This window comes from Ursus americanus, chromosome X (genome assembly GCF_024610735.1).
Source record: "Ursus americanus isolate L20-20 chromosome X, mUrsAme1.1.p, whole genome shotgun sequence".
Taxonomy (NCBI): Eukaryota; Metazoa; Chordata; class Mammalia; order Carnivora; family Ursidae; genus Ursus; species Ursus americanus.
The window spans coordinates 79,038,951-79,110,842 of record NC_142164.1 but is presented as its reverse complement, the minus strand read 5'-3'; the positions used below and the strand labels follow the sequence as shown (position 1 = coordinate 79,110,842).

General features: G+C 45.5%; 2 protein-coding genes across 2 annotated transcripts in view; one reads left to right on the top strand and one right to left on the bottom strand.

The window, feature by feature from the left end:
• LOC148106954 (P antigen family member 3-like) overlaps positions 1-7,133 on the bottom strand; it is an 8,028-nt gene extending 895 nt beyond the window's left edge. Inside the window, exons 1-4 of the mRNA XM_087859755.1 lie at positions 7,034-7,133; positions 3,976-4,058; positions 3,426-3,534; positions 1,212-1,337 (exon numbers count right to left, since the gene is read on the bottom strand). Coding sequence (XP_087715881.1) covers positions 1,212-1,337; positions 3,426-3,534; positions 3,976-4,050 — 310 coding nt within the window. The 5' untranslated portion in view covers positions 4,051-4,058; positions 7,034-7,133. The remainder of the gene's footprint in view (positions 1-1,211; positions 1,338-3,425; positions 3,535-3,975; positions 4,059-7,033) is intronic.
• Positions 7,134-42,825: 35,692 nt separating this feature from the next.
• LOC148106953 (P antigen family member 3-like) lies at positions 42,826-50,856 on the top strand. The gene is made up of 5 exons (XM_087859750.1): positions 42,826-42,926; positions 45,903-45,985; positions 46,427-46,535; positions 48,624-48,749; positions 50,740-50,856. The coding sequence occupies exons 2-5, from the start codon at positions 45,911-45,913 to the stop codon at positions 50,760-50,762; spliced, it is 333 nt and encodes a 110-aa protein (XP_087715876.1). The 5' UTR covers positions 42,826-42,926; positions 45,903-45,910; the 3' UTR covers positions 50,763-50,856.
• Positions 50,857-71,892: the final 21,036 nt, after the last annotated feature.

Sequence of the window (71,892 nt, the reverse complement as noted above, 5' to 3'; positions counted from 1 at the left end):
CCCAAGGGACACAAAACTACAGAGTCAAAGAGCTACAAGCATAATCAACAATAGCCAAAGTATGGAAAGGGCCCAAACGTCCATCGACTGATGAATGGATAATGAAGAGGTGGTATACGGTGGAATATGACTGAGGCATCAGAATGATGAAATCTTGCCATTTGCAATGATGTGGATGGACCTAGAGTGTATTATGCTAACAGAAATAAGGCAGTCAGAGAAAAACACATAACGTGATTTCACTCATATGCGGAATTTAAGAAAAGAAACAGATGAACGAAATGGGACAGGGAAAAAAAAAAGAGGGAAGCAAACCATGAGACTCTTAACTACAGAGAACAACCTGAGTGTTGATGGAGGAAGATGGGTCGGGAATGGGCTAAATGGGTGACGGGTATTAAGGAGGCACTTGTTGTGATGAGCACTGGGCGTTAGATGTAACTGATGAATCACTAAATTCTACTCCGGAAACCAATATTACACTACGTGTAACTAACTAGAATTTAAATAAACATTTGGGGAAAAAAAATAATAACAGCAGGATTAGGTATCCAGGTCTCCATAGAGAAGCCCAAAGAGCAACCATTGTGTTTTGTTGTTTTCAGCGGCAGTCAAATCTCAATTCACATGTTAAAATTTGACCAAAGATGTTGTCTGATATAAAAAAAGAAAACTCGTGCAAAATGGAACATCTTTGTATTCTATGTACGGTAGCCAACAGAACCACAGAACACACAAATCAGCATTAAAAATGAGCGTAATATATCTGAATTGAAATCCATATATATATGAGTAAACATGGGTTCCGAAGTTAAGGGATTCTCCGAGAATCACACAAGTTATGTTAGAGCTGGTAGTAGAACCTACTTCAGTGCCTCAGCATAATATTTAATCCAAATGAATTTTGTGTTTGATAAAAGCAGAACCTACAAAAGTATCTCAATATTATCAGGTCTCTGCCAGATTATTTATACTCAAAAAAAGGAACTGTTTTCATATTTTATGATTTAATAAGGCTTTGATCCACTTTGTTTCTATGTCCACTAGTGTGTAAGTCAGGCCGTCAGGATGTTCGGGTTTGAACTACTGGGGACAGTGTCTTCATATGTAAACTCTGTTTTGAATGTATCCTGAAAGTTATATCTACTTAAATAAAGATATTATATTCAGGAAAAGACCCTCATACTTTGCACTGTGAATGGATAACATACCTGCTTCCGGCATTTTAATGGGCTCTAAGAAGGGCAGGCTTGTCCCCTTGACCTCAGGGTCATCTTCAGTTATATCCCCAGCCTTTGCCTGAGGCAGCTCCTGGAGATCAGCCTCCAGGTCCGGTCCTTGAAACACAAACGTAATCAAAATTTAAGCAGTGAATATGAAATACAAATAAATAAGAGCCTATAGGCTAGTGTGATAAAAAAAAAAAAAGATGTGATGGAAACACGCATTGCCCATTCTTGTTTCCCCGTAGTACGATATGCTTTATTTCAAGTGACATTCTAAAGATAAAGCCCACTGCACTTTATTTCCTTTATATTACCGTAGTGTTCTAAGAAGAGAGAGCATCAGCTATCTAAGAAAACAAGTCTACACCATGCGTAAGAGTTTATTTAAAAGGAGAATATAGTTTTCTGAAGGATTAGCTGAGTGTGTGTGTGGGCATGTCACAAATCCTACACTAGTGACACCCATTCCGTATTAGGGCAACCCGCAAGTTATTTTGTCAAATCTTACTAGTTCGATTTAAGTGCAAAGTCCCTGTAGGGAACTTAGGATAAAGGAGTCATATATGGAGCAAAGTTCCGAAACCAACAGCAAAACATTAGTGATTAACAGTCCAACTACTGTCTTACAGTGAGAATACAGGAAGTGAAGTGGAAAGAAATTAATGGACTTTGTTGTCAGGAAGAGGTTTGTGGAACCCTCTTCTTTTTTAAAAAGATTTTATTTATTTATTTGAGAGAGAGACAGAGATAGTGACAGCTCAAGCAGGGAGGAGAGGGAGAAGCAGGCTCCCCACTGGGCAGGGAGCCCAAAGTGGGAATCAATCCCAGGACCCTGGGATATTTGATCTGAGCCGAAGGCTGACCATTAACCAACTGAGCCACCCAGGCGCCCCTTGTGGAACCCTCTTAACTGCAAATTTCTAACATAACCCATGGCCTGAATGGTGTCAATAATTCACTACACGTACTTGGTGAAAAGGCTATATTTGGAAGACACTCCTTTCTTGTTTCATGATCATTTTAAGATACTTTGGATTCTCCTACCCATAAGGGTATCTAAACACCTTTTAAAGCCGCTTAAAAATCATACTACTATAGTGACCCTAAGGCCACTTTCCTGAATTACCCAGCTCTTACGAAATGTACCATATCAAACGAATAATCTGACAGAGGCTCTCATTCATTGAGCTCTTTCCTGGAGTCTCTCTCCTGCTCCCCTGAACTGGATTGATTCCTGTACCAGTAGTAAGCTACTTTACAGTACGGACACCCCTGAGTAGTAAGCATTCTATACAAAACCATGCACTTGTTTGTACAACACAGACGGTAGGAAGAACACAAACCTCTTTAAAAATTCTTATTTTAGGTAATCTCTACACTCAGTATGGGCCTTGAACTGTCGACCCCGAGGTCAAGAGTCACACGCTCTAGGTTCCAGCCAGGTTCCCCATGAACACAAACCTTGTAACAAAAACTGAATTACCTCTCCATGTGTCAAGCGGTCTTTGGCAAGCCACAATCCCTGAGCCTTAGTTTTCTCATTTATAAAATGGGGCTTCCATCCCAATGCAACCCGGCTTTATTCCACATGTCATCGGATATGCTGACCTGGCACTCTGCCTATGCTGCTGAAAACTGCTTAAGCTTTGGATGAAATGAGTGAAAAGGCCACACAGAAATGTTCTAAGAAGAACAAATTAAACCAGTGAAACGATGTATAGTTTTGTAGTTAGTGAAACATTTTCCTCTAATTTAGGAAAGACTGCATTTTCAAGCACACCAATTCATTCTTGAGGAAGCAGGGGAGATTCATTACAGCAAAGGACTACATGAAGCTGCACACGACACTCTCTTCACATTTTCAGCCCATTTTCCGGAAATGACTGAGATTCTCTTCTCATGTGTTCTTTCCTGTTCTTTTTTTTTTTTTATCAGACTTTCCACTGTTTTTATTTTAATATCTTATGTTTTAGAGACTTATTTTCTATTGTTCCAATTCTTCTTATTTCCATGGTATCACAGGTAATACATTTATTTTTTTATAATAATATTTTTTATTATATTATGTTAGTCACCATACAGTACATCCCTGGTTTTTGATGTAGAGTTCGATGCTTTACTCCTGTTCTGGGACGTCATAACACATGATGCACACACACCCCCTGCCCCCGCAGACATTCTGCGACCCTTTCCCTTCACCTTGAGCCACAGGTGCTCCTTCAACTTCCTTCCCTTGATCAGGTATAATGTCCTGACTCGCAGGTGGTACCTCCTTCTGTTTTGGGTGCTCATCACTGGGCTGCTGCTCCTAGGGGTGTGTGTGTATGTGCACAGATAAAAACGTGTTTCGTTAATACATGCTAACAGAATAAATATACATTACACATTTTGCTATCAAATAATGAATAAGCACAAAGAGACTCCCACGTCATGATTCTATGGACTTGTTCTGAAAAGTTACTCTCCCACAGAGCGGCTACTCTAACAAGAAGTAGCCACAAGCACTTTGGAGTCTACTGTAAAGGATGCTGGGATGGGCATGCACATTTGGTCGTTAATAACCGTGACAAAGAAGCCATAGGGTGTATTTCCACAGGCAACAGAAACATGGATTCCTTCTGGTTCAATGTTTCCTTCCCTCTAGCAGCAGAGAAGCTTTTATCACTGCATCTGTATGTTTGCAGCTCCTCAAAATTTTCAGAGCAATAAATGTATGGCACTCAAAAACATCGGATCTGGAAGTACTCACGGCCACATGCTGGTTAGACCCTCGATCATCCTTTCTTTGACTGGACTTGGATCTTGATCTGACTCGGCCACTCATAGTTCACCCTGAAAGGAGAATATTGGTATTTGGAAAACGTACTCTAAAGGAGAGGTATACCTCTTCCAAGGCCAAAAAGGTTTCATTTTTTTTTTACCTTGAAAATACTTTGAAAGCCAACCTAGTTCATGGAATTGTCTCAAGACCATGAGATTGACACATGGCAGACAGCATTATTGCCATTTTGGAGAAAACCTGTATACAGAATTTAGCTGACTTTCTCAAGAACACAAACCTATATTTTGATATTAACTTCCATTGTTTTGTCTCATGGTCTTGAGACAATTCCATGAACTAATCATCATGAATGCTATTTGGAAATCATAAAGAATTCTACAAGTTCAAGCGCTGGGAAATATTAATACATCTGGGGCTGTAGGAAGTTCTGTTCATCTTAATAAACTTACAGAGATGTGCACTTTGAAGGTAGACTTCCAAACCTCCTTCTTTCCTGGAAAAATAACCCAGGGTAATTGCCCAAATAACTGCAAATCTGAAGCATCAGCTTTCTACAGTCAGCACATTTTTGTAGTACAATGAGAAGCTCATAGTCTGAGAAATTGTTGAATGACCCCCTCTTTCCGTTTTCTATATCTCCCACCTACTCCAATTCTCATTAGAATGAGAGCCTCTTCTTATAAGGTAGTCAAGAAGGAAATGTTAATTTATCTAAGGCCTATCAACTTCCATATGCCCCCAATGAAATCTCTTCTTCCCCCAACCCCACCAACTTGCAAAACCTACTCCTTTTCCCGTGTACAATGCACCTGACCACATTTCTATAATCCCCAGAAATTGTGTTTGAAGGATAAAGAATAACTAGTATTTTCTAGTTTCTAATTTCTGGACCAAGAAATTAGAAAGAAGACCAGAATGATACCAAACCACATGATAAGGGTCTTATCATACAGGCAAGTGGATTATCATTGAAGGTTTTTTAAAGGAGGGATATAATTTTTTTAAGTGATGTTTTAGCAAGATGAATCTAGATTTGGTAAGCAGAATGTATTGAAAGGAGTCAAGTAACAGAAATCTCCCAGATGAAAGTCTATTGACGTGGTTCAGGCAAGTGGAGGTGAGGTCGTGAGAGCAGTAAGAATAGAACAGAAATAGGAAAGTCAGAAATAGAATACAGTTGTGAAGAAAATGAAAATATGGGATAGGGCACGGTGAGTTTAAGATGACAGTAGGATCCAAACAGAAATGTCAGGCGTATACAACTGAAAGTGCAAGACTGAGAAGCAGAAGAATGGCTTGAAACAATTATTTTGGGGAGAATATTCCATCGATGTTGTCACAGGTTTTGTGTAATTGCCTTTGCCAAAAGAGTGTAATGAGTTTATTTAATAATATACTTAACGATTTAATATATCAGAAATATCTTTTCAGCATGTAAACAATATTAAAAATTTCTGAGATGCTTTACACTCTTTTTCCCATGCTCTTCAAAATGTTTTTTTCCACAATCTTCAAAATCCAGTCTGGATTTTGCACTTACAGAACATCTATCTCAGTTTGGGCTAGCCATATCACAAGTACTCAGTGGCTACTCACCTATGGGTAGGGACTACAGTATTGTACAGTGCAACTCTAGATAATACCTTCCCACTTCTCATAGCTTAGCATCCATAGCAGAAAGCTGTAGGGTAAGGAAAAACTGATTGCCAAGACAGAAAATGTGAGAAGGTGTATAAAAGTAGGTTTGCCTATGTACATATATGTGTGTTGGTATTTATGTGTACTTGTAATGACATTTATTGAATTTTTATTATATGCCGGGCAATGAATTAAGCATTTTACATATATTAGTATGTTAACACAGCTGAAACTACTCTGTGGAGTAAGTACTATGACTATTATTCCCATTTTATGAATTAAAAAATAGTCTTCCTAAGATTAAGTAACATTTTCCAAAACGACACAGTACATAAGTAACTCTGAAAAAGTTATTTCATCCCAGAATCTTTGTACTTAAGGTATATTAAGATTTGTGGGATTTATTTTATTGACTTTCTTTTCTGGCAAAATGCTAAAGGCCGGAGCTATTATTATCTAATAACACATTGTGAGCAATTTTTCATATTACAAAATAATATTCAAAATTATGACTGTAATGATGGTGCACAAAATATCACATGAATAAATAATTTATTTAATCATTAAAAAAAAAAGAAAGCCAACCTAGTATGAGGAAAGTGTACACGCTGCGATCATACCAAATACACGGGATGCAAGATCGTTTCCATCAGCCAGGCTGGCCGTGAAATCACCTTACGGACAGGCTAAAACACGAGGCTTAGTCTCACAGCTAGATTGCCCAGTACAAAGGCGTTTGAGAAAATAGTGCTGGACATTGAAACCTGAGTCACTGCTGCTTTGGTCACTTTCCCATTTACTCATTTTACCGCCTTAAATAAGGTTTTGTTGGAACACAGAGAAAGAAACAATCTTTCGCATTCCGCCTGTGGCTGTGTTCGCACTACGAGGGTTCCGGTGTCTAGCGGCGCAACACACCCACGGGCCGCCTCCTACCCTGATACTCTGCAAAGTGCACTACAAATCTCGGGAGACCCAGTTACAAGCCCCCAGCATTCCCCACTTCCTGGCCTTTCCCATACCGCCTGGTCTGCTCCCTGCCCAGGGTCCCACTGAGATTCCTGGCCTCTGTGTTCTGCCGGCAGTTGCAGGTGCTTCCATTACTCAGATAGCTCAACTAAGCAGGGAACAGGACCCCCACCCCCGGGGCCAGGCCTCGCCCCGTCGACATCTCCCCTCCAAGCCCACTATCCTCACTTGCTCCGGCCCCAACACGAAGATGAGCAAAATGGCGGCCGCAAAGCCTGTGAGGAGAAGGGCGCTAGCTCTTCCGAACATCCACCTAGGATGCCAGAGATCTACTGTCCCCACCTGCCCGACGCCCACTGACTCCGCCTCCATTCTAGCTCACACTCAGTCTCCTGAAAGGACTGATCTGGGGACCTACCAGTTGAATTCAGGTAGCGAGAAAGCTCAGGGCAGAGAGAACACGACCGCCTCAATCGATCTCAGCTCCGCTCACAGAACACGGGCGGCAATGCGCATGCCCAGCAACAGTCGCTCAGGGCAATGAGCATGCGCACTGTTCTCTCACAGCAATGAGCACGCGCAGAGAGTTGGGCGCGTGCAGGGTGGGTTGAGGTTTTCCCGCCTGTGCTGCTTCAGAGAATGGCAACCACGGGGTCTGCCCAGGAGAAGAACAGAGGCTTCAACAGTTTGTTTTTCAAAACACCAGTCTCTCCTATGCATCCAGATACTTTGAGGACAGACAGCCCCACTTTACCCTTAGTGCATAAGGTGTCTCAAAAAAAAAAAAAAAGCGCCGAGACAGAAATAGATGTGAAGCATTTTAATCCGAGTTTCATACGTGCTTTGATTTGCCATTTCCTCCTTTGCTTTTGGATGTTGTGTCACACTTGAATGAATGGGCTCACCTCTGTATGATAAATACAATAACAACCTGTTTTCTTTACATTTCTGTTTGTGCTACTGCACATTGAAATCTCTGCACTGGTAGCTCATTTCTCTCTATACAACTGTGTTCATTCAGTCCATGATCGTTTCAGAAATACCCACAGATACTGGTCTTGGGGTTAAGGCTCATTCCATGGTCACATGGCATGCAGCAGTAGTGTCTATACTCCTCAAATTCTGCACTTCCCCCCAAAAAAAGCCAGGCAACTTCCAAGCAAAGCTGTCTTTATCCCATAAAGGGAGAGCACTACCTGGACAGAGCCCCTATTCAATAGAGTCTTGGAGGTGGCAGGGCAGGAGGGATATTTCGTCAGATTTTGAAGTCTGGTATACAGCAGATCGTTCAGTGTTGCAGGAGGGTGTGATTAAGATTGGGTGACAATCATGATAGCATGGTTTAGGTTTGGAGGACACAACAAGGGAAGAATGTTCTTCCTAAAGATTTTTACTTATTTATTTGAGAGCAAGAGAGCACAAGCAGGGGGAGAGGCAGACGGAGAGGGAGAAGCAGACTCCCCACTGAGCTGGGAGCCCAACGCAGGGCTCGATCCTAGGACCTGGAGATCATGACCTGAGCCGAAGGCAGATGCTTTACCATCTGAGCCACCCAGGTGCCCCACAAGGCAAGAATTTTAAGACCAAAAGTTCAATGTTTCTTGTGGTTGAAAAAGGTCCTGGGGAGCCTGGGTGGCTCAGGGCGTGATCTCGGGGTCCGGGAATCGAGACCCGCATTGGGCTCCCTGCTCTGCTGGAAGCCTGCTTCTTCCTCTCCCACTCCCTCTCCTTGTGTTCCTTCTCTTGCTAGCTGTCCCTCTCTCTCTCTGTGTAAAATAAATGAATAAAATTAAAAAAAAAAAAACCTACAATGAGGCAGCATGCCACCTGACGGGATTCTGGGTCCTCCTTCACCCCAGAGTTCCAACCCTCTGGGCAGTCTTGCCCTGGCCTGACTCCGAGGAGAAGTGGACCAACTCACCTGGCAACTCATCTGGGCTCGGTAAGCATCGCGGGAATCTGTGGTCAGCACCCGTTCCAGTGAGCAGACGGGAAGCCCGGCCACCGTCCAGGAATCTCTGTGAGGAATTCCACAGGCTGGGGATCTCTCACGGGGGGAGGTCCCGCAGGACAAGAGCCTCCCAAAAGGGGGGACCAGGAAGGAATTTCCAAAAGGAATTCCACAGGTCGGAGGCCTCCCAGGGAGGAGGTCCTGTAATAAATTGGATGTGAATGCGTGAGTGAATGAGCGGCCTGTTTGTGTTTGTGGCTCCACGGTCTTGAGACCACGGAGTCTGAGTGGGCCCCAACCTGTTTCCGTGGTGACCTCATAGGGTCTAAGGCGAGCCCTTCGGGATGCCACTGCAGGGCTTATACGGACTCACTATGGCTAAGAGGCACCCACGTCTTCTCCGGGAGAGCGGACAGGTGGGCATCTGATTGGTCTCTCCTTTGGAGGGGCACCCATCCTTTGGTTTGTCTTTGCGCCATCAACCAGGGAGGGATCACATAGGGTGGACAAGAGAGCCTCTGTTCATCATAGGCAGAAGTTCTTCAAGACCTACAGTCCTAGAGTGTATGCTCAAAATTTTTAAGTAGGGATTTCTCGGGAGATTATGGGATCAAAATGTGTCCTAGATAATTACGTGCACTATGTGAACTGGAATGGCCCACCTTTGGGTGGTCAGGCCCTCAGAGGGTACCTTAGACCTACCCACTGTTCAGGCCATTTATAGAGTTGTGGTCGGGACTTTTGGACACCCTGACCAATTTCCCATATATTGATTCTTGGCTTCAGATAGCCCAGACTCTGCCCCCATGGGTCCGATTCTGCGCTAATGGGAAGGGCCAGAGTAGGATATTTGTAACCCAAGTGAAAGAGCCCAAAGGCTATAAGAAAGCAAAGCCTGTTTATCAGGGAGACCCAGAGACTGAGGACAATCTGTTCATGCCCCCGCCATATGCCCCGAATGTACCACCACTGATGCCCCACCCTCCAGATAGCCCACCGCCTTCGGTGAGCCCACCTCAGACTTCTCAACAACCACCACGCCCAAGGGGAACTCTGAGCTTGCCCCCATCCTGGAGCCCCAGTCCCCAGTCCAGGAGCCAATGTCTACGCTTGTCTCAGGCTCCAGTTCTTCTAGCCACGGCTCTCCAGATGCCACCCCATGAGATGCAAGGGCCACAACAGATAAACGCTGACAACACCATCCAGCCCGGGCACTCCATTCTCATCTATCAGCCCTTTAGTACCACCGACCCTCTGAACTGGAAAAACCATACACCGCCATACTCAGAGAAGCCTCAGGCCATGGCTGACCTCCTGGAGTCCCCGTTCCAGACCCACCAACCCACTTGGGATGATTGCCGCCAGATTCTCCTGACGCTCTTCAACACAGAAGAACGCCGACGGATCCTCACCGAGGCACATCGTTGGCTCCAAGGCCAGCCCCCGTCAGGAGCCCTAAACGCAGAATCATGGGCCCTAGAGGCAGCACCCGACACTCGACCCAGCTGGGATTTCCGTACAGCTGAGGGACTAGGTGCCCAAAGTTAATACCGTACAGCTCTTCTGCAGGGACTCAGAGGAGGGGCAAAGAAGCCAACCAACATGTCTAAAACTGCGGCAGTTATCCAGAAATTAGAAGAATCACCAACTGACCTCTACGAGAGGCTATATGAGGCCTTCTGAGTGTACACCCAATTTGATGCAGAGGCCCCAGAGAACCAGCGAATGGTCAGTTCAGCATTTGTGACTCTATCATATGCCGATATTCACCAGAATCACCAGAAGCATGAAGGCTTCGCCGGCATGAATGCTACCCAGCTGATAGAAGTGGCGAATAAGGCCTTTGCAAATCGAGACCATGAGGCCAAACGAGAAGCAGACAAAAGGATGAATACTAAGGCATCATTGTTGGCCACAGCCCGGGGAAGGTCGGACCCAACTAGACAGTCGGCCCCACTGAAAAAGGGGGGACCCAATAGCAAGGCCCCACTCTGACGAGATTGATATGCCTATTGTAGGGGTCTGGCCACTGGAAAAACAAATGCCCCCACTGTAAGGAACCAACCCAAGGGCCTGACAAAATTACTTCAGAAAACAGAAAAACAAGGTGGCAGCCTGAGCCCGAAATGCGAGACCTTATCGGTTTAGCTGGGGCTGAGTCAGACCAGGGGAGACCAGGCTCCTTTTTATTAGGTCCCCGGGAGCCCATGGTCAAAATGAAGGCGGAGGGCCAACCGTTGACGTTCATGGTGGACACAGGCACTGAGCATTCAGTGGTTACCACACCCGTGGCCCCACTCACAGGGCGTAAGGCCACAATCGTCAGGGCAACTGGTTCCCAAACTACCCGCCAGTTCTGTGGACCCCGAGCATGCCAACTGGGGCGCCATACACTAACTCATGAATTCCTATACCTACCAGAATGCCCCGTTCCCCCATTAAGCAGAGACTTACTGACAAAGCTCGGGGCCCAGATGGCCTTTATCCAAGGAGGGCCTACCAGCCTCAGCCTGGGAAGGCCAAATTCCCTCATCATGGCAGTAACTGTACCTGCAGAAAATGAATGCCGAGTTTACTGCCAAGAGAAAGGAGCCCCCACAGTACCAACCAGTCTGTTGGATGAGTTCCGTGACGTGTGGGCCAAAAATTGACCTCCCTGGCCTGGCACTTAACCACGCGCCTATCGTGGTGGATCTTAAGCCAGGGGCCCTCCCGGTCCGACGCAGACAATATCCAGTGCCCCGGGAGGCACTGCTGAGGATTCAGGCCCACTTACAACGACTAAAGGATGCAGGAATACTGATAGAGTGCCAATCGCCATGGGACACCCCACTGTTACCAGTCAAGAAAACAGGAGGAAGTGACTATGGACCTGTCCAAGGCTTCCAGGCAGTCAACAGTGCCATTGTTATACTACACCCAGTGGTCCCCAACCCCTGTACTCTTCTAAGCCTCCTGCCCCCACAAGCAAGCCGGTTTACCTGTTTGGACTTAAAGGATGCTTTCTTCTGCCTCCGCGTGGCTCCGGCTAGCCAGTCGATGTTTGCCTTCGAACGGGAGGACCCCCACACTGGGAGAAGGACACAGATGACTTGGACCAGACTGCCACAGGGGTTCAAGAACTCACCCACAATATTTGGAGAAGCCCTGGCGGTGGACCTATCCACCTTCCCAACAGAAAATCCCCACTGCACCCTGCCCCAGTACGTGGGCGACCTACTCTTGGCAGGCTCCAGCCGAGAGCATTGCTGGAAAGGGATGAGGGCATTACACACCCGACTCTCTGAAACCGGCTACAAGGTTTCCTGGAAGAAAGCGCAAATCTGCCAGCCAGAGGTCCGATACCTCGGGTTTGTCATCTCCAAGGGGCGACGTGCCCTAGGCCCAGAGAGAAAGCAGACAATCTGTTCTATCCCACAACCTAAGACCAAAAAGGAAGTCCGAGAATTCCTGGGAGCAGCAGGTTTCTGCCGCATCTGCATACCTGGATTCTCAGCTCTGGCAAAGCCACTACATGAGGCCACGGCAGGATCAGGCAAGGACCCTCTACACTGGGGACAGGATCAGGAAAAGGCCTTTCAGAAAATGAAGAAACTGCTGGCCAGCGCCCCTGCGTTGGGACTGCCAGATGTAACACGGCCATTCAACCTCTTTGTTCATGAAAGAAACGACACAGCCCTGGGAGCCCTCACCCAGACAGTGGGTCCCTGGCAGCGGCCGGTGGCTTACCTGTCAAAACGCCCGGATCCGGTGGTGTCAGGGTGGCCACCATGTCTCCGGGCCCTAGGTGCCACAGGGGCCATGATTAGGGAAGCTGATAAACTCACCTTAGGACAGGATATCAACGCCAAAGTTCCCCATGCAGTCATGGCCCTAATGAATGGACAGGGACACAAATGGCTGACCAGCTCCAGAATGGCCCTTTACCAAGGACTGCTATGTGAGAACCCCTGAGTCAGGCTTGAAACCTTGCAGACTCTAAACGCTGCCACCTTCCTGCCAGCAGAGGAAGGACCTCCCGATCACGACTGTGAAGAAGTGATAGACGAGGTTTGCTCCAGCAGACCAGACTTGACGGAAGTCCCCCTCTCAGACCCTGGACTTGAGCTCTTCACGGACAGAAGCAGCTTCATTCGAGAAGGACAACGGAAAGCCGGATTTGCAGTAACTCCTGTCGATTACATTATACAGGCCGAAGCCTTACCCCAAGGAGGGTCTGCACCGCGAACCCAACACTGGGCATTAATCCAAGCGCTAAGACATGCAAAAGGAAAACGAGGAAACGTCTATACCGATTCAAGGTATGCCTTTGCCACCCTACATGTACACGGGGCCATTTACAAGGAGATAGGGCTCTGGACAGCGGGGGCGGGGGGAGGATATACAAAATAAGGAAGAAATCCTCCAACTGCTGGAAACAGTCTGGGAACCATCTCAGGTAGCAGTCATTCGCTGTAGAGGCCACCAGAGGGGCCCAGTCCATGTCATTAGGGGAAACCGCGTGGCTGACCAGGCAGCAAGGGAGGCAGCAGAAAAACAGAGCTCCCCCGGGGAACCGGGACGGGCCGCTAAACTCCTGTTACCTCCAGACTTGCCTCCCGTCCCAGATTACACCAAGGAAGAAGAATTGTGGGCAAAAAATGAGGGAGGAATAAAAGGAGAAGGGGGCTGGTGGAAATTGCCTGACCAGAGACTTTTCGTCCCAAGTGCTGTAGCAACTGCCCTACTAAAGCAACAGCACGAGTTGACTCACTTTGGAAAAACAGCCCTGGAGAAACTGCCGGGCAGATACCATTTCGTCCTCAAACTGCCCACCCTGTGCGCCCCAACAAGCGCTAGGTGCGGTATATGGCACGGAATAATGCAAATCAAGGACCAGACCAGGCCCCGGGATGCAAACAACGGGCTCCATGCCATTCGAGGACCTGCAGATAGACTTCACAGAGGTCAGGCCATGCCAAGGATACTGATACCTCTCGGTCCTAGTTTGCACTTACTCAGGGTGGGTTGAGGCTTACCCCACACGCACAGAGAAGGCACACGGAGTCATAAAAGCCCTCTTGAGAGACATCATTCGCAGGTATGGGCTTCCCCTGTCCATCAGCTCAGCAATGGACCGAGATCCATGGCAGAAATAGTCCAAGGCCTAGCCATAAGTTTAAAAGTAAAACGGAAGCTCCACACAGCATATAGACCCCGGAGCTCAGGGAAAGTAGAGCGCATGAACCGGACCCTTAAAACAACTTTAGCCAAGCTCTGCCAGGAAACTCAATCCCCCTGGGTCGGAACATTACCACTGGCCCTGCTCAGGGCACGCTGTACTCCAAGACCCTCCGGTTACTCCCCCTTTGAGATTCTCTATGGCAGGCCACCCCCCATTCTAAGCAGGCTTGGAGGAGACCTCAAACACATTGCAGACTTAGGAATGTCCCGACAGCTCCAAGCCCTGGGAAAAACCCTATGCCACATCTCCCGAGAAGTTGTAGAAAGGACCCCTATCCCCTTGGGTAATTGGGCATATCCCCACCAACCGGAGGACATGATATGGGTAAAAGGTTGGAAGAAGAAGCCGCTCCACCCTACTTGGACGGGCCCCCATCTAGGAATACTGGCAACTCCCACTGCTGTTAAAGTTACAGGTCTCGCTCCCTGGATCCATCATCCCCGAGTAAAGAAGGCAGCGGCCCCTGCAGACCCAGATGATTGGCAGACAATCTGGGACCCGACCGACCCCCTCAAGTTAAAGATCCGGAAGATGACCCAGCAGCCCACAGCCACCAAGGGGGCCTCTGGCCAAGCTTAACGCCCCGAGGAAACCCGCGGATCCCCCCCTTGAGGAGTCCACGACCTTGCTCCAGTCACAAACCTGGAGGCTGACTGGTCAACGCACGGTGGAAGCTTGAGGAACTCAACGGGGAACATTTGGACACTGAAGTCCCAGTGCCATCCCGTACCAGTAATACTAGTGATATTGTAACCCTTGTGTTCTCTGTGGGTCTAACTGAGTCAGCTCCAGGCGACTGGAATTGGACACAGAAAAATCACTCCAGCCATAGTCTATATAAGTGTAGTGAGTTTATTCGGTGGAATCTACTGCTTCTTAGAACTGCAATGCCCCCCAGCCCCCCCAATTCAAATAAATCTCCTGACGCTAGCGCTGCGGCTGTCAATTATAGGACTAAGCTTGGGCTACCTAGATGACGACATGACTGAGGATGGCCAGCCCCATCAGCCGCAGGCTGTAGAGAAGTTAGGGGGGACCAACCACCTGCCATGTACATGCCAACATTACCACCAGCCCTCTTGGTCAAATATCCTCGATACATGTGCTAGAGCTCACCCGACTCTCTGTCAACACAAGGTCCTGTTCTACATGTCCGGTCGCCCAATGGATCGATGCCACAACTGCTATGCGGCCCTAGTCCCCGGGAATCCCCCACCTCCTCCACGGCCTCTCCCCGCTCCTGTCCAGAAGGCCCATACCCGAACTCTCACTCTGGCTCTAGCCACAGCCATTCCCAAACCACGACAGGCAACACCAACCCCACTGTCTCCCTGCTCTTGTACCTCAGTTTACCCTAGCATGCCGACACAGTGTTATGACCCGAGGGAGGTCACTATTGACCACAGTAAAGGAAAGCAACTCATGACTGGAAGTATTAAGCCTACGCTATTTTGGGGCTACAGGGATCCAAGATGTCCCGAGTTAAGCGGTCCAACCTGCTGGGAACCTGACCCTTATCGGCCCTTACTGAGGCTCCCTCCTCATCAGGGGCCCCTACCTAAGACCCTCTAGTAAGTGATGTGAGAAAGGAGGTCCACCACCTACTCAACACAACCGACCCTCAGTTGGCCGCAGATTGCTGGCTCTGTCTGCGGACCGGGCCCCTTCAGCTTATAGCAAGCCCCCTGAGTGTCCTTAACCTGAGCAGGCCCACAGTCGACCCTCCCAAGCTGGCAGAGATCAATCCTAAGTCAGCCAATGTATTATTGTCTCATCAGGCCCCTGACTGTGTCCATAATCCTGGGGGAACACATTCAATAGGAAGTCTATCTGCCACCCAATGTCTCCAAACCCACAATTGCCCTTCGCTTGATGGGTGCACGTCTGCCACACCATGGTGCACTCCAGAACCTGGCACCCTTTTCATGTGTGGGAACTGTGTTTACCAATGTTTGCCGGCTAATGGGCCCGGACATGTACGTGGGTGCCTCTTACTCCCCAGGTAGATATAGTCCCCAATAATCAATCCCTTCCCATTCCTCTGTTGGCACACACACGGTCCAAGAGGGCCATCCAAGTCATCCCACTGGTGGTTGGACCAGGCATAACTACAGATGTGGGCGTGGGCATGGGCATAGGAGGAATCGCCTCGTCCTCCTATTACTACAGGCAGCTGTCAGAAAATCTTGCAGAAGATATGGAGCAGGTGGCTAAGTCTGTAATGACTATACAAAATCAGATAGATTCCCTAGCAGCAATAGTACTACAAAATCAGAGGGGCTTAGACCTGCTCACTGCTGAAAAGGGGGGAGTCCGTCTCTTCCTAAATGAGGAATGTTGTTTCTACACGAAGCAGTCAGGGGTAGTCAGAGACATGAGCCTACGATTCCGAGATCGGATTGCTCGCCGGAGACAAGAACTACCAAATTCTTGGGACAGTTGGTATAATGTCTGGGGCTGGGCCACATGGCTCCTTCCCTTAGCTGGCCCTCTCCTCACGATTCTATTGGCACTCCTGTTTGGTCCATGTACTATTAATCTTATCACCCGTTTCATCAGCTCTCGAATGGAATCAATTAGATTGCAACTACTGGTAACTCAGTACAGATCTTTAGACCAACAAAAAGCCCAGTGGAAATGATCGACGCTCATTCTAAAGTTAGAAAAGGCATCGAAAGGGGGGAATGAAGAGGAAAATCACCCAGGCCAGGCTCACCCAGAGCAGGCCCAGGCCGGCAGCCCCCAGTAGATAGAACAAAAGATGACCAGGAGCCAACACCCCCACCCCACCCCCACCCCAGGAACAAGAGATAACCAGCCATTCCTGCTTCTGTACACAAGCACCCCGCAATATTGTTCCCGCCTAAAGCAGTCCCACTCCCCCAATTTAAACCCACCTGCCAGCAACCAGCATAGCCCCTGGAACCTGACCCCCTGCCCCTCCCCTCTAAAAGCCCTGTAACCCCCTTGCCCTGGGCCCAGAATTTGGAGCAGGAGCTCATGTGGCTCCGCTGGTGTAAAATAATTCCGAGTTCTCCTACTTCTCCGAGTGTCACTTCGTCTCTTGCCGGTCTGATTCTTATTTTTCCGCAAGATTTCCAGTTGTAGGAGTTTTTGTAGTTGCTCTTTATCAAGGTAAGAAATCTTCCTCTTGCTCTTCCTGGTTTGCCGAATGCTTCTGTCACAAATGGTTTAAATCTGGCATAGCCAGGTGATGAATTTGTTTTTCTTCTCTCCTCCAGGCAGAAGAGAAGGCTTTCCCATTCACAACGGCAACCTCTGGGTGGGCAAAAGAAAAAAAAAAAAACAAGTTAAAATTTTAGTTTGTCTCTCCTCCAGGGGCGCTGGGAAAATTAAGGCAATTCCCTGGGCTGAAGTAAACCTTTAGATAACCCAGAAGGAAACCGGGAAAATGTTTCCAGCTTTGACTTTAGCTTTGTTGCTGCTCCTGAGGCTACCTCCCAGCATTCTAAGAGATCTCCATTCCCATCTGTAATCCAAATCTTATAGTTCCAATGAGGCCAAAAAAAAAAAAAAAAGTAAGATTTAACAGTAGGGTTTTGTTTCGTTTGTTGGTTCTATTGCACCTGGATGTATGATAAAATTGATATAAAGTGTTATATATACTTGCACTATCTTAAATGCTGAAAGAACCATCCCTATCAGGGAAAATAGAAACAAAAAGATACGAAAGGCACATCGTGTTTTAACTTGTGTTTGACTCAGGTGAGCAGATTGGAATTTCGAGTCTGTGAGTATTAAGAAGAAATTATGTCCCTATAACCAGTGGTTTTCCTCAGATTGTTACCTCTGTAAAATGGGAAACAATATCAAAGGGTGGCGATATACAGAGGGAGATAAAATTGGGGGTTTTAAAAGTAGTTTTCAGCTGTTAATGAACTCTTGTAAGATCAGATAGCTCATGCATACAAAGTCATGATTTGTCAGCCAGGTGTGCATGTGTTTGAGCGGGTCAGTTGGATATCATGACTGACAAGATAAAGGGGGCTCGGGATAGCCTTGCTTGTTGCTTGGACCCGAGGCAGGGCTCTCTAGCTTGAAATTTTCTCGCCCTGCTGCTGCTACCAAAGAAAAGCTTCTGGCTTCTTTGGAACCCTGTATTCACAGATCCCAATTCCCTGACCTGGCTCTGGGTTGACACCTGATGTGCCTGCTGTGGGCTCTTTCAGCCTCAGCAGGAGCTGTGCTGCACCGAAAGCAGGCACAGGCTGAGGGAACAGGACTGAGGCTCTGGGACTGTTGCAGATTTAAGACACCCATCTGTGAGCCCACGAACTCGGGAAACATCATGGAAGCTGCTTGAACTGTCCAAGTCACTGCACCAGGAACGGGGCTGGTTCTCTGAGGGGACCATGTAAAATCGACCTTTACTTTAGGCCTATATTTCTGATGCAGGGGCTAGTTGCATTCCTATTTTGGTTCCTGCCACAACTACAAGTTGGGGGAGCACGCGGCACTGTGTGTATGACCCTCCATCACTCCTGACAGATCAGGATATCTCACTGCTATTGACTTGGTTTCCACTTCGCAGATCAATAGCAGGATTCAACAATGGACCGATTAGCCTGACTCTACTTCCCTCACCTTTTCCTTGCTGCACACACACTAAGGGAAGGAAGTTTGTTCATTCAGTGCAGCTGTCTCCAGCAGTGGATTAATCTTTTACAGCCTAACCGCTAAATAAATGCTAGAGACAAGAGGGACATGACGTTCTGTAACTCATTCAAATTGGTTTTCAACTTAGGATTTTTATCCGTAGCAATCCCTGAACATGATGGGTCTTTCTGGCTGAGTTACAGAAAAACATTTTTATAAAAATGCTTTTGTCCCTCGTTCAGACAACCGTTTCCTACAAAACCTAGGAGATAATGAAAGAGATGTCGAATATCGATGTCAGGATAAGCCACAATGATTTTCTAACAATAAAGCAAGCATAAAACATGGCAGCTGGGGAGAAGCAAAGGCAGAGAGCAAGGACATTAATGACCTCTGTTTTTCCAAAACGATTCTTGGAGACCTCTCTTGCTGAAGAAATACTCCCAGTGCAGCCTTTCCGATCTGCTGTGAGCACTTTGAGTGCAAACAGAGTGCTGAGTCTCCAGCCACACCTGCCAGAGCTCTGACTATGGGACAAGCGGTGTGGCCCCAGCTCCCAGACTTGCACACAAAGCGCCTTCACGTGCCTTCCACCCTCACAGAGTAGATGGACTGGTGTCACGGGCAGATCAAACTGCTGGGAACTGACTGCTTCCCACAGCCCCTCTGAAACCAAGGGCTGAAAAGAATATTCCAACTGCACAGGGAGTCCTAGAGGGGAAGGTCCCATGGCTGGAGGCCTCATGAGGGCCCCGGTAACCTGAATTGCCTGATTCATGGACGTCCAGCTCTTGGCTCCCTATCAATTGTAAACAGTGCTTCAGGAGTACCACCTGTGTCCTTCCTGTGGGACTACACTGCCTCTGTGAGTGCCCCGACTAGCCCAACACCGCCCCATCCTGGAAGCCTTTCATGTCAGCTTCCACTTCCTCACCAGACTATGCTCTGCCTGAGTTGGTGATGGGTCAGCTTAAAAAAAAAAAAGAAAAACGTTCATTCAGAAACTTACACACAAATGTACCTGCATTTCTAAGATAGTCTTTCACAATTAATGGGATTTGCTTAGCTGGCTGGGATGGTTACTTTTGTGTGTCTTTTTGGCTAGGCCGCACTACACGGATAACTGTTCAAACTGTATTCTGATGTTGACATGAAACTACTTTTCAGATGAAATTCCATTCTGAAGTCTAAAATTGAAATTTCTCTTTTAAATCTAAATTTTAAGTGTATGTATTTACACACACAGAGATACATGCGTATGTGTTATATATGTTATATGATCATATATGAACCTGTGTGTGTGTGTGTTGTGTGTGTGTGTGTATGCACACAAAGATTCACAGCAATATACACCTCCTCTTGGTGCCCCTTCTCTGGGGAATCCTGACTGATATACCGGCTCATTCCGGGACTCTTCAAGGGCATCACTGAGGTCAATACGACAGTGTGGGCTGGTCTCACCCTGTTGCATGGGTTCTAAGAAAGAGCGACCAGTGGCCTTTCCCTCTCCCCCTCTGCAGACTGTCGACCATTTGGCCCACTATTATGACCCAGGGCTTGGCCATCTCACTTTTTAGAGCTAACTTTGATTCCACAAATGCGGACTGGCCTCCTATTGTGCGCCAGGTCCTCTACTCTGTCCTGAGGACACCAGGACGAGCTGTGTGTTTCCAACCTTCCAGGAAGGAGTTAAGAGTCTGGTGAGGGAAATAAACATGAAAACAAAACTTCAGTGAAGTGAGGCAGTGAGCATGGCTGGTTTTGCTAACTCACTGAGGACAGACGGTACTATGAACATCTCACACTTCATTTGCCCCATCTACTGACAGTTTATCCTCAAGAAAATCTATCGGGTAGGTATAGTTTCAGTTCCTTCATTATGTTTCTGCCAGCCTTGCCCAGCTACAAACGTCAGCTGATACTGGTGTGCCATACCAGACTCAAAGCCAAAAAGAATTGCTTTCACTGATGTGTCTTCCAAAATGGTCAAGGCTTCGTTGTACATTTCCAGACAAAGAACTATGCCAGCTTCCCTCAAGGTACAGGGAAGTTACTCGCCTAGGAATCAAATTATTTAAATCTCTGCAAAGAAAGCTTTGTATCCCTGCCATGCTCAGCTTCCAAAGGCCAGTAGCCCCCTCCAATCATTTCATCAACCCAAACTGTGCTCTGCCTCTCAGATATACGCCACTTCCATCTGATGAAGGTATGCTACTGTGCACAGCCAACCTTATGGCTCGGTCAGCCAGATAACACCCAGTTCGTGATGGACAGCTGAGGTTGTGTGGTAGGTGCGTGGCCTATGATCAAGTTTTCGGTGTGTATAAAGGCCCAGGAGCAAGCCCAAAGCAGCTTCTCAAAAGGAGAGTATGTATCTGAGAATGCTGCAGGACCTTGCTCCAAAAGCCTAAGGGCCTGCACTGTGATTGACCCAGAGGAGCCTGCCTGCCAATGGCTTCAAACAGCATCCCTATCTGCCACTCTCACTTCAAATACCATTGGATCTGCAGGATCATATGGCCCAGGTGGCAGAGCAGATTGCATGGAAGCGTGCATCAGTTGCAGAACCTTCTCTCATTCTGGGCCCAACCAAATCTAGCCACCTTTTCGGTCCCTCAGTAAGTGGGAAGGAGAATCACGCCGAAACAGGGAATAGGATGTCCACAAACTTCCAAGCAGCCCACCAGGTATTGTCCCTCTTCCTCGCCTTAGCAGAACTCAACGTAACAATTTCTTCTTCACCTTGGAAGGGATATCACCACACGAACATGGCACATTGCATTGGACACCAAGAAGTTCACTAAAGTAGAAAACCCCTGAAGTTTTGCCAGATTTAATTCATAGCCTCTGACACACAAGGAACTTACCAGTGATTCTGGCTTGACTGCAACCTCTCACTTACTAGGCCCAATCACCATAATGTCATCAGCCTAATGGACCGGTATGATACATTGTGGAAGGGAAAGGTAATCAAGATCCCGGAGACTAAATGATCACACAGGGGCAGACACTGATATACCACGGGGTCAGATGTTGAGGGTGTATTGCGAGCCTTGGGAGCTGAGAGCCCACTGCTTCTGGTGGTACTTATGGACAGAAGTGGAGACAGAGGCATTTTCCAGATCTATAGCTGCCATACCAGGAACCAGGGTATGCGTGAATTTGTTCGAGCAATGAAACCACATCTGGTACAACAGCTAAAATTGGATTCATAGCCTGGTTAAGCTCACAATAATACACTGTCATTCTTCAAGATCCATCTCTCTTCTGTGGAGGCCAAGTAGACGACCAGTACAGGGGTATGGTGAAAATCACCAAACCTGCATTTTCCAGGTCCTTGACGGTGGCATTCATCTTTGTAATCCCTGCTGGGATGAAACACTACTTTAGATTTACTCTATTCCTAGGTAGAAGCAGATATAATGGCTTCCATTCAGCCTTTCCCACCATAATAGCCATCACTCTACAGGTCAGGAAATCAATGACAAACTTAGGATCCTCAGGTATACGTACTGTGATGATGAATTCCAGACTGGGAAAATAAACCCAAGACGTGTTCAGGAGCTCCATGGGCCTGCTGTTTAATGGAACTGAGCTACAACTCCATTGACCACTGACCTCAATAAGCCCCTGCTCAGAATGGAGGGCCACAGAGTCACTTTGGGTCTCCTGGATTCCATGGCAATTCAGAACCAGTGTCTAATAGTCCCTAAAAGTTCTCATTATTTCCTTTGTCCCAATGTACAGTCACCAAAGTAAAAGGTCCCTTTGGGAAGAGTAGAAATGAGATTGAGAGTATCAATTTCCGGTAGTGTACGTGGACCTTAGAAAAACAAAAGAACCAACCTTTTTTTTTTTTTAATCATCAAAATGTCGTCATTCAGGAAAAGCGGAGGACTTGCAATTCTGGAGAAGGAAACTAAGAAACCCCAGGTAAGTGCAGAGAACAAGGGAGAGAGTCTTGTTTTTACTGTTCAGAAGCTGAAGCTGGGAGGGATTTCTACAGCTTCCCATTGGCTGAGTGTGGTGGATTTAAGGGAATGGGCTGTAGCTGGGCAAAGAGAAATTCTTCTTCCCTCCTGCTAGGGCATGTAAGCTAATGGGGAATGTGAGGTATGTTTATTAGACGGTGGTGGTGATGTGGGAGACAAACGCAGAAGGAAACGTAGGTAAAATTAAATATCCTTATAACCTGCAGCCCATTGAACAATCCTTGAGGCAGGCTGAGTGTAATCTTCCTCCAGGAAGCTCCCAACTGTCTTCATGGCAATGCCTTGCCAGGAGGAAAAACAAGCTTGGTTTGACAATAGAACAAGGTCTCAGGGTTCCTGTGAGTCTTCTTTAGCATATGAAAATCCATTTGAAACTTCCCCTATCTTTACTTCCCTGCAACCCCAAAGTATATAATCAGTGGCTCCTCCCAATCCCAGGGCAGCAGCTCTTCCTGCCCAAGGGTCCTCTTCCTGGGCTTTAATAAAACCACCTTTCTCTTTCTTTCCTTCTTTTTATTTGCACCGAATTTGTCTCAAGAATTCGTTTTGGCCCTCAGCTCTGGACCCCAACAACATACTACTCCAAACCCCTTCAGTGTCATACACAGGGTCACATAACTCCTCGCTTCTTATAAGTGGCCAACGAGGAGTGTCGAATGCACAGATTTTGTGTATCTCTCTAAACAACAATTCATGGACTATCCGTGCTGTTTTTACTACTAGAAATTGAGCCATTAGCTTCTTTAAATGTAATCGTATTTAGACCCTCAATTCCAGAAAACCACCGATCAATTCAAGAAATCCACCCTGGACATTCAGTTCCTCAAGAAACAGTCTCAGCACCAAAACTTTCATTAGTCGCTGTTCTCCACAGAAATAGCAGTAGTGATGAGGTCGTGGAATATACTTGAGGTTCAGTGGTGTGGGGTCCAGAGCCGACAACCAAGAAAGAATTCTTGAGGCATTTTTGGTGCAAAATTGGTGGTTTATTAAAGCACAGGGACAGGACCCATGGGCAGAAAGAGCTACTGCAAGGGGTTTGTGAGAGGTGGCTGTTATATACCATGGGGTTGGGGGAGGTAAGGAAAAAGAGAGGTTGAGAAAATACTTTCATATGTTAAAAAAGACTCACAAGATACCAGAGGCCTTGCCTTTGTCAAGTTAAGGTTGTTTACCCCTCCAGTAAGGCATTAACATTAAGATGGTTGGGAACTTCCTGGAGGCTGCAGATTATAAGGACATTTAATTGTATCTACATTCCCTTCCAGAAGCTAGGTTATTGGTAGAAATGCTTCTGTTCTTGTAAACTGCTAAGACATTTGTAAATTGAGGGAGACTTAAGTCTTGCAGGATTGTGGTATCTATAGGTTAACTATTTCTTTGTCCTTCAGGGCAGCCAGGAGTGCCTGAGGAATGACACAAACATCCCATGGTGGGGGGGGGTGTTGCAGGGTGTCAGTTTCTGCTTTGTCCTCAGCCAGCCTTCTGTTCCCTCATCATTTCCCCCCTGAACAATTTTGACCCTTAAATCTTTAAGGTTGTTGAAAGTGGAAGGTCTCATCTTCTGTAATGTCTTCCTGCTGGATAGGGGCGTAGAGATGTCCCTACCTATGGGTCAGTATTGTTCAGTTGGGAATGTATAGCGGAGTTATGAAAGGGGAGGCAGCTGAATCATGAGGATAACATAGATGAACCTCCTTGAGTAGAAGGCATTATCTGTTAGCTGGAAGTTATGGCACTGAAGGAATCTTGGCACTAGCAAGAGAGACACTGGAAATGAAAAAACAAGGTTAATATTATAATGAGAAAGAGAGGTCTGAATAAAAGACCTTTGATAGTTGACCTTTGATAATTTTCCTTCTGTCCAGGAGTTTAAAGCAATCACTAAAGGAAAGCAATCATTTAAAGCACCAATTTGAGTATTCATGTCAGGTAGAAACCCAGATATGTTTTGTTGTAATCCGGACTGTATACACATTACTCTGTTTTTAAGCTAGCACAAGTGTCACCTTATGTAGCAGTTAAAAACATCTAATATCACTCTGTTCTGTAGAGTATCACTTAGGGCTTTGACCATGTATTTATTGAGAACTTCCATGTGCCAGACAACACACTCCAGTCTCAAAGGGAGAACAAAAATGGATGTTAGTTGGTCATACCAATGTAACACAGAACATGTCCACTATGGTTTTAAATTTGGAGCGTTGGTAATGGTTTTAATAATGTATCCATGCATCTAGGCAACGCCCAAGAGTACAGTGGCCTATTCAGTCTGGGGGAAGCCATGGCCACAGATTAGAGCTGCATAGCCACCAGGTCCCAGCCAGGAGCCAGTCATATAATACTGGGTCTCCCTGAACTGCAGTCAGGATTTCAAGGGCTACTTGGTTTTTGAGGGCCATACATGCAATGATTTCAGGTCCCTATTTGATTGGGAGTTATGGCTTGATAATAATCCCCTTTTCTTCCAAATCGCACCGTGAGCATGGAGGACCAGAAAAATATATTTGAAGTCAGTATAAATATTTTTTAGGCTTTTGCCAATTGCAAAGCACAGGTGGGTGCTATTAATTCTGCTTTGGAGGCAGACATATTTGCTGACAGGGCTTTGACCCCAACAGTCTTGAGACAGACTTGACTATAACATACCCAGTTTTTCTTACCCCTCTTTTCCATGAAACTGTTACCATTGGTGAACCAATTGTCCTCTGTATTTTCAATAGGGACATCTTTTTTTTTCTTTTAATGTTTTTTTTTTATTATATTATGATAGTCACCATACAGTACATCCCTGGTTTTTGATGTAAAGTTCGATGATTCATTAGTTGCGTATAACGCCCAGTGCACCATGCAATACGTGCCCTCCTTACTACCCATCACTCAGGGTCATCTTCAGTTATACCCCCAGCCTTTGCCTGAGGCAGCTCCTGGAGATCAGCCTCCAGGTCCGGTCCTTGAAACACAAACGTAATCAAAATTTAAGCAGTAAATATGAAATATAAATAAATAAAAGCCTATAGGCTACTGTGATAAAAAGATGTGATGGAAACATGCACTGCACATCCTTGTTTCCCTGTAGGATGATATGTTTTATTTCCAGTGATATTCTAAAGATAAAGCCCACTGCACTTCATTTCCTTTATATTACCATACTGTTCTAAGAGATAGCAACAGCTATCTAAGAAATCAAGTCTAAACGATGTGTAAGAGTTTATTTAAAAGGAGAATGTAGTTTTCTGAAGGATTAGCTGAGTGTGTGTATGGGCATGTCACAAATCCTACACTAGTGACACCCATTCCGTATCAGAGCAACCCGCAAGTTATTTTATCAATCTTACTAGTTTGATTTAAGTGCAAAGTCCCTGTAGGGAACTTAGGATAAAGGAGTCATGTATGGAACAAAGTTCCAAAACTAACAGCAAAACATTAGTGATTAACAGTCCAACTACTGTCTTACAGTGAGAATACAGGAAGTGAAGTGGAAAGAAATTAATGGACTTTGTTGTCAGGAAGGGGTTTGTGGAAACCTCTTCTTTTTTTTAAAGATTTTATTTATTTATTTGAGAGAGAGATACAGATAGTGAGAAAGAGCACAAGCGGGGAGGAGAGGGAGAAGCAGGCTCCCCACAGGGCAGGGAGCCAAACATGGGACCCAATCCCAGGACCCTGGGATCATTGACCTGAGCCAAAGGCAGACCGTTAACTGACTGAGCCACCCAGGCGCCCCTTGTGGAACCCTCTTAACTGCAAATTTCTAACATAAGCCATGGCCTGAATGGTGTCAATAATTCACTACACGTACTTGGTGAAAAGGCTATATTTGGAAGACACTCCTTTCTCGTTTCATGATCATTTTAAGACACTTTTGATTTTTCTAATAAAGGTATTTAAACACCTTTTACACCCGCTTAAAAATCATACTACTATAGTGACCCTAAGGCCACTTTCCTGAATTATCCTGCTCTTACGAAACGTACCATATCAAACGAATAATCTGACAGAGGCTCTCATTCATTGAGCTCTTTCCTGGAGTCCCTCTCCTGCTCCCCTGAACTGGATTGATTCCTGTACCAGTAGTAAGCTACTTTACAGTACGGACACCTCTGAGTAGGAAGCATTCTATACAAAACCATGCACTTGTTTGTACAACACAGACGGTAGGAAGAACACAAACCTCTTTAAAAATTCTTATTTTAGGTAATCTCTACACTCAGTATAGGCCTTGAACTGCCGACCCCGAAGTCAAGAGTCACACGCTCTAGGTTCCAGCCAGGTTCCCCATGAACACAAACCTTGTAACAAAAACTGAATTACCTCTCCATGTGTCAAGCGGTCTTTGGCAAGCCACAATCCCTGAGCCTTAGTTTTCTCATTTACAAAATGGGGCTCCCATCCCAATGCAACCCGGTTTTATTCCACATGTCATCGGATATGCTGACCTGGCACTCTGCCTATGCTGCTGAAAACTGTTTACGCTTTCGATGAAATAAGTGAAATGGCCACACAAACATGTTCTAAGAAGAATAATTAAACCAGTGAAACGATGTATAGTTTTGTAGTTAGTGAAACATTTTCCTCTAATTTAGGAAAGACTACATTTTCAAGCACACCGATTCATTCTTGAGGAAGCAGGGGAGGTTCATTACGGTAAAGGACTACATGAAGCTGCACACGACACTCTCTTCACATTTTCAACCCACTTTCTGGAAATGACTGAGATTCTCTTCTCATGTGTTCTTTCCTCCTGTTCTGGTATGTCGTAAGGAATAATACACACAGACAGCCCCTGCCCCCTCAGACATTCTGCGACCATTTCCCTTCACCTTGAGCCACAGGTGCTCCTGCAACTTCCTTCCCTTGATCAGGTATAATGTCCTGACTCGCAGGTGGTACCTCCTTCTGTTTTGGGTGCTCATCACTGGGCTGCTGCTCCTAGGGGTGTGTGTGTATGTGCACAGATAAAAACGTGTTTCGTTAATACATGCTAACAGAATAAATATACATTACACATTTTGCTATCAAATAATGAATAAGCACAAAGAGACTCCCACGTCATGATTCTATGGACTTGTTCTGAAAAGTTACTCTCCCACAGAGCGGCTACTCTAACAAGAAGTAGCCACAAGCACTTTGGAGTCTACTGTAAAGGATGCTGGGATGGGCATGCACATTTGGTCGTTAATAACCGTGACAAAGAAGCCATAGGGTGTATTTCCACAGGCAACAGAAACATGGATTCCTTCTGGTTCAATGTTTCCTTCCCTCTAGCAGCAGAGAAGCTTTTATCACTGCATCTGTATGTTTGCGGCTCCTCAATATTTTCAGAGCAATAAATGTACGGTATTCAAAAACATCGGATCTGGAAGTACTCACGGCCACATGCTGGTTAGACCCTCGATCATCCTTTCTCTGATTGGACTTGGACCTTGATCCGACTCGGCCACTCATAGTTCTCCCTGAAAGGAGAATATTGGTATTTGGAAAACGTACTCTAAAGGAGAGGTATACCTCTTCCAAGGCCAAAAAGGTTTCATTTTTTTACCTTGAAAATACTTTGAAAGCCCACCTAGTATGAAGTTAGTGTACATGCTGCGATCACACCAAATACACGGGATGCAAGATCGTTTCCATCAGCCAGGCTGGCCGTGAAATCACCTTACGGACAGGCTAAAACACGAGGCTTAGTCTCACAGCTAGATTGCCCAGTACAAAGGCGTTTGAGAAAATAGTGCTGGACATTGAAACCTGAGTCACTGCTGCTTTGGTCACATTCCCATTTATTCATTTACGCATTTTACTGCCTTAAATAAGGTTTTGTTGGAACACAGAGAAAGAAACAATCTTTCGCATTCCGCCTGTGGCTGTGTTCGCACTATGAGGGTTCCGGTGTCTAGCGGCGCAACACACCCACGGGCCGCCTCCTACCCTGATACTCTGCAAAGTGCACTACAAATCACGGGAGACCCAGTTACAAGCCCCCAGCATTCCCCACTTCCTAGCCCTTCCTATACCGCCTGGTCTGCTCCCTGCCCAGTGTCCCACTGAGATTCCTGGCCTCTGTATTCTGCCAGCAGTTGCAGATGCTTCCAGGACCCAGGTACCTCAACTAAGCAGGGAACAGAACCCCTACCCACCCTGGGGCCAGGCCTCGCCCCGTCGACATCTCCCCTCCAAGCCCACTATCCTCACCTGCTCCGACCCCAACAGGAAGATGAGCAAAATGGCGGCCGCAAAGCCTGTGAGGAGAAGGGCGCTACCTCTTCTGAACATCCACCTAGGATGCCAGAGATCTACTGTCCCCACCTGCCCGACGCCCACTGACTCCCCCTCCATTCTGGCTCACACTCAATCTCCTGAAAGGACTGATCTGGGGACCTACCAGTTGAATTCAGGTATAGAAAAAGCTCAGGGCAGAGAGAACAGGAACGCCTCAATAGATCTCAGCTTTCCTCACACAACAGGGGCGGCAATGCGCATGCCCAGCAGCAGTTGCTCAGGGCAATGAGCATGCGCACTGTTCTCTCACAGCAATGAGCACACGCAGAGAGTTGGGCACGTGCAGGGTGGGTTGAGGTTTTCCCGCCTGTGCTGCTTCAGAGAATGGCAACCATGGGGCCAGCCCAGGAGAAGAACAGAGGCTTTGAAAAACAGTTTGTTTTTCAAAACACCAGTCTCTCCTATGCATCCAGATACTTTGAGGACAGAGAGCCCCACTTTACCCTTAGGGCCCAAGGTGTCTCAAAAAAAAAAAAAAAGAAAAGAAAAAAGGGCTGAGACAGAAATAGATGTGAAGCATTTTAATCTGAGTTTCATATGTGCTTTATACAGACCAAAACTTGAGCATAGGCCACGCAGCTACCACGCAACCTCAGTTGTCCATCACAAACTGGGTGTTATCTGACTGACCGAGCCATAAGGTTGGGTGTGCACAGCAGCATACCTTCATCAGATGGAAGTGCCGGATATCTGAGAGGCAGAGCACAGTTTGGGTTGATGAAATGATTGGAGGGGGCTACTGGCCTTTGGAAGCTGAGCATGGCAGGGATACAAAGTTTCTTTGCAGAGATTCAAATAATCTGGATTCCTAGGGGTGTAACTTCCCTGTACCTTGAGGGAAGCTGGCATAGTCCTTTGTCTGGAAATGTACAACGAAGCCTTGACCGTTTTGGAAGACACATCAGTGAAAGCAATTCTTTTTTGGCTTTGAGTCTGGTATGGCACACCAGTATCAGCTGACGTTTGTAGCTGGGCAAGGCTGGCAGAAACATAATGAAGGAACTGAAACTATACCTACCCAATAGATTTTCTTGAGGATAAACTGTCAGTAGATGGGGAAAATGAAGTGTGAGATGTTCATAGTACCGTCTGTCCTCAGTGAGTTAGCAAAACCAGCCATGCTCACTGCCTTACTGCACTGAAGTTTTGTTTTCATGTTTATTTCCCTCACCAGACTCTTAACTCCTTCCTGGAAGGTTGGAAACACACAGCTCGTCCTGGTGTTCTCAGGACAGAGTAGAGGACCTGGCGCACAATAGGAGGCCAGTCCGCATTTGTGGAATCAAAGTTAGCTCTAAAAAGTGAGATGGCCAAGCCCTGGGTCATAATAGTGAGCCAAATGGTCGACAGTCTGCAGAGGGGGAGAGGGAAAGGCCACTGGTCGCTCTTTCTTTGAACCCATGCAACAGGGTGAGACCAGCCCACACTGTCGTATTGACCTCAGTGATGCCCTTGAAGAGTCCCGGAATGAGCCGGTATATCAGTCAGGATTCCCCAGAGAAGGGGCACCAAGAGGAGGTGTATATTGCTGTGAATCTTTGTGTGCATACACACACACACACAACACACACACACACAGGTTCATATATGATCATATAACATATATAACACATACGCATGTATCTCTGTGTGTGTAAATACATACACTTAAAATTTAGATTTAAAAGAGAAATTTCAATTTTAGACTTCAGAATGGAATTTCATCTGAAAAGTAGTTTCATGTCAACATCAGAATACAGTTTGAACAGTTATCCGTGTAGTGCGGCCTAGCCAAAAAGACACACAAAAGTAACCATCCCAGCCAGCTAAGCAAATCCCATTAATTGTGAAAGACTATCTTAGAAATGCAGGTACATTTGTGTGTAAGTTTCTGAATGAACGTTTTTCTTTTTTTTTTTTAAGCTGACCCATCACCAACTCAGGCAGAGCATAGTCTGGTGAGGAAGTGGAAGCTGACATGAAAGGCTTCCAGGATGGGGCGGTGTTGGGCTAGTCGGGGCACTCACAGAGGCAGTGTAGTCCCACAGGAAGGACACAGGTGGTACTCCTGAAGCACTGTTTACAATTGATAGGGAGCCAAGAGCTGGACGTCCATGAATCAGGCAATTCAGGTTACCGGGGCCCTCATGAGGCCTCCAGCCATGGGACCTTCCCCTCTAGGACTCCCTGTGCAGTTGGAATATTCTTTTCAGCCCTTGGTTTCAGAGGGGCTGTGGGAAGCAGTCAGTTCCCAGCAGTTTGATCTGCCCGTGACACCAGTCCATCTACTCTGTGAGGGTGGAAGGCACGTGAAGGCGCTTTGTGTGCAAGTCTGGGAGCTGGGGCCACACCGCTTGTCCCATAGTCAGAGCTCTGGCAGGTGTGGCTGGAGACTCAGCACTCTGTTTGCACTCAAAGTGCTCACAGCAGATCGGAAAGGCTGCACTGGGAGTATTTCTTCAGCAAGAGAGGTCTCCAAGAATCGTTTTGGAAAAACAGAGGTCATTAATGTCCTTGCTCTCTGCCTTTGCTTCTCCCCAGCTGCCATGTTTTATGCTTGCTTTATTGTTAGAAAATCATTGTGGCTTATCCTGACATCGATATTCGACATCTCTTTCATTATCTCCTAGGTTTTGTAGGAAACGGTTGTCTGAACGAGGGACAAAAGCATTTTTATAAAAATGTTTTTCTGTAACTCAGCCAGAAAGACCCATCATGTTCAGGGATTGCTACGGATAAAAATCCTAAGTTGAAAACCAATTTGAATGAGTTACAGAACGTCATGTCCCTCTTGTCTCTAGCATTTATTTAGCGGTTAGGCTGTAAAAGATTAATCCACTGCTGGAGACAGCTGCACTGAATGAACAAACTTCCTTCCCTTAGTGTGTGTGCAGCAAGGAAAAGGTGAGGGAAGTAGAGTCAGGCTAATCGGTCCATTGTTGAATCCTGCTATTGATCTGCGAAGTGGAAACCAAGTCAATAGCAGTGAGATATCCTGATCTGTCAGGAGTGATGGAGGGTCATACACACAGTGCCGCGTGCTCCCCCAACTTGTAGTTGTGGCAGGAACCAAAATAGGAATGCAACTAGCCCCTGCATCAGAAATATAGGCCTAAAGTAAAGGTCGATTTTACATGGTCCCCTCAGAGAACCAGCCCCGTTCCTGGTGCAGTGACTTGGACAGTTCAAGCAGCTTCCATGATGTTTCCCGAGTTCGTGGGCTCACAGATGGGTGTCTTAAATCTGCAACAGTCCCAGAGCCTCAGTCCTGTTCCCTCAGCCTGTGCCTGCTTTCGGTGCAGCACAGCTCCTGCTGAGGCTGAAAGAGCCCACAGCAGGCACATCAGGTGTCAACCCAGAGCCAGGTCAGGGAATTGGGATCTGTGAATACAGGGTTCCAAAGAAGCCAGAAGCTTTTCTTTGGTAGCAGCAGCAGGGCGAGAAAATTTCAAGCTAGAGAGCCCTGCCTCGGGTCCAAGCAACAAGCAAGGCTATCCCGAGCCCCCTTTATCTTGTCAGTCATGATATCCAACTGACCCGCTCAAACACATGCACACCTGGCTGACAAATCATGACTTTGTATGCATGAGCTATCTGATCTTACAAGAGTTCATTAACAGCTGAAAACTACTTTTAAAACCCCCAATTTTATCTCCCTCTGTATATCGCCACCCTTTGATATTGTTTCCCATTTTACAGAGGTAACAATCTGAGGAAAACCACTGGTTATAGGGACATAATTTCTTCTTAATACTCACAGACTCGAAATTCCAATCTGCTCACCTGAGTCAAACACAAGTTAAAACACGATGTGCCTTTCGTATCTTTTTGTTTCTATTTTCCCTGATAGGGATGGTTCTTTCAGCATTTAAGATAGTGCAAGTATATATAACACTTTATATCAATTTTATCATACATCCAGGTGCAATAGAACCAACAAACGAAACAAAACCCTACTGTTAAATCTTACTTTTTTTTTTTTTTGGCCTCATTGGAACTATAAGATTTGGATTACAGATGGGAATGGAGATCTCTTAGAATGCTGGGAGGTAGCCTCAGGAGCAGCAACAAAGCTAAAGTCAAAGCTGGAAACATTTTCCCGGTTTCCTTCTGGGTTATCTAAAGGTTTACTTCAGCCCAGGGAATTGCCTTAATTTTCCCAGCGCCCCTGGAGGAGAGACAAACTAAAATTTTAACTTGTTTTTTTTTTTTTCTTTTGCCCACCCAGAGGTTGCCGTTGTGAATGGGAAAGCCTTCTCTTCTGCCTGGAGGAGAGAAGAAAAACAAATTCATCACCTGGCTATGCCAGATTTAAACCATTTGTGACAGAAGCATTCGGCAAACCAGGAAGAGCAAGAGGAAGATTTCTTACCTTGATAAAGAGCAACTACAAAAACTCCTACAACTGGAAATCTTGCGGAAAAATAAGAATCAGACCGGCAAGAGACGAAGTGACACTCGGAGAAGTAGGAGAACTCGGAATTATTTTACACCAGCGGAGCCACATGAGCTCCTGCTCCAAATTCTGGGCCCAGGGCAAGGGGGTTACAGGGCTTTTAGAGGGGAGGGGCAGGGGGTCAGGTTCCAGGGGCTATGCTGGTTGCTGGCAGGTGGGTTTAAATTGGGGGAGTGGGACTGCTTTAGGCGGGAACAATATTGCGGGGTGCTTGTGTACAGAAGCAGGAATGGCTGGTTATCTCTTGTTCCTGGGGTGGGGGTGGGGTGGGGGTGTTGGCTCCTGGTCATCTTTTGTTCTATCTACTGGGGGCTGCCGGCCTGGGCCTGCTCTGGGTGAGCCTGGCCTGGGTGATTTTCCTCTTCATTCCCCCCTTTCGATGCCTTTTCTAACTTTAGAATGAGCGTCGATCATTTCCACTGGGCTTTTTGTTGGTCTAAAGATCTGTACTGAGTTACCAGTAGTTGCAATCTAATTGATTCCATTCGAGAGCTGATGAAACGGGTGATAAGATTAATAGTACATGGACCAAACAGGAGTGCCAATAGAATCGTGAGGAGAGGGCCAGCTAAGGGAAGGAGCCATGTGGCCCAGCCCCAGACATTATACCAACTGTCCCAAGAATTTGGTAGTTCTTGTCTCCGGCGAGCAATCCGATCTCGGAATCGTAGGCTCATGTCTCTGACTACCCCTGACTGCTTCGTGTAGAAACAACATTCCTCATTTAGGAAGAGACGGACTCCCCCCTTTTCAGCAGTGAGCAGGTCTAAGCCCCTCTGATTTTGTAGTACTATTGCTGCTAGGGAATCTATCTGATTTTGTATAGTCATTACAGACTTAGCCACCTGCTCCATATCTTCTGCAAGATTTTCTGACAGCTGCCTGTAGTAATAGGAGGACGAGGCGATTCCTCCTATGCCCATGCCCACGCCCACATCTGTAGTTATGCCTGGTCCAACCACCAGTGGGATGACTTGGATGGCCCTCTTGGACCGTGTGTGTGCCAACAGAGGAATGGGAAGGGATTGATTATTGGGGACTATATCTACCTGGGGAGTAAGAGGCACCCACGTACATGTCCGGGCCCATTAGCTGGCAAACATTGGTAAACACAGTTCCCACACATGAAAAGGGTGCCAGGTTCTGGAGTGCACCATGGTGTGGCAGACGTGCACCCATCAAGCGAAGGGCAATTGTGGGTTTGGAGACATTGGGTGGCAGATAGACTTCCTATTGAATGTGTTCCCCCAGGATTATGGACACAGTCAGGGGCCTGATGAGACAATAATACATTGGCTGACTTAGGATTGATCTCTGCCAGCTTGGGAGGGTCGACTGTGGGCCTGCTCAGGTTAAGGACACTCAGGGGGCTTGCTATAAGCTGAAGGGGCCCGGTCCGCAGACAGAGCCAGCAATCTGCGGCCAACTGAGGGTCGGTTGTGTTGAGTAGGTGGTGGACCTCCTTTCTCACATCACTTACTAGAGGGTCTTAGGTAGGGGCCCCTGATGAGGAGGGAGCCTCAGTAAGGGCCGATAAGGGTCAGGTTCCCAGCAGGTTGGACCGCTTAACTCGGGACATCTTGGATCCCTGTAGCCCCAAAATAGCGTAGGCTTAATACTTCCAGTCATGAGTTGCTTTCCTTTACTGTGGTCAATAGTGACCTCCCTCGGGTCATAACACTGTGTCGGCATGCTAGGGTAAACTGAGGTACAAGAGCAGGGAGACAGTGGGGTTGGTGTTGCCTGTCGTGGTTTGGGAATGGCTGTGGCTAGAGCCAGAGTGAGAGTTCGGGTATGGGCCTTCTGGACAGGAGCGGGGAGAGGCCGTGGAGGAGGTGGGGGATTCCCGGGGACTAGGGCCGCATAGCAGTTGTGGCATCGATCCATTGGGCGACCGGACATGTAGAACAGGACCTTGTGTTGACAGAGAGTCGGGTGAGCTCTAGCACATGTATCGAGGATATTTGACCAAGAGGGCTGGTGGTAATGTTGGCATGTACATGGCAGGTGGTTGGTCCCCCCTAACTTCTCTACAGCCTGCGGCTGATGGGGCTGGCCATCCTCAGTCATGTCGTCATCTAGGTAGCCCAAGCTTAGTCCTATAATTGACAGCCGCAGCGCTAGCGTCAGGAGATTTATTTGAATTGGGGGGGGCTGGGGAGCATTGCAGTTCTAAGAAGCAGTAGATTCCACCGAATAAACTCACTACACTTATATAGACTATGGCTGGAGTGATTTTTCTGTGTCCAATTCCAGTCGCCTGGAGCTGACTCAGTTAGACCCACAGAGAACACAAGGGTTACAATATCACTAGTATTACTGGTACGGGATGGCACTGGGACTTCAGTGTCCAAATGTTCCCCGTTGAGTTCCTCAAGCTTCCACCGTGCGTTGACCAGTCAGCCTCCAGGTTTGTGACTGGAGCAAGGTCGTGGACTCCTCAAGGGGGGGATCCGCGGGTTTCCTCGGGGCGTTAAGCTTGGCCAGAGGCCCCCTTGGTGGCTGTGGGCTGCTGGGTCATCTTCCGGATCTTTAACTTGAGGGGGTCGGTCGGGTCCCAGATTGTCTGCCAATCGTCTGGGTCTGCAGGGGCCGCTGCCTTCTTTACTCGGGAATGATGGATCCACGGAGCGATACTTGCAACTTTAACAGCAGTGGGAGTTGCCAGTATTCCTAGATGGGGGCCCGTCCAAGTAGGGTGGAGCGGCTTCTTCTTCCAACCTTTTACCCATATCATGTCCTCCGGTTGGTGGGGATATGCCCAATTACCCAAGGGGATAGGGGTCCTTTCTACAACTTCTCGGGAGATGTGGCATAGGGTTTTTCCCAGGGCTTGGAGCTGTCGGGACATTCCTAAGTCTGCAATGTGTTTGAGGTCTCCTCCAAGCCTGCTTAGAATGGGGGGTGGCCTGCCATAGAGAATCTCAAAGGGGGAGTAACCGGAGGGTCTTGGAGTACAGCGTGCCCTGAGCAGGGCCAGTGGTAATGTTCCGACCCAGGGGGATTGAGTTTCCTGGCAGAGCTTGGCTAAAGTTGTTTTAAGGGTCCGGTTCATGCGCTCTACTTTCCCTGAGCTCCGGGGTCTATATGCTGTGTGGAGCTTCCGTTTTACTTTTAAACTTATGGCTAGGCCTTGGACTATTTCTGCCATGGATCTCGGTCCATTGCTGAGCTGATGGACAGGGGAAGCCCATACCTGCGAATGATGTCTCTCAAGAGGGCTTTTATGACTCCGTGTGCCTTCTCTGTGCGTGTGGGGTAAGCCTCAACCCACCCTGAGTAAGTGCAAACTAGGACCGAGAGGTATCAGTATCCTTGGCATGGCCTGACCTCTGTGAAGTCTATCTGCAGGTCCTCGAATGGCATGGAGCCCGTTGTTTGCATCCCGGGGCCTGGTCTGGTCCTTGATTTGCATTATTCCGTGCCATATACCGCACCTAGCGCTTGTTGGGGCGCACAGGGTGGGCAGTTTGAGGACGAAATGGTATCTGCCCGGCAGTTTCTCCAGGGCTGTTTTTCCAAAGTGAGTCAACTCGTGCTGTTGCTTTAGTAGGGCAGTTGCTACAGCACTTGGGACGAAAAGTCTCTGGTCAGGCAATTTCCACCAGCCCCCTTCTCCTTTTATTCCTCCCTCATTTTTTGCCCACAATTCTTCTTCCTTGGTGTAATCTGGGACGGGAGGCAAGTCTGGAGGTAACAGGAGTTTAGCGGCCCGTCCCGGTTCCCCGGGGGAGCTCTGTTTTTCTGCTGCCTCCCTTGCTGCCTGGTCAGCCACGCGGTTTCCCCTAATGACATGGACTGGGCCCCTCTGGTGGCCTCTACAGCGAATGACTGCTACCTGAGATGGTTCCCAGACTGTTTCCAGCAGTTGGAGGATTTCTTCCTTATTTTGTATATCCTCCCCCCGCCCCCGCTGTCCAGAGCCCTATCTCCTTGTAAATGGCCCCGTGTACATGTAGGGTGGCAAAGGCATACCTTGAATCGGTATAGACGTTTCCTCGTTTTCCTTTTGCATGTCTTAGCGCTTGGATTAATGCCCAGTGTTGGGTTCGCGGTGCAGACCCTCCTTGGGGTAAGGCTTCGGCCTGTATAATGTAATCGACAGGAGTTACTGCAAATCCGGCTTTCCGTTGTCCTTCTCGAATGAAGCTGCTTCTGTCCGTGAAGAGCTCAAGTCCAGGGTCTGAGAGGGGGACTTCCGTCAAGTCTGGTCTGCTGGAGCAAACCTCGTCTATCACTTCTTCACAGTCGTGATCGGGAGGTCCTTCCTCTGCTGGCAGGAAGGTGGCAGCGTTTAGAGTCTGCAAGGTTTCAAGCCTGACTCAGGGGTTCTCACATAGCAGTCCTTGGTAAAGGGCCATTCTGGAGCTGGTCAGCCATTTGTGTCCCTGTCCATTCATTAGGGCCATGACTGCATGGGGAACTTTGGCGTTGATATCCTGTCCTAAGGTGAGTTTATCAGCTTCCCTAATCATGGCCCCTGTGGCACCTAGGGCCCGGAGACATGGTGGCCACCCTGACACCACCGGATCCGGGCGTTTTGACAGGTAAGCCACCGGCCGCTGCCAGGGACCCACTGTCTGGGTGAGGGCTCCCAGGGCTGTGTCGTTTCTTTCATGAACAAAGAGGTTGAATGGCCGTGTTACATCTGGCAGTCCCAACGCAGGGGCGCTGGCCAGCAGTTTCTTCATTTTCTGAAAGGCCTTTTCCTGATCCTGTCCCCAGTGTAGAGGGTCCTTGCCTGATCCTGCCGTGGCCTCATGTAGTGGCTTTGCCAGAGCTGAGAATCCAGGTATGCAGATGCGGCAGAAACCTGCTGCTCCCAGGAATTCTCGGACTTCCTTTTTGGTCTTAGGTTGTGGGATAGAACAGATTGTCTGCTTTCTCTCTGGGCCTAGGGCACGTCGCCCCTTGGAGATGACAAACCCGAGGTATCGGACCTCTGGCTGGCAGATTTGCGCTTTCTTCCAGGAAACCTTGTAGCCGGTTTCAGAGAGTCGGGTGTGTAATGCCCTCATCCCTTTCCAGCAATGCTCTCGGCTGGAGCCTGCCAAGAGTAGGTCGCCCACGTACTGGGGCAGGGTGCAGTGGGGATTTTCTGTTGGGAAGGTGGATAGGTCCACCGCCAGGGCTTCTCCAAATATTGTGGGTGAGTTCTTGAACCCCTGTGGCAGTCTGGTCCAAGTCATCTGTGTCCTTCTCCCAGTGTGGGGGTCCTCCCGTTCGAAGGCAAACATCGACTGGCTAGCCGGAGCCACGCGGAGGCAGAAGAAAGCATCCTTTAAGTCCAAACAGGTAAACCGGCTTGCTTGTGGGGGCAGGAGGCTTAGAAGAGTACAGGGGTTGGGGACCACTGGGTGTAGTATAACAATGGCACTGTTGACTGCCTGGAAGCCTTGGACAGGTCCATAGTCACTTCCTCCTGTTTTCTTGACTGGTAACAGTGGGGTGTCCCATGGCGATTGGCACTCTATCAGTATTCCTGCATCCTTTAGTCGTTGTAAGTGGGCCTGAATCCTCAGCAGTGCCTCCCGGGGCACTGGATATTGTCTGCGTCGGACCGGGAGGGCCCCTGGCTTAAGATCCACCACGATAGGCGCGTGGTTAAGTGCCAGGCCAGGGAGGTCAATTTTTGGCCCACACGTCACGGAACTCATCCAACAGACTGGTTGGTACTGTGGGGGCTCCTTTCTCTTGGCAGTAAACTCGGCATTCATTTTCTGCAGGTACAGTTACTGCCATGATGAGGGAATTTGGCCTTCCCAGGCTGAGGCTGGTAGGCCCTCCTTGGATAAAGGCCATCTGGGCCCCGAGCTTTGTCAGTAAGTCTCTGCTTAATGGGGGAACGGGGCATTCTGGTAGGTATAGGAATTCATGAGTTAGTGTATGGCGCCCCAGTTGGCATGCTCGGGGTCCACAGAACTGGCGGGTAGTTTGGGAACCAGTTGCCCTGACGATTGTGGCCTTACGCCCTGTGAGTGGGGCCACGGGTGTGGTAACCACTGAATGCTCAGTGCCTGTGTCCACCATGAACGTCAACGGTTGGCCCTCCGCCTTCATTTTGACCATGGGCTCCCGGGGACCTAATAAAAAGGAGCCTGGTCTCCCCTGGTCTGACTCAGCCCCAGCTAAACCGATAAGGTCTCGCATTTCGGGCTCAGGCTGCCACCTTGTTTTTCTGTTTTCTGAAGTAATTTTGTCAGGCCCTTGGGTTGGTTCCTTACAGTGGGGGCATTTGTTTTTCCAGTGGCCAGACCCCTACAATAGGCATATCAATCTCGTCAGAGTGGGGCCTTGCTATTGGGTCCCCCCTTTTTCAGTGGGGCCGACTGTCTAGTTGGGTCCGACCTTCCCCGGGCTGTGGCCAACAATGATGCCTTAGTATTCATCCTTTTGTCTGCTTCTCGTTTGGCCTCATGGTCTCGATTTGCAAAGGCCTTATTCGCCACTTCTATCAGCTGGGTAGCATTCATGCCGGCGAAGCCTTCATACTTCTGGTGATTCTGGTGAATATCGGCATATGATAGAGTCACAAATGCTGAACTGACCATTCGCTGGTTCTCTGGGGCCTCTGCATCAAATTGGGTGTACACTCAGAAGGCCTCATATAGCCTCTCGTAGAGGTCAGTTGGTGATTCTTCTAATTTCTGGATAACTGCCGCAGTTTTAGACATGTTGGTTGGCTTCTTTGCCCCTCCTCTGAGTCCCTGCAGAAGAGCTGTACGGTATTAACTTTGGGCACCTAGTCCCTCAGCTGTACGGAAATCCCAGCTGGGTCGAGTGTCGGGTGCTGCCTCTAGGGCCCATGATTCTGCGTTTAGGGCTCCTGACGGGGGCTGGCCTTGGAGCCAACGATGTGCCTCGGTGAGGATCCGTCGGCGTTCTTCTGTGTTGAAGAGCGTCAGGAGAATCTGGCGGCAATCATCCCAAGTGGGTTGGTGGGTCTGGAACGGGGACTCCAGGAGGTCAGCCATGGCCTGAGGCTTCTCTGAGTATGGCGGTGTATGGTTTTTCCAGTTCAGAGGGTCGGTGGTACTAAAGGGCTGATAGATGAGAATGGAGTGCCCGGGCTGGATGGTGTTGTCAGCGTTTATCTGTTGTGGCCCTTGCATCTCATGGGGTGGCATCTGGAGAGCCGTGGCTAGAAGAACTGGAGCCTGAGACAAGCGTAGACATTGGCTCCTGGACTGGGGACTGGGGCTCCAGGATGGGGGCAAGCTCAGAGTTCCCCTTGGGCGTGGTGGTTGTTGAGAAGTCTGAGGTGGGCTCACCGAAGGCGGTGGGCTATCTGGAGGGTGGGGCATCAGTGGTGGTACATTCGGGGCATATGGCGGGGGCATGAACAGATTGTCCTCAGTCTCTGGGTCTCCCTGATAAACAGGCTTTGCTTTCTTATAGCCTTTGGGCTCTTTCACTTGGGTTACAAATATCCTACTCTGGCCCTTCCCATTAGCGCAGAATCGGACCCATGGGGGCAGAGTCTGGGCTATCTGAAGCCAAGAATCAATATATGGGAAATTGGTCAGGGTGTCCAAAAGTCCTGACCACAACTCTATAAATGGCCTGAACAGTGGGTAGGTCTAAGGTACCCTCTGAGGGCCTGACCACCCAAAGGTGGGCCATTCCAGTTCACATAGTGCACGTAATTATCTAGGACACATTTTGATCCCATAATCTCCCGAGAAATCCCTACTTAAAAATTTTGAGCATACACTCTAGGACTGTAGGTCTTGAAGAACTTCTGCCTATGATGAACAGAGGCTCTCTTGTCCACCCTATGTGATCCCTCCCTGGTTGATGGCGCAAAGACAAACCAAAGGATGGGTGCCCCTCCAAAGGAGAGACCAATCAGATGCCCACCTGTCCGCTCTCCCGGAGAAGACGTGGGTGCCTCTTAGCCATAGTGAGTCCGTATAAGCCCTGCAGTGGCATCCCGAAGGGCTCGCCTTAGACCCTATGAGGTCACCACGGAAACAGGTTGGGGCCCACTCAGACTCCGTGGTCTCAAGACCGTGGAGCCACAAACACAAACAGGCCGCTCATTCACTCACGCATTCACATCCAATTTATTACAGGACCTCCTCCCTGGGAGGCCTCCGACCTGTGGAATTCCTTTTGGAAATTCCTTCCTGGTCCCCCCTTTTGGGAGGCTCTTGTCCTGCGGGACCTCCCCCCGTGAGAGATCCCCAGCCTGTGGAATTCCTCACAGAGATTCCTGGACGGTGGCCGGGCTTCCCGTCTGCTCACTGGAACGGGTGCTGACCACAGATTCCCGCGATGCTTACCGAGCCCAGATGAGTTGCCAGGTGAGTTGGTCCACTTCTCCTCGGAGTCAGGCCAGGGCAAGACTGCCCAGAGGGTTGGAACTCTGGGGTGAAGGAGGACCCAGAATCCCGTCAGGTGGCATGCTGCCTCATTGTAGGTTTTTTTTTTTTTAATTTTATTCATTTATTTTACACAGAGAGAGAGAGGGACAGCTAGCAAGAGAAGGAACACAAGGAGAGGGAGTGGGAGAGGAAGAAGCAGGCTTCCAGCAGAGCAGGGAGCCCAATGCGGGTCTCGATTCCCGGACCCCGAGATCACGCCCTGAGCCACCCAGGCTCCCCAGGACCTTTTTCAACCACAAGAAACATTGAACTTTTGGTCTTAAAATTCTTGCCTTGTGGGGCACCTGGGTGGCTCAGATGGTAAAGCATCTGCCTTCGGCTCAGGTCATGATCTCCAGGTCCTAGGATCGAGCCCTGCGTTGGGCTCCCAGCTCAGTGGGGAGTCTGCTTCTCCCTCTCCGTCTGCCTCTCCCCCTGCTTGTGCTCTCTTGCTCTCAAATAAATAAGTAAAAATCTTTAGGAAGAACATTCTTCCCTTGTTGTGTCCTCCAAACCTAAACCATGCTATCATGATTGTCACCCAATCTTAATCACACCCTCCTGCAACACTGAACGATCTGCTGTATACCAGACTTCAAAATCTGACGAAATATCCCTCCTGCCCTGCCACCTCCAAGACTCTATTGAATAGGGGCTCTGTCCAGGTAGTGCTCTCCCTTTATGGGATAAAGACAGCTTTGCTTGGAAGTTGCCTGGCTTTTTTTGGGGGGAAGTGCAGAATTTGAGGAGTATAGACACTACTGCTGCATGCCATGTGACCATGGAATGAGCCTTAACCCCAAGACCAGTATCTGTGGGTATTTCTGAAACGATCATGGACTGAATGAACACAGTTGTATAGAGAGAAATGAGCTACCAGTGCAGAGATTTCAATGTGCAGTAGCACAAACAGAAATGTAAAGAAAACAGGTTGTTATTGTATTTATCATACAGAGGTGAGCCCATTCATTCAAGTGTGACACAACATCCAAAAGCAAAGGAGGAAATGGCAAATCAAAGCACGTATGAAACTCGGATTAAAATGCTTCACATCTATTTCTGTCTCGGCGCTTTTTTTTTTTTTTTTTTTTTTGAGACACCTTATGCACTAAGGGTAAAGTGGGGCTGTCTGTCCTCAAAGTATCTGGATGCATAGGAGAGACTGGTGTTTTGAAAAACAAACTGTTGAAGCCTCTGTTCTTCTCCTGGGCAGACCCCGTGGTTGCCATTCTCTGAAGCAGCACAGGCGGGAAAACCTCAACCCACCCTGCACGCGCCCAACTCTCTGCGCGTGCTCATTGCTGTGAGAGAACAGTGCGCATGCTCATTGCCCTGAGCGACTGTTGCTGGGCATGCGCATTGCCGCCCGTGTTCTGTGAGCGGAGCTGAGATCGATTGAGGCGGTCGTGTTCTCTCTGCCCTGAGCTTTCTCGCTACCTGAATTCAACTGGTAGGTCCCCAGATCAGTCCTTTCAGGAGACTGAGTGTGAGCTAGAATGGAGGCGGAGTCAGTGGGCGTCGGGCAGGTGGGGACAGTAGATCTCTGGCATCCTAGGTGGATGTTCGGAAGAGCTAGCGCCCTTCTCCTCACAGGCTTTGCGGCCGCCATTTTGCTCATCTTCGTGTTGGGGCCGGAGCAAGTGAGGATAGTGGGCTTGGAGGGGAGATGTCGACGGGGCGAGGCCTGGCCCCGGGGGTGGGGGTCCTGTTCCCTGCTTAGTTGAGCTATCTGAGTAATGGAAGCACCTGCAACTGCCGGCAGAACACAGAGGCCAGGAATCTCAGTGGGACCCTGGGCAGGGAGCAGACCAGGCGGTATGGGAAAGGCCAGGAAGTGGGGAATGCTGGGGGCTTGTAACTGGGTCTCCCGAGATTTGTAGTGCACTTTGCAGAGTATCAGGGTAGGAGGCGGCCCGTGGGTGTGTTGCGCCGCTAGACACCGGAACCCTCGTAGTGCGAACACAGCCACAGGCGGAATGCGAAAGATTGTTTCTTTCTCTGTGTTCCAACAAAACCTTATTTAAGGCGGTAAAATGAGTAAATGGGAAAGTGACCAAAGCAGCAGTGACTCAGGTTTCAATGTCCAGCACTATTTTCTCAAACGCCTTTGTACTGGGCAATCTAGCTGTGAGACTAAGCCTCGTGTTTTAGCCTGTCCGTAAGGTGATTTCACGGCCAGCCTGGCTGATGGAAACGATCTTGCATCCCGTGTATTTGGTATGATCGCAGCGTGTACACTTTCCTCATACTAGGTTGGCTTTCTTTTTTTTTTAATGATTAAATAAATTATTTATTCATGTGATATTTTGTGCACCATCATTACAGTCATAATTTTGAATATTATTTTGTAATATGAAAAATTGCTCACAAGGTGTTATTAGATAATAATAGCTCCGGCCTTTAGCATTTTGCCAGAAAAGAAAGTCAATAAAATAAATCCCACAAATCTTAATATACCTTAAGTACAAAGATTCTGGGATGAAATAACTTTTTCAGAGTTACTTATGTACTGTGTCGTTTTGGAAAATGTTACTTAATCTTAGGAAGACTATTTTTTAATTCATAAAATGGGAATAATAGTCATAGTACTTACTCCACAGAGTAGTTTCAGCTGTGTTAACATACTAATATATGTAAAATGCTTAATTCATTGCCCGGCATATAATAAAAATTCAATAAATGTCATTACAAGTACACATAAATACCAACACACATATATGTACATAGGCAAACCTACTTTTATACACCTTCTCACATTTTCTGTCTTGGCAATCAGTTTTTCCTTACCCTACAGCTTTCTGCTATGGATGCTAAGCTATGAGAAGTGGGAAGGTATTATCTAGAGTTGCACTGTACAATACTGTAGTCCCTACCCATAGGTGAGTAGCCACTGAGTACTTGTGATATGGCTAGCCCAAACTGAGATAGATGTTCTGTAAGTGCAAAATCCAGACTGGATTTTGAAGATTGTGGAAAAAAACATTTTGAAGAGCATGGGAAAAAGAGTGTAAAGCATCTCAGAAATTTTTAATATTGTTTACATGCTGAAAAGATATTTCTGATATATTAAATCGTTAAGTATATTATTAAATAAACTCATTACACTCTTTTGGCAAAGGCAATTACACAAAACCTGTGACAACATCGATGGAATATTCTCCCCAAAATAATTGTTTCAAGCCATTCTTCTGCTTCCCAGTCTTGCACTTTCAGTTGTATACGCCTGACATTTCTGTTTGGATCCTACTGTCATCTTAAACTCACCGTGCCCTATACCATATTTTCATTTTCTTCACAACTGTATTCTATTTCTGACTTTCCTATTTCTGTTCTATTCTTACTGCTCTCACGACCTCACCTCCACTTGCCTGAACCACGTCAATAGACTTTCATCTGGGAGATTTCTGTTACTTGACTCCTTTCAATACATTCTGCTTACCAAATCTAGATTCATCTTGCTAAAACATCACTTAAAAAAATTATATCCCTCCTTTAAAAAACCTTCAATGATAATCCACTTGCCTGTATGATAAGACCCTTATCATGTGGTTTGGTATCATTCTGGTCTTCTTTCTAATTTCTTGGTCCAGAAATTAGAAACTAGAAAATACTAGTTATTCTTTATCCTTCAAACACAATTTCTGGGGATTATAGAAATGTGGTCAGGTGCATTGTACACGGGAAAAGGAGTAGGTTTTGCAAGTTGGTGGGGTTGGGGGAAGAAGAGATTTCATTGGGGGCATATGGAAGTTGATAGGCCTTAGATAAATTAACATTTCCTTCTTGACTACCTTATAAGAAGAGGCTCTCATTCTAATGAGAATTGGAGTAGGTGGGAGATATAGAAAACGGAAAGAGGGGGTCATTCAACAATTTCTCAGACTATGAGCTTCTCATTGTACTACAAAAATGTGCTGACTGTAGAAAGCTGATGCTTCAGATTTGCAGTTATTTGGGCAATTACCCTGGGTTATTTTTCCAGGAAAGAAGGAGGTTTGGAAGTCTACCTTCAAAGTGCACATCTCTGTAAGTTTATTAAGATGAACAGAACTTCCTACAGCCCCAGATGTATTAATATTTCCCAGCGCTTGAACTTGTAGAATTCTTTATGATTTCCAAATAGCATTCATGATGATTAGTTCATGGAATTGTCTCAAGACCATGAGACAAAACAATGGAAGTTAATATCAAAATATAGGTTTGTGTTCTTGAGAAAGTCAGCTAAATTCTGTATACAGGTTTTCTCCAAAATGGCAATAATGCTGTCTGCCATGTGTCAATCTCATGGTCTTGAGACAATTCCATGAACTAGGTTGGCTTTCAAAGTATTTTCAAGGTAAAAAAAAAAATGAAACCTTTTTGGCCTTGGAAGAGGTATACCTCTCCTTTAGAGTACGTTTTCCAAATACCAATATTCTCCTTTCAGGGTGAACTATGAGTGGCCGAGTCAGATCAAGATCCAAGTCCAGTCAAAGAAAGGATGATCGAGGGTCTAACCAGCATGTGGCCGTGAGTACTTCCAGATCCGATGTTTTTGAGTGCCATACATTTATTGCTCTGAAAATTTTGAGGAGCTGCAAACATACAGATGCAGTGATAAAAGCTTCTCTGCTGCTAGAGGGAAGGAAACATTGAACCAGAAGGAATCCATGTTTCTGTTGCCTGTGGAAATACACCCTATGGCTTCTTTGTCACGGTTATTAACGACCAAATGTGCATGCCCATCCCAGCATCCTTTACAGTAGACTCCAAAGTGCTTGTGGCTACTTCTTGTTAGAGTAGCCGCTCTGTGGGAGAGTAACTTTTCAGAACAAGTCCATAGAATCATGACGTGGGAGTCTCTTTGTGCTTATTCATTATTTGATAGCAAAATGTGTAATGTATATTTATTCTGTTAGCATGTATTAACGAAACACGTTTTTATCTGTGCACATACACACACACCCCTAGGAGCAGCAGCCCAGTGATGAGCACCCAAAACAGAAGGAGGTACCACCTGCGAGTCAGGACATTATACCTGATCAAGGGAAGGAAGTTGAAGGAGCACCTGTGGCTCAAGGTGAAGGGAAAGGGTCGCAGAATGTCTGCGGGGGCAGGGGGTGTGTGTGCATCATGTGTTATGACGTCCCAGAACAGGAGTAAAGCATCGAACTCTACATCAAAAACCAGGGATGTACTGTATGGTGACTAACATAATATAATAAAAAATATTATTATAAAAAAATAAATGTATTACCTGTGATACCATGGAAATAAGAAGAATTGGAACAATAGAAAATAAGTCTCTAAAACATAAGATATTAAAATAAAAACAGTGGAAAGTCTGATAAAAAAAAAAAAAGAACAGGAAAGAACACATGAGAAGAGAATCTCAGTCATTTCCGGAAAATGGGCTGAAAATGTGAAGAGAGTGTCGTGTGCAGCTTCATGTAGTCCTTTGCTGTAATGAATCTCCCCTGCTTCCTCAAGAATGAATTGGTGTGCTTGAAAATGCAGTCTTTCCTAAATTAGAGGAAAATGTTTCACTAACTACAAAACTATACATCGTTTCACTGGTTTAATTTGTTCTTCTTAGAACATTTCTGTGTGGCCTTTTCACTCATTTCATCCAAAGCTTAAGCAGTTTTCAGCAGCATAGGCAGAGTGCCAGGTCAGCATATCCGATGACATGTGGAATAAAGCCGGGTTGCATTGGGATGGAAGCCCCATTTTATAAATGAGAAAACTAAGGCTCAGGGATTGTGGCTTGCCAAAGACCGCTTGACACATGGAGAGGTAATTCAGTTTTTGTTACAAGGTTTGTGTTCATGGGGAACCTGGCTGGAACCTAGAGCGTGTGACTCTTGACCTCGGGGTCGACAGTTCAAGGCCCATACTGAGTGTAGAGATTACCTAAAATAAGAATTTTTAAAGAGGTTTGTGTTCTTCCTACCGTCTGTGTTGTACAAACAAGTGCATGGTTTTGTATAGAATGCTTACTACTCAGGGGTGTCCGTACTGTAAAGTAGCTTACTACTGGTACAGGAATCAATCCAGTTCAGGGGAGCAGGAGAGAGACTCCAGGAAAGAGCTCAATGAATGAGAGCCTCTGTCAGATTATTCGTTTGATATGGTACATTTCGTAAGAGCTGGGTAATTCAGGAAAGTGGCCTTAGGGTCACTATAGTAGTATGATTTTTAAGCGGCTTTAAAAGGTGTTTAGATACCCTTATGGGTAGGAGAATCCAAAGTATCTTAAAATGATCATGAAACAAGAAAGGAGTGTCTTCCAAATATAGCCTTTTCACCAAGTACGTGTAGTGAATTATTGACACCATTCAGGCCATGGGTTATGTTAGAAATTTGCAGTTAAGAGGGTTCCACAAGGGGCGCCTGGGTGGCTCAGTTGGTTAATGGTCAGCCTTCGGCTCAGATCAAATATCCCAGGGTCCTGGGATTGATTCCCACTTTGGGCTCCCTGCCCAGTGGGGAGCCTGCTTCTCCCTCTCCTCCCTGCTTGAGCTGTCACTATCTCTGTCTCTCTCTCAAATAAATAAATAAAATCTTTTTAAAAAAGAAGAGGGTTCCACAAACCTCTTCCTGACAACAAAGTCCATTAATTTCTTTCCACTTCACTTCCTGTATTCTCACTGTAAGACAGTAGTTGGACTGTTAATCACTAATGTTTTGCTGTTGGTTTCGGAACTTTGCTCCATATATGACTCCTTTATCCTAAGTTCCCTACAGGGACTTTGCACTTAAATCGAACTAGTAAGATTTGACAAAATAACTTGCGGGTTGCCCTAATACGGAATGGGTGTCACTAGTGTAGGATTTGTGACATGCCCACACACACACTCAGCTAATCCTTCAGAAAACTATATTCTCCTTTTAAATAAACTCTTACGCATGGTGTAGACTTGTTTTCTTAGATAGCTGATGCTCTCTCTTCTTAGAACACTACGGTAATATAAAGGAAATAAAGTGCAGTGGGCTTTATCTTTAGAATGTCACTTGAAATAAAGCATATCGTACTACGGGGAAACAAGAATGGGCAATGCGTGTTTCCATCACATCTTTTTTTTTTTTTATCACACTAGCCTATAGGCTCTTATTTATTTGTATTTCATATTCACTGCTTAAATTTTGATTACGTTTGTGTTTCAAGGACCGGACCTGGAGGCTGATCTCCAGGAGCTGCCTCAGGCAAAGGCTGGGGATATAACTGAAGATGACCCTGAGGTCAAGGGGACAAGCCTGCCCTTCTTAGAGCCCATTAAAATGCCGGAAGCAGGTATGTTATCCATTCACAGTGCAAAGTATGAGGGTCTTTTCCTGAATATAATATCTTTATTTAAGTAGATATAACTTTCAGGATACATTCAAAACAGAGTTTACATATGAAGACACTGTCCCCAGTAGTTCAAACCCGAACATCCTGACGGCCTGACTTACACACTAGTGGACATAGAAACAAAGTGGGTCAAAGCCTTATTAAATCATAAAATATGAAAACAGTTCCTTTTTTTGAGTATAAATAATCTGGCAGAGACCTGATAATATTGAGATACTTTTGTAGGTTCTGCTTTTATCAAACACAAAATTCATTTGGATTAAATATTATGCTGAGGCACTGAAGTAGGTTCTACTACCAGCTCTAACATAACTTGTGTGATTCTCGGAGAATCCCTTAACTTCGGAACCCATGTTTACTCATATATATATGGATTTCAATTCAGATATATTACGCTCATTTTTAATGCTGATTTGTGTGTTCTGTGGTTCTGTTGGCTACCGTACATAGAATACAAAGATGTTCCATTTTGCACGAGTTTTCTTTTTTTATATCAGACAACATCTTTGGTCAAATTTTAACATGTGAATTGAGATTTGACTGCCGCTGAAAACAACAAAACACAATGGTTGCTCTTTGGGCTTCTCTATGGAGACCTGGATACCTAATCCTGCTGTTATTATTTTTTTTCCCCAAATGTTTATTTAAATTCTAGTTAGTTAACACGTAGTGTAATATTGGTTTCCGGAGTAGAATTTAGTGATTCATCAGTTACATCTAACGCCCAGTGCTCATCACAACAAGTGCCTCCTTAATACCCGTCACCCATTTAGCCCATTCCCGACCCATCTTCCTCCATCAACACTCAGGTTGTTCTCTGTAGTTAAGAGTCTCATGGTTTGCTTCCCTCTTTTTTTTTTCCCTGTCCCATTTCGTTCATCTGTTTCTTTTCTTAAATTCCGCATATGAGTGAAATCACGTTATGTGTTTTTCTCTGACTGCCTTATTTCTGTTAGCATAATACACTCTAGGTCCATCCACATCATTGCAAATGGCAAGATTTCATCATTCTGATGCCTCAGTCATATTCCACCGTATACCACCTCTTCATTATCCATTCATCAGTCGATGGACGTTTGGGCCCTTTCCATACTTTGGCTATTGTTGATTATGCTTGTAGCTCTTTGACTCTGTAGTTTTGTGTCCCTTGGGTAAAAACCTCCTCTTGTAACTGCTGGGTTCACAAGGTGGTTAGTTCTCTTTTTAACTGTTTTAGGATCCTCCATACGGTTTTCCACAGGGACTGTACCAGTTTGCATTCCCACCAAGAGTGTAAGAGGGTTCCCCTTTCTCCACATCCTCGCCTACATCTCTTGTTTCCTGGGTTGTTAGTTTTACCCATTCTGACAGGTGTGAAGTACGTGACCATATAATCTATTCGACAAACTGGAACACCGTTAGGGCACACACCGGCACGGCAAACGGTTACCCTACTTGATCAACGGCATAAGGGATCAACTAGCTGACAAAAACAGTTTTCCGCTTAAGCGCAACAAAGAATAAATTACATGTGGTACTTAGTAGTTTCTCTGCTAACATCACTTAAACAGTAACCAGCTTGGCATTATTACTTCAGCATCATATATTGAGAATATTATTTCAAGTTCAAGAAGGATACTTACACCTAAATTTGTTTTTCAGTTCTTTGCGTGTTGTGTGTAATTTTTGTAAAACTACGTTTGGTTTTTGCTTTCCATTTGAAACTACCTTTAATAGGCTCCTTTGGTTTTGTGTGTTAGGAACCTCAACTGTCTTCGTGTTTTGTTGTACCAGTGGAAAGTGTGGTGTGTTCAAAACATACTGGTAAAATATATGCTTGGAATTCTGTCTTATACAATGAAAAGTATAGTGTCCTTCCTGTACCATTAGTTTACTCGAAATACAATTCTGCTGAGTAATGTTTCCCACTGTTAACGTCCTTATCTTACAGGTGAAGGACAGCCCCAGATTTAAACAAGGACAAGCTGAAACATGCAGACTACTCTTATGTGGGGTACTTCACTGTTGAAATTCTCTCAATAAAGTTTTACAGACTTCCTCCAAAGAATCTTTTGAAATCTTGTGTTAAACTTATTCTAAGTAGGGGGCGCCTGGGTGGCTCAGTCACTTAAGCAGCTGACTCTTGGTTTCAGCTCAGGTCATAATTCCTTGGTCATGGGGTGGACCCCGAGTTGGGCTCTGTGCCCCGTGGGGAGTCAGCTTGAAAGATTCTGTCCCTCTGCCTCTGTTCCCTTCCTCCCTTCTTCCCTCCCTCTCTCTCTCTCAAATTTATAAATACATCTTTAAAGAAAAACTTCTTCTAAGTAGTAGATGCTATCAAAAATTATGTCAGTTTTTTGAAATGTTATATTCTGATTGAGCTGATACACTCAGATATATGCTATGTATGATTTAATCAGTGTACATCAGCATCCATTTTGAGTTTCAAACATGCACAATTATGTCATCTTTGAACACTGACAGTTTGTTTTTGCCATTTTAAACGTTTTCCTTTTCTTTTTTCTCTCATTTTACAGCATTGGACAGACCCACCCAGTACAGTGTTGAAAAGAACTGGTCACAATGTTATTCCTGATAAATTAGAAAAACTTCCACATTTTACTCTATTTACTGTAATGTAAAGGAAGTTCTATTCTTATTCTCGTTTACTACGAATATTTGTATTGAACATATGTTGACTTCCACCAAACACCAAACATTTAGGATTCTTACCTTCATTAATCTGTTAATGTGGTGAATGACATACATATTGTCCTATGTTTAAACCAACCATACATTACTGGGAGGGAACAGTCACGATGTATTATGTTTCTGAATAACCTACATCTTAATAATTTGTTTAGAAGTTTTATGACTATCCTCGTGAGTGTCGTTAGCATACACTTCTATATGGTGGCTTGGATTTTGCTCTCAAGCTGATACTAGCTTCATAAAATGAGTTGGTGTTTTTCTATTCTCTGGAACTGAAGACTCTGAAAGGCTGTGAGTAACGTAGGACTAGACTCGCCCGTGCTCCGCTGTGTCTGGATTGCATCTCTGTTTTGCAATTGGACCCTTCCTAAATGGCAGGTGACTGAAGGGGCACCTCCAGGGTCCCATCCTTTCAAATTTGTGAGGTGCCCATCTTCTCTGCAAGACACCTCTAATGACGCTGTCACTCCAAAGCTACCTGCTCCAGTTTGTATGTGCTTACGAATCTTCTATAGGCAGAAAGCTAAGGTCACAGCTCTGTTAACTACATCATTTTGATCTGTGCTGTATGATTGCAAATAGCTGACCAAGCACGACTTGGCTACGCTTACAACAATAGGTCCATTTTTTGAGCTTTTTTAATAACAAGGGTTAGAATTAAAACTCTGATTTATAGGGTGTGTACTATATGGCAGCCACTTCTCTCTCCTGGGTTCCATACATTTATAACCTCATTTAATCCTCACAGAAAGGTGGGTCACAGTGTACCCAAAACTTACATCTGACTCTAATAAGCAGTAGATTTGGGGATTTAGTTCCAAGTTAGAAGGCCTTGCTCTTTCTCAAAGTAAATACTCCTGAAAATGTTGGCCAGGAAAACTGACAGTGTACATGATGGCTATGCTGGTAACCTGATGTTTACATAAAAATTCGTAGTAATTTCTTTTTATTGTTGGAGGTGAGGAGTTGTTTGTTTGTATTTTGACATGAGGGGTTTTATCCTCCTTTTGAAGGAAAGGATTCCCAACATGTGGCACACAGAGGTCACATGGTTTTGCAGATGAAATCGTTAATATAGAAATAAAGATTTCAATTCTTTATAAGTATGGGGGACAGGTAATATAAACTTTTCGATTTTTAATGTAATAGCACACTTAGTTTACTGTGCTATAGAAAAATATAACTCTAATGCTAAAGCAATTTGGAACAGCTTCCAGAGAGAAAGATAGAGAACTCATGTCACAAGCCCCATGGCAAAAACCCACACACAAATCTCTTGCAGAACTTCTAGACTTTCTTGAAAAGCTTTTAAAGGCAGGATGCCTGGGCGGTTGAGTCGGTGAAGCCTCTGCCTTTGGCTCAGGTCTTGATCCCAGGGTCCTGGGAAAGAGTCCCCCATCAGGCTCCTTGCTCAGCATAGGGCTCCTGTTCAGCGGGGAGCCTGCTTCTCCCTCTGCCTGCCACTTCCCGTTTGTGCTCACTCTCTGACAAATAAGTAAATAAGATCTTTTTTTTTTTTTTAAGTGTTTAAAGGCAGGGACGTTAGCCATTCTAATACGTATGAGTTGATATCTCATTGTAGTTTTTTTTTAATTTTATTTATTTATTTGACAGAGAGAGAGAAACAGCCAATGAGAGACAGAACACAAGCAGGGGAGTGGGAGAGGAAGAAGCAGGCTCCCTGCCCCCCTAGGAGCCTGAATGGGGCTCCATCCCAGGACTCCAGAATCACGCCCTGAGCCAAAGGCAGACGCTTAAGGACTGAACCACCCAGGCGCCCCCTCATGTAGTTTTGATTTGTTTGTCGCTGATGATCAGTGATGTTGAGCATATTTTCATGTGTCTGCTGGCCATCTGGATGTCTGCTTTGGATAAATGTCTATTCATATCTTCTGCCTATATTTTAGTTGGATTCTTCGTTGTGCGGGTGTTGAGTTTTATAAATACTTTATATGTTTTGGATACTAACCGTTTATCAAATGTGTCATTTGCAAATATCTTCTCCCATTCTCCAGGTTGCCTTTTAGTTTTGTTGTTTCCTTTGCTGAGCAGAAGCTTGTTATTTTGATGAAGTCCCAATAGTTTATTTTTGCTTCTGTTTCCTTCCCTCAGGAGACATATCTAGGAGGAATTTGCTACAGCTGCTGCCAAAGAGGTTGTGCTCTACTCTAGGATTTTGATGGCTTCAGGTCTCACATTAGGTCTTCGATCCATTTTGATTTATTTTTGTGTATGGTGTAAGAAAGTGGTCCAATTTCATTCTTTTGATGTTGCTGTCCAGTTTTCCCAACACACTTTCTTAGAGAGATGGTCTTTTCCCCTGCTTTGCCCAACATGAGTTGACCATATAGGTGTGGGTTCCTTTCTTGGTTTTCTGTTTGTTCCATTGATCGATGTGGCTATTTTTGTGGCTGTGCCGTCTCGTTCTGTTCACTACACCATTGTCATATAACATGACGTCCAGAATTGTGATGCCTCGAGCTTTGCTTTTCTTATTCAAGGTTGCTTTGGCTATTCTGGGTCTTTGGTGGTTCCATACAAATTTTAGGATTGATTGTTCTAGGTCTGTGAAAAATGCTGGTGGTATTTTGATAGGGACTGTGTTAAACGTGTAGATTGCTTTGGGTAGTGCAGACATTTTAACAATATTTGTGCTTCTAATCCATGAGCATGGCATAGTTTTCCATTTCTTTGTGTCGTCTTCAATTTTTTCACCAGTGTTTTATAGTTTTCAGGGTACAGGTGTTTCACCTCCCTGGCAAGGTTTATAACTAGGTATCATATGGGTTTTGATGCACTTGTAAATGGGATTGATTCCTTAATTTCTGTTGCTTCATTATTGGGGTAGAGAAAGAAAACAGAGTTCTGTACCTTGAGTTTGTCTCCTGTGACTTTATTGAATGCGTGTTAGAGTCCTAGCAATATTTTGGTGGAGTCTTTTGGGTTTTCCACATAGAGTATCATGCCGCCTGCGGATAGGGAACGTTGGACTTCTTCCTTGCCGATGTGGATGCCCTCGTTTCTTCTTGTTATCTGATTGCTGTGGCGAGGACTTCTAGGATTGTTTCATTTAATTTCAATCAGTTACCATGTAGCGTATTATTACGTTCAGAGGTAGAATTTAGTGATTCATCAGTTGCATAAAACACCCAGTGTTCTTTACATCAAGTGTCCTCCTTAGTGCCCCTCGCCCAGATACCCCCCTGCCCCCCCACATCCACTCCAGCAATCCACAGTTTGTTTCCTATAGTTAAGAGTCTTTTATGGTTTGTCCCCCTCTCTGATTCCATCTGATTTTGTTTGACCCTGCCTTCCCCTTTGATCCTCTGTTTTGTTTCTCAATTTCCACATATGAGTGAAATCGTATGATAGTTGTCTTTCCCTGATTGCCTTATTTTGTTTAGCATAATACCCTCTAGTTCCATCCATGGTGTGGCAGATGGTAAGAAGTCATTTTTTGGTGGCGGAGTAATATTCCATTGTATATGTATATACCACACTTCTTTATCCACTCATCCATTGGAGGACATCTGGGCTCTCTCAGTATATTGGCTACTGTGGACTTTCCTCCTATAAACATTGTGGTGCAGGTGCCCCTTCAGATCACTATGTTTGTATCCTTTGGGTAAATACCTAGTAGAGCAATTGCTGGATCGTAGGGTAGATCTATATTGAAGTTTGTGAGGAACCTCCATACTTTTTCCAGAGGGGCTGTAGCAGCTTGCATTCCCACCGGCAGTATCAGAGGGTTCCGCCTTCTCCTCATCCCCCCCAACATCTTTCGCTTCCTGACTTATCAAATTTAGCCATTCTGCCTGGTGTGAGGTGGTATCTCATCGTGGTTTTGAATTGTATTTCCCTGATACCGAGTGATGTTGAGCATTTTTGCATGTGTCTGTTGGCCATTTGTATGGCTTCTTTGGAGAAATGTCTGTTCATGTCTGCTGCCCATTTCTTCACTGGATTATTTGTTCTTTGGGTGTTGAGTTTGAGAAGTTCTTTATGTATATTGGATACTAACCCTTTATCAGATATGTCATTTGCAAATATCTTTTCCCTATCTGTAGGTTGCATTTTAGTTTTCTTGATTACTTCCTTTGCTGTGGAGGAGCTTTTGATTTGGATGAAGTCCCAGTACTCTATTTCTGCTTTTGTTTCCATTGCTTTGGGAGACATACCTAGAAAAAGTTGCTGTGGCTGATGTCAAACAGGTTACTGCCTATATTCTCCTCTAGGATTTTAATAGCTTCGTGTCTCACATTTATGTCTTTAGTCTATTTGGAATTTGGTTTTGTGTATGGTGAAAGAAAATGGTCCAGTTTCATTCCTTTGCATGCTGCTGTCCAGTTTGTCTAACACCATTTGTTGAGGAGACTACCTTTTTCCCATTGGATGTTCTTTTTTTTTTTAAATGATTTTATTTGTTTATTTGAGGGGTGGGGAGAGAGAGAGCTTTCCCAAGTGGGGCGAGGGGAAGAGGGAGAGGGAGAAGATCTCAAGCAGACTCTATGCTGAGCGTGGAGCCCGTCGCTTGGCTTGATCTCAGTAACCTGAGCTAAAGCTATGAGTCAGACACTTAACCAACCGAGCCACCCGGGGAACCAACATTGGATACCCTTTATAATAGCTTCTTGAGGTAGAGGTTGAAGTCATTCTCATCCACCCTTTCTTCTCTTGTTTACGCAGTTTCGAGTATGCCTTATCCTCCAGCATGACTTCATCTCCATCCCATACAAGCTGTGGGCCACCTTCATTAATAGTTGATTAAAAATATTTTCTAATTTTCAGTATGATTTCTTTCAGTCGTAAGGTATTTACCAGAGTATTCCTTGCTCAGAGATTTTTCATTCTTTTTCACAGTGAATTCTACATTAGCTTTTCTCTTGTCAGATAACCAATTCTTATTTCCTTTGAAACCTATTAAGGCTTATTCAAGAGAGCAATTTTGTTACTTGTTGGTTTACATTACTAGTATACATTAAACAAAATGTGTATTCTGTCATCATTGTGTTTCATGCCATGTTGTTGCTTCCCTATTCCAGGAAATTCCTGTGTGTAATCTAAACCTAACACCGTGCCCCCCTCCTTAAGAGGAGGGCAGGGATTAAACCAAGAAAGAGGTAGACCACCTCAGATTGGTGGGTGGCAGTTTAAGAAGCAAGGAAATTTATTTATGAGTCTTGTTTAGGGGGTCCAGAAGACTGGTACATATCCCCACCTGCCCATCAAATCTTAAAAGTGTATACAGAGGATTTAAGTGGGTTCAGCCGTGTACAGCACCCAGATAGTCTTATCACCACTTTTCTATCTCAAGACTGTATCCTTAGGGTATCTTCTAAGAACGGGAAAGGAAAGCAGTGACAGGGGACTAGGAGGGCGTGCCTGGGTGGTCCAGTCAGTTAAGCACCTGACTCTTCATCTCAGCTCAGGTCTTAATCTCAGTGTCGTGAGTTCAGGCCCCGTGTCCGGCTCCACATTTGGCATGGAGCCAACTTTAAAAAGGCAAAGTGAAACAGGGGGCCGGGTGCATGTATGTATTTCTTCATTTGTGTGTTCTATTCACACACTTATAATTTAAACTCCGACCCACTTATAACTTCTTATATGTGGTATAAAAATTAATAGATCCGCATAGGGGAAGTGAGGGACAAATAAAATAACACAACATCAGAGAGGGAGACAAACCATAGAAGACTCTTAACTGTAGGAAACACACTGAGGGTTGCTGGAGGGGAGGTGGGTGGGGGGATGGGGTATCTGGGAGATGGGCATTAAGGCGGCACCTGGTGTAATGAGCCCTGAGGGTTCTTTGCAACAGACGAATCTCTACACTCTACTCTGAAAGTAATAATACATTATCTGTTAATTACTTGAATTTAAATAAATAAATAATCATTAGATCCAGCCTCATTGTTACATGGAGTACAGTACTTGTTACCATCTTATCTTTTGATTCACACTTCTTACGGCCCTTTTTCTCTCCATAAAAACATTCCAGTGTTTTTTGTGATTCCACTTTTTCCTGCGAGGGTGTGAAGTCTGTATTTCCTTACTCTTTTATTGAGCTTACAATATGCATCCCTCGGTTGTTATAGTCTTAATAATTACTAACAGTGAATGCAAAGTTCTAATTTTATAACTTCCCTTATAATGCTGGATTTGTGGAATAGTTTAACTTCATTTCTCCTCTTGAGCTTTCACCTTGTATTTACATTAGGTTAATTTTACATATACATAAAAGTCCATAAAATATTAATTTCTTTGTTTCTACAATGATTAGGCAGTCAATGTTTTTTTTTTAATATTTACTCACATAATGACCTTTCTTCGCTCCTCCTTATTTCCTATACTATTGTTGCACTTTGGAGTTCTATTTTTTCTTCCTGAGGAACTGTTAATATTATTTCTCTTAGTGCACATTTGCTGGTGATGAGTTTCATCCGTGGTGTGTGTGTGTGTGTGATGGAGAGACAGAGAGAGAGAGAGAGAGAGAGAGAACATTTTTAATTCATCTTTTTGAAGAATATTTATACTGCTTATAGAATCCTACATTGACACTTGTTTTTCTAGGCTGTGAAAGATACCATTTCATTTTCTCCTAGGTTTCATTATTCTATCATATCGCTCAGCTTTAAAACTAAAGTATATTTTTAACCTGCTTGCTTTTGTGAATTTGTATTTGGTTATCGTCACTCTTTAAATTTGATGCTGTGGGGTGAGTGTCTTTGTCATTATTTTGGGAGGGTCTACAGAGCTTGTGATATGTATGGATGCCTTTCATCAGTTGTAAAAACTCTGGGCTATTGCTTGTTCAGACCCTGCTTCTGCCCTCTTTTCTTCTCTCGCTGCATCTCTTCACTTACGCCTGTGTTAGACCTCTGTCCTTACCTTTATTTCAATCTAGACTCATGTTGATATATTCAGTTCCCTAATCATGTTGTCCGCCTTGGTCCTGACCTTGCTTCTATGCAATCTTCTGCTCACCTGATAGAGTGGATTCTTTGTTTTAAAGGCTGGGTTTTCACCATTTGAAAATGTCCATTTGAATCGTTTAAAGATAGGTTAGTTTTCTGATGAAATTTTTCGTCTTCCAGGATGAGAATCATACGCAGCGATTCCTAGGAAGTACCATTGCTAAAAATATCGGCAACATTTTTCTTTTACCGAAACCCGTCCGTTTAACATCTGGACTGGTACATTTCTATTTCTGTTTATACTTAGTGGAACAATAAGATTTCTGTATGTTAAAGAATAGCAGTTTTGATAACACACTATGCCTATTCAAAAATAACATGAAAACCAATGTGACGTAGAATATAGCATGGGAAAACCTGGCACTCGATGACATTCATATTACACAGTCTCTTGCATGATTCAGAGAGTAGTAGAGGTTTAAGAGGTGTTTGGTTACATATTGGTGAAGTATGGGTGTGTGTTAAATTGGGTGATATGGGTAAGTTCTCACTTCTGAAAGCACTAATCCAACATTCATTATTCACCCATCGAGGAAATAAGAATTAGACATGAGCTTTTGTTTCGGGGATGTGCCAAAAATTATGGGAAAAAATGGAACTCTGTACAAAACAAGGTATGACGTTTGGTCTGGACCAAATGACAGAAACTCGTTTCTTCTTGCACTTCGCTACGAAGCAAAACTATGGATCTTGAAATTCATGCGAGAGGCAACCAAAAGGAAACTCTGAAAGAATGAAACCTTGCCATTTGCGATAGCATGGATGGAGCTAGACATTAATATGCTAAGCCAAATAAGTCAGCCAGAGAAAGAAAACTACCGTATGAGTTCACTCATGTGTGGAATACAAGAAACAGAAGAGGTGAACATGGGGCGGGTGGGAAGAAAGGCAAACCGAGAAACAGACTCTTAAGTATAGAGAACAAACTGAGGGTTCCTGGAGGGGAGGTGGGTGGGGGAAATCCATTACACAGGGGATGGGGATTCAGGAGGGGACTCAGGATGACCACTGGGCATTGTATGTAAGAGATGAATCACCAAATCCTACACCTGCAACTAATACTACACTGTATGTTAACTAACTGGAATTTAAGAAGAAAAAAAGAAAATTCTGAGTATTAGTAAGGGAAAGGCAAACGATCTGGGGACTCCAGAAGTGGAGGAGCAACACAGTGGCTGGAAAACTTACTATATGAGCTGGCATGACAGCTCCAGCCCAAAGACAGTATGAAGGCAGAATTCTCTCTTCCTTGGGAAACTTCAGCCCTGTTTTCTCTTATGGCCTTCATCTGATTGAAGGAGTCCCGGCCACATTATAGCAGCTGATGTGAATTACTCACAGACTATTGATTTAACTGTTAACGTTATGTAAGAAGTTAGCTTCCCAGCAATACCCACTCTAGTATTTGACCAAATACCTGAACACTGTGCCCTCGCCAAGTTGACTACATAAAATTAACCATCATCCGTTCTTTCCCCGGGAACCTTCTGTGGAAGGCAGGTTATGTGAAAATATGACCACCAAAGTGGTGGGGCAGCAGTCTTAACTTACAGTTCAACGGAATCATTGTCATTTTTCATCCCATTGAAACTATGACCTCTAGGCAAGCAAGGCATAAAGGCAGAGGGGCAGGAAGTAGAAATTGTGCTAGTGCATCACTAGGGGGGTAATAGTGAGTGGTGCCACTCCCACTTTCCATCCCTCGATTCCTGGAGCCATGAATCCTGCACGGGGGAGAAATAGCTCCGTATGTTGGTTGCTGATTCTGATATACAGCCTCCTGGAGAACCTTGCCCCACTCCTACAGGGTATTGCCATCTACCTGGCACTATTAACAGAGTCTTCAAAAGGACATTCCAACATTGTATCAGCCACCAGATTTGGAATAGTGGGGAGCGTGATAGCACCAGTGAATTCCATGACTACAGGTTCATGGCTTCACACCATCTGCTGTGAATCTAGTTCCTCCATCAGAATCGTGCTGCGTGGAAAACAACAGTGGTAGATAAGGCAATCTGTAAGTCACTGCCGTTAGTTTAGACAGAAGCACTGCATGCCAGGAAGGCAAAGTCATCTCGGTGGTAAGTGTTTATTCCAGTAAGAACAAAATGCTGCTTTTCCACGGTGGAAGAGATCCAATGGAATAAACCTGCCGCCAGCTAGCTGGCTGATCACCTGGGGGGATGGTACCTTATCAAAGGCACAGGGATCACTTCTCTTGCTCGCAGGCTGGGCACTCAGCGGTGCACTTAGCCACGTCAGCTCTGGCGAGTAGACATCCATGTGCTGAACCAATAACTAACATCCTTCCATGCCTCATGGCCAATTGGTTCAGGAGCCCATTGGGCAATGACAAAGATGGCTGAGGAAAGAGGCTGGCTAATAAGCATAGAACAGTTTGTCTTGTACGTTTGATTATTAAAATTCATCTCCGCTGAGAGAGAGAGACAAGCAAAAAACAGACTCTTACCTATAGAGAAAAAAAGGGATGGTTACCAGAGGGGAGGGGGTGGCGGGGTGGGCGAAATAGACGATGGGGATTAAGGAGTGCACTTGTCCCGATGAGCACTGGGTGAGGTCTGGAATTGTTTGAATCACGCTGTTCTACACGTGAAACTAATATAACACTGTAGGGCAACTCTACTGGAATTTAAAAGCAAAGCAGAGAGAACGGAAAAAAAGAAAAAGAAAATTCCTCTCTGCCAAGGTCACCCTTCAGTGAGCATTCACCTAAGACACAAATATCATTTTTCACCTGCTCAGAGAGGTCTATCCACATACCTCTTCCCTAGAATTTTGTCACCTACTTTAATTCATGTTCCTTCCAATTCCCTGACCTCTCTGCCAAACAATTGGCCACAGCCCGTGAATTGGAACAGAATCAGAATTCTGTCCATTTATCTTTTCTTTAGGGAAGGGGAGAGGGGCAGAGGCAGAGGGAGAGAGAATCTTAAGCAGGCTCCACGCCCAGCACAGAGCCCAACACGTGGCTCGATCCCACAACCCTGAGATCATGACCTGAGCCAAAATCAAGAGTCAGACGCTTAACCAACTGAGCCACCCTAGTGCTCCTGTCCATTGCTCTTTTAAGGAAGGTGAACAACCAGGTGCACTGCTCCACGTTCTGCCCACCGGGAGGTTGACCCTTCCTCACTGTTCTCCACGGATGTCCCAGAAAGGGGCTGTAGCGCTACAGCTGTCCACTTTCAGGTGGTGTCTGCATATCGTGCAGAGTCATCTGTAAATTGGGCCCAGGTAATCTCTTCCTCTGTCAATTGCGTGTATCCCTGCTGTTGCACAAATCCGTGAGGCAGTTTTGCTTGGGGAAGGGATGAAAGACAAAAGTGTAAGAGAAAGCGGGTGATACAACCTACACCATTCCCTACTCCCTGGTTTCTTTCTCTACTACAAGGCATCTGCTTTTGCTTCCTTTTCAGATTCCTCATGTGTGTGGGGTTTTGTTTGTCTGTCTGTTTGTTTTGCATTTGGTCTAGCATCATTAGTTAACAATCACAGGGAGACATAGGCAGCAGCGAGCTAACTCCATGGCAGCCAGGAGCAGAAACTCCTCACTGGATTTTTAAAACTTGTTTTACTCTTTCGAGCAGTTTTAAGTTCACAGCAAACTTGAGCCAAAAGTCAGCGTTCCCATATACCTACTGCTCCCACACATACACAGACAGCCTCCTCCACTTAGAATATTCTGCGTCAGCGTGATGCATTAACTAGAGTCGATGAACCCACATACCAAATCACGCCAAAAGTCCACCGACAGTGTTCATTGTGATTCACTTTTGGCGCTGCACGTTCTAACGGTTTTCACAAATGTGTAGTGTCATGTCCACGTGATTTTTAAGTGGGCGTCAACTTTCAACCACAATGACTAAATATCAAAAGTGCAATTATAGTACCTAGAGAATTATTTCACTGTCCTGAAAATGCCCCGCACACTGCCTGTTCTTCCTTCTCTCCTCTAACTCATGAGACCACTAATGTTTTAACGTCTCCATAATTTCGCCTTTTACAGAAGATCACATAGTAGGAATCATACAGTAGTTATAGCCTTGTCAGATAGACTTTTTCACTGCTAAGATGCATTTAAGTTTCCTCCTGTCTCGTTATGGCTTGACAGCTCATTTGTTTTAGCCCTGGATAATATTCCATGCTCTAGATGTGCCACAGTTTACTTACACATTTATCCCAAAAAAAAAAAAAAAACCCAAAGACAAAAACAAAAAACCACCCCACCATGTTCGTTGCTTCCAAGTTTGAACAATTATAAATAAAGCTACCATAAACATTTATGTGTAGGTTCTTGCATGGACATGAATTTTCAGCCTATGTGAGGAAACACTAAGGCGTGTGATTACTGGATTGTATTACAGGTGAGCATAAGCTGAGTTTTGTGAGAAACCTCTATTCTGCATTCCAGGTGGTTATGCCACTTTGCGTTTCTACCGGCAGTGAATGGGAGTTCCAGTTGCTGCACATCTTCACAAACCTTTGATGCTCTCAGAGTTCAGTGATGCCTCATTGTTGTTTAATTTGCAATTTCATAATCGCACATGATGTTGAGCATCTTTTCATATGCTTATTTGCCGTCTGCGAATCTTCTTTGGTGTGTTCCCTGTTTGTGTCTTTGCCCATGTTTAAATCAGGTTGTGCACTTTCATATTTGGGGGTTTAAGAATTCTTTCTAAATTTTGGATAACCATCTTTTATCAGATATGCCTCTTGATTGATTTTCTCCCGGTCTGTCAGAGAGCAGAAGTTTTTAAATTTTACTGAGGTCCACCGTATCAATTTTTTCTTTCATGGATCACGCCCTTATGTTGTATCTCAAGAAGTGTTCTCTGTATGCATCATCACCTAGATGTTCTGCTGTGTTTTGGATTGCCTATGCAGACGCATCTCCTATGCAGTTTTGTAGGTTTGCGTTTCACAGTTAGGTCTAGGATCCTTTTGAGTTAATTTTTTGTGAAGGGCATAAGGTCTGTGTCTAACTTCATTTTTTCCCACGTGGAAGTCCAGATATTCCAGCATCATTTGTTGAAAAGACTTCTTTGCTCCAGTGTATTACTTTTGGTCCATTGAATAAATCTGCGGGCTGTATATATGGAGGAGGTCTGTTTCTGGGCTTCCTCTTTTGTTCCATCGATCTGTTGTCGGTCTGTTCCTTCACCAATACCATACTACCGTGGTTGTTTTAAGTTTATCCCAAGTCTTGAAGTACGGTAGTGTCAGTCTACCAGCCTTTCCTCCTCCTTCAGCATTGTGTTGGCTGTTTTGTGTCTTTTGCCTCTCCATATACACTTTATCGTCAGTTTGTCAATATCCACAAACTAACCTGCTGGATTTTGATCAGGATGCATTGAATCTATAGAGCAAAGTGGGAAGAATTGACATGTCGACAATATTGAGTCCCTATCCGTGAAAGTGACATATCTCTCCATTTATTTAGTTCTCTTTTGATGTCTTTCCTCAGAGCGTTGTCATTTTCCTCGTATGGATTTTGCACATATTTTCTTAGACTTATACCAAATAGCTTTCATTCTGTGGGGTGCTAATGTAAATGGTAATGGGTTTTTAATTTGAAAGTCCACTTCCTTATTGCCGATATGGAAGAAAGCAGAGGACTTTGCTATAGTAACCTTGTATCCTCAAACCCGGTGTAATTGCTAGTTTGTTCCACCAGTTCTTTTTTATTCTTTTAAATACCTTTACAAAGAAAATAATGATATCTGCAAACAGAGACAGTTTATTTCTTCCTTCTCAGTCAGAGTATCTATAACTACCTTACTTGTTAGCTAGGGCTTCAAGTAGGGTGTTGAAACTGAACAGCAAGAGGGGACGTCCTTGCCTTTTCCTGACCTTAGACGGAAAGCTCACAGTGAAGTACAGTGTTAGCTGAAGGTTTCTTGTAGATGTTCTTCATCAAGCTGAGGAAGTTCCTCTTCATTTCTGTTTTCTGAATCTTAATCATGAATGGATCTTGGATTGCGTCAAACGCTTTTTCTGCATCTACTGGTATAATCAAGGGATTATGTTTCTGTAGCCTATTTCCTCACTGAATTTTGTGGAAAACAAAACTGAATTGGAAGTGGTATCAAGTCGTTGGTCTGAGTGCGATACATTCTGTTTGAAATTATGATGACTGTGATCACTTTAGGTTAATAACTCTTCTAAAATATAATGAGGGTTCCCCTGACACCGAAAAATATGAGCAATGATTGGAAGGCAGATACAATCTCAATCTTACAGATGTAAAGTGATAACGAAGGCAAACCTCAAAGCAGACATAGACCAGGCACCCTGTTAGAGCCTGGCAGGTGGTACACACTCCCTGCAGTGCCATTCAGACATTCCTCCCCACAATAGTGGGCAAAGGCAGATTATTGTTTCAGCCCTGAGCTGAGATGCTTCAGATGCCAGGCCTCATGTACAGGTGCTCCCTTTTGAGATGACATGAACACCATTCTCATCCCTGCTCCATAGAATATAGAGCATCTTTACGTTATGTGCAAACTGTGTCAGGGATTCGATGTCTGTCTTTACTGCTCATTATGCAAAATGTTTTATATTCACTAACTGACTCCCTGTACAGTCCTGTGATGGGCGTTCAGCCCGGATCATAATAGTCTGATGGGACCGTAAGTTTCATGAAGATGCAATATGCCTTTTTGTTACAGTCCCCAGAAGCCTGTTCTAATAAATAACAATGATTGCTACCCCACCCTATAAATAATTTATGATTAAAACATGTAAGCTACTACGGACTGTGATCTATCCTCATAGTCTTGTCAGAGACACAGAGGGCTAGGCAGAACCTTGTAAGGTTTGATCCCACCTATTGAGAAGAGAGGCATAAGAAATGGGTTCCCTACTTGGTAGTCTACTTTCTCTAGTGTGACCGTGGAATGGTTTAGTGTACATTTTCTCTCTCTGTCTTTCATGTCTCATCTCTTTCTCACTGTCTCTCGGGGGGGGGGTGTCTTCCTGATCTTCCTCTCCTTGTTCTTCCTCATTCCTTAGGGCCGATTTCCTGATCTCACGGTGGCCCCTGCGCTCGGTCCTCAGCTCTCAGCCCTCACCCATCTGTCCCCATTCACATACTACAACCCCTCCACTTCCCGTTCTGGATGTCTGTGCTCCAGGGCGAGTCCGGTCCAGTCATGAGCTTTCTGCCAAGTCAATGTGGCCTCTCCTTTCATTCAGGGAAGCCTCACTGAAGCCTTGGTTTCACGGTGAGGTCTTGGTGTCACGAGGCACAGCTCAGCCATGGACTGCACACCTTATAATCTTTAGCGGCAGGGGGCAAGTCATATCCAACACCAGGAAGGCCTCAGAGAAGACAGAGGAGAAACATACACTGACACAATCACACCTGAGAGGGTCAGAGGCCTCTGGGTGTGTGAGCTCCTGACCCGGATGTCCCTTGGACCCTCCCTCTCTGTGTGTGGATAGCCAGGGGCAGCCTAGGGCCAACGTTGCCTCTTCTTCCTGGAGGACCCTGGAGTTAGTCACTGCTGTTCAGGGTCTCCTGCAGGTGGTCTTCCTCTTCATCCTGTTCTTCTTTCTCCTACCAGAAGCACAATTCTGTGGTTAATAGGAAGTTCTCATGTTGTTAATCATCCTTTTCACATTGAAAGTTAGCTTTTTTTTTATTTTAATGTTTGTTTATTATATTATGTTAGTCACCATACAGTACATCCCCGGTTTCTGATGTGAAGTTCAATGATTCATCAGTTGAAAGTTAGCTTTTTAAGCTTTCTCAACAAGACCATCTTGCTCTGTAGCCTGGACCGCAAGACCGGTTGGGCTACCAGCTTGGCCTGTCCTGATGGGCACAGCCCAGGATCCTGAAGGCACTGGAACATCCCCAGCACAGCTGTTGGGGGGGGTTAGGAAAAAGCCCCTAGGTCCCCATTCAGATCCTGACCAGCTGCCAACTCTGCCTCCACCCAGTCCCCTCCCAAAGCCTGAATTCTGGGACTACAACTCCTAGGTGGGGCAAGTAGATGCACCGGGACTGCTGGGCTGGGAGAGACACAGGCCTCGAGGAGGAGGCAGCAGAAAAGCTCTGGATGGCGTGAGGGGATGTGCGGCGGTGGGGTGAGGAAGGACCCACCCACAACCTGCCCACTGACCCGCTGCTGGGCCACACTCTCAGCTCCTGCGCTCTGTGGGTCTCAGTCTCCTCACCTGCCCGCGGGCACAAATACACTCCCCACACACCGGGCTTGCTCATGAATGGAAGGGGCTCTGGAGTGCTGAGAGAGCTGATTTGGCCCCAGAAGAGGAGGAGCAGGTCAGATTTGGACGGGAAGGCGTGATTTGGGCCTCCTCAGTCACAGCCAGGGGCTGCCTCCCTGGAAGCGCTCAGCACAGTCAGGCAGGTGGGAAGCTCTGAAATCAGAATCATGGGCCAGTCGAGGTCCTCTCTGGAGTGCTCTGTGGTGGCCAGCCATCTGCGTCACAGGCTCCTTCCTGTTTGTTCTCATCTCTGCCCATGGGGAACCCTGACAGGGGCTCAGGGAGCTCACTGCCTCATTGGTAACTGGACCCAACTGCCCTGAGGACAGTCGTGTGTCATCTTCGCAGCATCCCCTGGTTAACGCTAGTGTAACTTATCCAAACGGTGGTTCGCATGTTCTGAAATGATTTTGATGATATCCCACGATTTATTAGAGCCATAGCTCATTCAGTACTCTTCTATAGGATGGATAAGTAGCGTGCAATTCAGGTTTTTGCCATCTTAATGCTAGTTGTGGTGTGCTTTCTTGCACGTGCAATAATGCTTATATATAGACTCGATTTGTAGTAGTAGATCAAAATCGGAAATAATTCAATCACACACCGACAGGGCAACACATCAATAAATTGTGCCAGATTCCCAGCATGGAGTACTGCACAGCTGTGAAAAAGAATGAACTAAATCCCACAGAGACGGAGCGACGAGCGGGGGAAAAACGGATACAAAACAGGACACACTATAGGATCCACTTTATGCATAGCTCAAAACCTAACAAACTAGTGTTTAGGCATTCGTACAGGTGTGTTAAAGCAGTCCTACACAAAAGCAAGGATTCTATCCTGCCTAAGAGGCAACTTTCTATGGCTAATTACATAGTAAAATTCACATTTTCGTAAACGGTTCTATGAATTTCAACACATGTACACATTATTATAATCAGTACGGCAGTCACTATACAGAACTTTTATATCACCCTTCAGAACTTCTCGAGTTCTTTATGCTGCCCCTGTATACTCACTCTCTTACCCCATCCCTACGCCCTGATGACCACTTATTCGTAATCCATACTAGACCTTTGTCATCTCAAGAATATCCTATAAATGGAATAATAGAGCCTGTAATCTTTTGGGACTCCTTCACTCAGCATAATGCAGTTGCGTTTCACCCAAGTTGTTGAATGTGGCTTTTCAGAATGCAGACCGTGCACATATGTTGTTAGATATGGGGATGGGATCTATTATAAATGGTATTGTGGGTTTTTAAAAAAGTTTGCCTCCAATATTTCATTGCTAGTTTATAGAAATATGAAGGTGCTTGTTCTTTTGTTTGTTGGACTCAAATCCTGCAGTGTTCATGAACTCACTTGTTACTACTATGAGTATATTTTATAGAGCCTCTAAAATATTTCTATGTAGACAATCGTATGATCTGCGAATTGGAGTTGTTTTTTCTCTTCACCTCCTGGTAAGCCATTTATTTCTTTTCCTTGCCTCAGCAAATTGGCTGCAACTTTCAGTATGATGTTGATAGCAGGGGTGAAAGTGGACATCCTTGTTTGGTTCCTTTCCCCCCCACATTTACTGAGATGTAAATAACATACAACATGGAGCAATTTTAAGGAGTACGAAATATGAGTATATAGACAGAGAGTGCTAGATATAAAATAGATGATAGACAGATGGATAGACAGTCAGACAGATAGATAGATACATGAAACGACTGCCAGCATCACATTAGCTAACACCTCGCCTCCATCACATAATTACAATTTTTTGTGTGTGGTGAGAACATTTAAGTCTACGGTCTTAGAGGCACCTGGGTGGCTCAGTCGGTTATCTGTGTGCCTTTGGTTCAGGTCATGATCTCAGGGTCCTGGGATCGAGCCTTGCATCCTGTTCCACGCTTATCGGGGAGTCTGCTTCTCCCTCTCCCTCTGCCCCTCACTCCCGCTCAGGACTTCTCTCTCTCTCTCTCTCTCTCTCTCTCTCTCTCTCTCGCCCTCCCCCCCCAAATAAATAAAGTCTTCAAACAACCAAGATCTACTCTCCTAGCAACTTCCAAGTCTATACTACGATAACATTAACTATAATCACCATATCACCATGCTGTACATTAGATCCCCAGGATATATTCATCTTATAACTGGAAGTTGGTACCCTTTGCCCAACATCTCCCACTTCTCCTACCCCCGACCCGTGGCAACCCCCATTCTACTCTGTTTCTACAAGTTTAGCTTTCCTGGAGTCCACATATAGGTGAGCTCATACAGTAGTCATCTTTCTCTTCTGACTTGTTCCACTTAGCAGAATGCCCTCAAGGTCCATCCATGCTTTTGCCAATGGCAGCATTTCCTTCCTTCTCATGGCTGGACAGTATTCCATCAGATATGTATGCCACAACATCTTTATCCATCCCCCTGTTTGGACGCTTAGGTTGTCTTCATATCTTGGCTCTTGTGAACAATGCTGCAATGAAAATGGGAGTGCATATACCTCTTTGAGATCCTGATTTCATTCTCTTTGGATAGGTACCTAGAAGTTGGTTGCTGGATACTCTATTCTATTTGTAATGTTCTCCATACTGCTCTCCATAGTGGCTGTACCAGTTTACATGCCCACCAACAGTGCCCAGGAGTTCCCTTTACTCCACCTCCTCACCAACTCTTGTTGTCTTTTGTCTCATGACAGCCATTCTAAGAGGGGTGAAGTGATACCTGGTTGTAGTTTTGGTTTGCATTTTCCCGATGATTTGTGATGTCGAGTACCTTTTCATGGTCTATCGGCCGTTGGCATGCCTTCTTTGGAAAAATGTCCATTCGGTTCCTCTGCCCCCTTTAAAAAAATACAACTGTTGATTTTATGCTACTGAGTTGTAGGAGTTCCTTATATAGTTTGGACATTAACCCCGTATCAGGTAGAATATTTATAAATATTTTCTCCCGCCCCATAGGTTGACTTTTCCTTTTGTTTCATTGTTTCTTTTGCCGTGCAGAAGCTTTCCAGTTCGATGTAGTCCCACTTATTAATTTTGTGCTCGGTTGCCAGTGCTTTAGGCACCATACTCAGTCTCTGGATCACAAAGAGTGACGGTTTGTATATAGGACACTGCTGGAACACTCGTATTTGGGAACTGTCAGTGCATCGAAATGTCAAGATGCTTTTTCTCTATGTTGTCTTCTAGGAATTTTACAATTTCAGGTCTTTTGTTTACAGCTTACTCCATTTCAAGTTAATTTTTGCAAGTGGTGTGCGGTACGGCTGCACTTGCATTGCTCTGCATATAGTTACCCAGTTTTCTCAGTACCGTCTATTAAAGAGACCTTCTTTCCCCACGAATATTTTTGACCCCTTTGTCAATTATTGGTTGGCTGTATATGTATATGTAGGTTTATTTCTGGGCTCTTCTTTCTGTTCTTTTGGCATATGTGTCTATTTCTTTACCAGTACCATACTAGTTTGGTTACTAGAGCTTTATACTACTAGTCTGAATCAGGAAGTGGGATGCCTCCATCTTTATTCTTCTTTCTCAGGGTGTCTTTGGCAACTGGGGACGTTTGTGGCTCCATTCAAATTTTAGGACTGTATTTTTTATATCTGTGAAAAAAAATGCCACTGAAATTCTGATAGGGATTGCAGTGATTGCATGGATGGGTTTGAGTAGTGTAGCCATTTTAGCAGCATTAACTCTTTCAATTTACGAACACAAAATAGCCTTTGTTTAATTGTAATTCCAGTATAGTTAACAGAGAATGCTACCTTAGCTCCAGGTGTGCAGTATAGCAATTCAACATTTCCATACATTACCCAGCGCTCATCACAAGTGCATTCCTCGATCCCCATCCCCTATTTCACACATTCTCCCACCCACCTCCCCTCTGGTAACCATCAGTCTGTTCTCCATAGTTAAGAGTCAGCTTCTTGGGTCTCTCTCTCTCTTTCTCTCTCTTGCCTTGTTTTGTTTTTCAAATTCCACATATGAGTGAAATCTATGGTGTTTGTCTTTCTATGACTGACTTACTTCACACAGTACCATACCCTTTACATCCATCCATTTTGTGGCAAGAGGCAAGATTTCCTTCCTTTTTATGGCCGAGTACGATTCCCTTGTGTATATTTGCAACATCTCCTTTATTCATCTGTGAATGGGCACTTGGGTTGCTTCCATAATTTGGCTATTGTAAATAACACAGCTGTAAACATAGGGCTGCAGGTATCCCTTTGAATTTGTGTTTTTGTATTTTGGGGATAAATGCCTAATAGTGCGATTACTAGATTGTAGGGTAGCTGTATTTTTACCTTTTTGGGAAACCTCTATACTCTTTTGCACAGTGGCTACACCAGTTTCTTGCTTGGTTCTTGATGTTAGAGAAAAGTAAGTAGTCTTTCTCTCTTAAGTATGATGTTGAAGAGGAAAATCACCCAGGCCAGGCTCACCCAGAGCAGGCCCAGGCCGGCAGCCCCCAGTAGATAGAAAGAGCAGAAGATAACCAGGAGCCCCGCCTTGGGAAGAAGACATAACCTGCTTCTGTAAACAAGCATCCTGCAATACTGTTCTTGCCTAAAGCAGTCCCACACCCCCAATTTAAACCCACGTACCAGCAACCAGCATAGTCCTTGGAACCTGACCCCCTGCACCTCCCCTATAAAACCCCCTCACCCAGGGACCAGAATTTGGAGCAGGAGCTCATCTGGGTACGCCAGCGTAAAGTAAATCCGAGTTCTCCTAATACTCCGAGTGTCACTTGGTCTCTCGCCGGACTGATTCTTAATTTTCCACAACATTTCTGGAGGACCCAGCGAGATTCCAACTGTTCTGGCCCATTGAGCCACTGGCCGGTGGATCAGACTGCACCGGAGCAGGAAAGACCTCAGGGACTGAACGAGGCAGCGTGGCCCCGACGGGATTCCGGGTCCTCCTTCACCCCAGAGTTCCAACCCTCCGGGCAGTCTTGCCACAGCCGGACTCCAAGGAGAAGTGGACCAACTCACCTGGCAACTCATCTGGGCTTGGTAAGCATCGCAGGAATCTGTAGTCAGCACCTGTTCCATGAGCAGAAGGAAAACCCGGCCACCTTCCAGGAATGTCCGTGAGGAATTCCACAGGTTGGGGATCTCTCACGGGGGGAGGTCCCGCAGGATAAGAGCCTCCTGAAAGGGGGGACCAG

What these genes read in the sequence shown, in the direction of transcription:
- LOC148106953 (XM_087859750.1), top strand. Translation starts at nt 45,911, where the DNA reads ATGAGTGGCCGAGTCAGATCAAGATCCAAGTCCAGTCAAAGAAAGGAT. An exon ending in AGGAGCACCTGTGGCTCAAG is followed by an intron (nt 46,536 to 48,623) that starts GTGAAGGGAAAG and finishes TTGTGTTTCAAG; the next exon opens with GACCGGACCTGGAGGCTGAT. An exon ending in CATTAAAATGCCGGAAGCAG is followed by an intron (nt 48,750 to 50,739) that starts GTATGTTATCCA and finishes CTTATCTTACAG; the next exon opens with GTGAAGGACAGCCCCAGATT.